Below are 61,916 nucleotides of genomic sequence, written 5' to 3' on the forward strand. Positions count from 1 at the left end.
TGTCTGTGTGATAGAAAGAAGAATATAATAGTCTCATCTGGAATGGAAAGTTTAATTTCTGACTCTGTTGAAGTAATTATGTATGCATAAGTCATTGTAAGAAGTCCCAAAGTTCCTCCCAGCACCAAGTAAGGAGATCTTCACCCTGTATTGTATCTTGTTGTCAACCTTTGGCTTTAACATCACTGCATGTGGGAAGAGAACAAGACCCGTTAAGCATTCTTTGTCCTTCATCTTCTGACTGTGATGAAAGGAGAAGGCAGCAGCCTAAATCGTGCATGAGAGCCAGAGAGTAGATCAAAAGTAACAAGTTTTTTAGAGCCAGAGGGTAAAGCAGCTGACAGCATTTGCAGCCACATCAGACCCTTTCTTCCATCCAACACTGGCATAAAGGCTGTTCCAGTTTTGGGAGTCTCTGCAAAACACGATAATTCAGGGACTTCAAAGTCTGAAGATAGTTAATCTCAGACAATTTTAAAAGACTTCTTTAGGGCAAAGTAGCAGCCTGTGTTAGATTTTTCTTGACGGAAGTGTTCTGAATCAAATGGCATCTTCCAACTTTCAACTTAAAGTTCACCTTGCATAATCTTGTAGGCTACACCTCAGTGTTTGTATGTGTATTGCACAAGATCCATGTTGAGATATTTAACAGTCTCAAATACCATTAGATCTTTTTTTCTTGGCTGTGTTTTCCACTAATATTTGGAGTAACGTCCTTCAGCTTATGTTACCCTAAAATCGAGTGCATATTGAGCTGCTGCTATCAGGATTTTCCGGAGATCAATTATATGGGAAATACATCTGCCTGTGCAGATTTTTAGGAGCACAGCCTAATCAATGACCTAAGGTAAGGGTGACAGAGCAGTGGCACAGCTGCACAGAGAGGTGGTGGAGTCTCCTTCTCTGGAGACGTTCCAGACCCGCCTGGATGCCTACCTGTGCAACCTGGGCTAGGGAGCTGCTTTGGCAGGGGGTTGGACTCCATGATCTCTGGGGGTCCCTTCCAACCCCTACAGTTCTGTGATTCTATGACCTTTATGGCTGTGTTGCAGCCCATTAAGGTTTTGTGATTTTAGATAAGAACTTTTTTCCTTTATTTTCTCCTCAACGTGCTGCTAAGGTGGCAGCATCATATATAAATTCAGGTTAGTTTTGTTTAGTGTTGAGTGCCTTAGATTTTTCCACTGACTTCGTCCCTTTAAAAGTGAAGCATTTCAGGTTGGAGTGCCTCCTTTGCTCTTTAATAATCCAAATCACAAGAAAGGTAGGATGTGACACATCAGCTTTATAAATTAAAACCAACCATCTCCCAGTTTTTCTTATTTCCTGGTCTGTTCAAGAATTTTTCTTAGTATCTATGTTTGGCTTTACCTGAAATAATAATTTGTCATATCTAAGGCTAATGGTACTCAACAAATAGAACAGCCATTAGAAAATGAAGGCTCCTTATCTCCGAGGAAATAGTAATTGCAATAGTTAATAAATGTCTGAGATTTGCATGTGCTCTGTTTGCAGAGTACTTGACAAGGAAATGCTGCACAGTAAAAAGGCAGGGCTTTCTTCTTTGAGGCTACTTCTAGAAAAAACAATAAAATAAGAAAAAAAACAACAACAACAACAAACACCACTACAGTAGTTCTCAGCTTTCTGAAGAGATTTACACGTGTGTGGAAAAGCTGCTGCTGCATCTTTTCTTCCCATTAATAAACAATGGCTGTGTCTAGGAAGGCACTGAAAATGGGTTTGAATAAGTCAAAAACCAAGAGCCTTTTTTGCCCTACTTGCTTTTTTTATGCTTTCTGGGAAACCTGGCTTCGTGCTGCATTATCTAGATTGTGTAGAGGAAGCCCGTGCTCTCCTGCTGGCCTGATGTCTTCTCTGCTCGCTTCCCCTTCCCGCCTGCCACCTGCACTTTGGCACAGCACCCAGTGCTCCTGTTCCACCTGGGGTCTGGCATCTGGTGTCACGCTGGCACAAGTGGCAGGTATCTGGCTGTCTCCGCAGATGTCCCTGGCACGATACAGCTCTCTGAGCATGGTGCACAATTGCACCCAGAAGCTCAGAGACAGGGAGTGGGCAAGTCTCCCTACTGTGAGTACTCTCCAAAGGGTACTGTGGGCTTCCCTTGTTCATCCATCCCTCACCTATTGGTGATGTGAAAACCAGGAAGGATGCCACCTCTTCCATCTGCAGGCAAGAGCTGAGGTGATCTCACTTGTCTAAGACCGATGAATGTGTGCAGAGCTTGTTGGCATCAGCCTATTAAACAAATTAATGTATTAAGGAAATAAATAACCCATTTTTTAAAAAATAGTTTAAGTTTCAAGAGATGAAAAAGAAGTTGGGAAATGGTGGTCCCTTGTAAACAGTGAACTCCTGAGGTGGTCTAGCCAGCTTGCAGCAATCTGCATCTTCACTGCTGTCATATACCCTACATCAGGCTCCTTTCTGCCTTGGCTCTGGCTGAATGAGGTCCTTTGTGAGGGAGCACGTGCAGGTGCTGACTCCTTACTGTAATGAGCCTTCACTCGCCCGGAGGTGGTGAAGTTTGTCACTGTGACCCTGCAGTGACTTTTCTGCCCTTGTCCCCAGGAAGTGGTAGGCACTGCTTTCCAGTTCACATGCTTGTGGTTGTTTTCTTAACGCTTTGACTTACAGAAAAAGCCCTTTCTGGGAAGGGGTGAAGCTGCTTTTTGCCCTAGGGTGGTTTGTTTCATCCTACTTGTAGCTTAATGGACTCTTTGCACTTAAATGAGTTCAGCACAGTGTTCCCAGCTTACAGTAAATCTATATAATCTAGGAGGAAAGCATATCTAAATTGACCTTACTTAAAGTCAACAGATAAGATGAACGTGTAGGATTAACACTAGGCAAGATCTAGAGGAGGGAGGGAAAGTCTGGATCCAAGCATTCAGCCAAGCACCTTGTAGAAGCTGCCACACAGCTGTGTGGACTGCAGCAGGAGAAGCTCTGATGGCCTCACTGCCATAAGCCAAGCAAGAAACTTCAGCTGAGATACACAAATAGGTTTGCACCGGAAACTTTATTCTTGGAAAATGTAATTTCATAGAATCATAATTCATTAAGGTTGGAAAAGATCTCTAAGATCACCTAATCCAAACACCAGCTCATCCCCACCATTCCCACAGTGATTGAGAGCTATCACAGTATGAAGTCTTCTTCCAGAAGAAAGCAATGAACAGAGTTAGAGGTGAAAAGAGAACTACTGGCATCTGATCCAACTTCCTTTGGGGAAGGGAGACACGCATTTCCATTTTATCCTTACAGACATCCCTTTCCTGGTTGTGTGGCTGTTCCTCAAGAAGGTGGGATGAAATTCAAGCTGAGAGGCTTCCAGATGAAACGCCATATACCCACATGGATAACCACTGTAGAAATGTCCTTATCAGAGCTAGGCAGAAGTAGTGGTGTTTAGATTTAATAGATGAAAACTAGGAGTTGAGGTCAGGGTTACAACTGAGCTGAAACTCTTGGGTGATGTGCACCCAAGACCCTCACTGCAAATCACAGATCACTACAAAATGGCTGATGGCTTAATTTCAGCCCAATCTGAAGGAAGCAAGTGTGGGAAAAAAAATCATAGGATTCTCAGTGTTGAGAGGGTGAGCTCTATCTCAGGATCTTGTGGTTTCAGTAGCTGTGTATCTCACTCATCCTTCTGGGGAGCTGTGCCTGGGGACATGGAGCCTCTGGGTGGCTGATGCGCACTACCTATGGAAAAGTACTCAAGGCAGAAAGGTTTGAAATGTCGAGGGCTTTTACAGGCGGATGTGTGTAGACTTGTAAAGTGGTATGGGTTGGAAGGGAACTTAAAGCCCACCCAATTCCAACCCCCACTAGAGCAGGTTGCCCAGGGCAATGTGTTCTGCAAGAAGAGTAATGAAATGGTGTGCTTTGTGTGGCACACCTCCGGAGATGCAGAGTCCTTTCAAATTGTTAACCCCCTTCACCTGTGGAAAGGCAGACACCACTTCTATTCTTCTAGGACACTTTAAACAGTAAGTTCCAGCATGAAAAGAGATGTCAGGCTGCGGTATGCTTTCTTGCTATATGGTGCTTTTACATAGATGTGAATACATTTGGATGGGCTGCGAAAGGGGTTCTTAGTTCTGAAGAAAGTGGGAAACTGCAGACGTTACAGGTCTCAAATTTGGGCAGTCTGGGAAATGAATGGAGATGATGCAAGCTAGTGAATCTGCGTTTGGGCAGAGGAGGGTATAATGATGTATGATATAAACATTATTGTCATATAGCATAAAACTGTAAGCCTGGTGGGCCTGCACATCTGCCAATCTTGCGCTCCCTACTTGTGTAATTGTAATCTTGGTGAATGAGGGCTCTATGCAATAACACATGCAAATCTAGCTGTTAAATGTACTTTGTTAAATGCTGTGTTGTGGCTGCAAAACCATGCCAAAAGGCTGAAGATACTGACATCCAGGTTAAATGGGGCTTTGGACAGCCTGATCTAGCAGGAGGTGACCCTGCCCATGGCAGGGGGTTGGAACCAGGTGGACTCTAAGGTTTCTTTGAATCTAAACCATTCTATCATTCTGTGATTGTATGACTTAACTGTTGTGTCCAAGTGGTTTATTATTTTCTGGATTTCTTATTTGCTGGCTTGGTTACTTGGCAGCAGAGCCCAATGCTCTGTTTCTTGATGGCAAGCATGGTCCTCAGTTTTATCCTCAAATGCAAAGCCCGTGTTAGGGAGGGCAGCATCTTCTTTCCCTCTAGCTTTGCAGCTCTTGCCTCCACCACACGGGGAGGTACTATGCTGTCCTTGTGTTCAGAGGGTTGATACAGAGAAGTTCTAAACACAACAGAGCTTATATGTATATATGTATAAATGTATATATACATTTATATATACACTTAGAAAAAAGTTAAGGTAATTCAGGCAAAAGGTCTTTGATTTTGACCTTGGTGGACAGGGATCAAGTCATCCCGTGCAGTGCAGCCCAGGATTCACCTCTGGTGAAAGAACATTCCTGGGGCTGTCACTCTCTTTTACGGTCTGCAAACACCACTGTTGCTCTGCAAACGTTGAGTTCCTCCTGTAAGTCACGCTACCATATCCTTTCTGTGTACAGTATGTCTTTAAAGACAATTGTTGTCTCCCTAGTTAAAATTTAACGGCTGGGATGAGAAAAGACCTTTGTCCTAGAGATAGATTGAGAGGTGTTATAAGATTATCACACTGGAAATAATGGATTTAATCTCAGTTTTGAAAGAAAAAAATAAGGCTCCTGAGTTAACCTGCAAAGATGATGTTTGAAAAACAGAACTCTGCCATACCAATTGGTACAAACTTTGTATTAATCAGCTCATAAACTTTCTAAATTTTATGTATTTTCATGCAAAAGATACACATGGAGTCTTGGTTCTGTCCAACACCTCTATCACAGAACCATTAAGGTTGGACAGACCACAAAGATTACTGAGGCCAGCCCATCCCTCCCCACTGTGCCCACTGACCCGTCAGTGGCACATACACACGGTTCTTGAACACCTCCAGGGATGGTGACAGCACCACCTCCCTGGGCAGCCTGTGCCACTGCCTCATTTTTCCTAATATCCAACCTGAATGAAGTTATGCCAACAATTCAGTGCAGTCCATATCTGTTGGTGTCATTATCTGAGCATTCAACGTTGTCCCCTTAGTAAAAAAAATCAAAAAAATGAAATAAATGCATAGCTAAACCAATATGTCAGCACAGGAATACATTTTTTCTGCTTTTTAAATATACTCTATATGGTGAAGCTGAGTGCCCTGCCTTGTGCTTGTCTCTTGTGCTCTCTGCATGGGTGGGAATGGTGATGTGAACCATGGGTCAATGCAAAAATGACCCTGAAGGAAGAGTAGATGAAATGGCTGTCAGAATAAAATGAAGCAGGTGAGACACATGGACTTTTGGGTGGTGGAGGTCCCTGGGTGCAGCCAGGGAGGTGAAATCCATGCTGGCCTCTGCTGGCTCTGGACAGCCCTGACCTTCCTCAAGGTGAGCGGTGTGTCCTCTGCCAGCGAGGGTGCAGAATGAGGCCCCTTCCACCAGGGCCTGCCCTTGGCAAAGTACACAGTAGCCAGCATGACTGGGAGGATCAAAGTCTCAGGGGGTAACAAAAGTTCAGTGTAGAAGGAATAAAATTGTCATTTACAACGCACACATCACCCTGGTGAACTTTCTGAGGTACATGGTATTTTAGAGTTGTTATCCTATAACCTTTAGAGACATATTTCCTCGGCTCTTCCCTGAAGAGAGAAGTGGCTGCCTCCCTGCAACCTGGCTGTGTGGTAGGGTGAGATCTGATCCCATCATCAGATGGGAACATCTCTTATTTCTGTCATTCTTTTCCCAAAGTTGTGAGGAGATGAGCAGAGGATTCTCTCCCAGCTCCCAACCTTCCCAAACTCCCATGTGCCCTCTTCTGGACTGCCCAAACCTCTTTAGCTGGGTTGGCCCTTACACAACCATGTCTGCAATTATACTGCTAGGGGCAATTTCAGCCTCCAGTGCCATCCTCTATGACCCCAAACACAAAGGTGTTTGATGGGACAGCTTTGGCACGGAGGGACATGGTCACTGGGCATGGTGGTGTTGGGCTGACGGTTGGTCTAGATGATCTTAGAGGTCTTTCCCAACTGCAATGATTCTTTGATTCTACGTGGAGCAAGGCACCAGCTGCAGCAGTACCCGTGTGCTGACACCTCACTATGTGGATATGGAAAGCGGACTGAACACTGCAGAGCTAAATGGAAAAGTGCTTGAAAAGGCCCATCCAGCATGCACACAAAAAAATGAAGCTCCCTTTCAAAATGCAACAACCACCAAACAGCAGCTCCCTGAGATGAGGTTGGAAGGAGAAAATCAGTCTCAAAACCAATGCCCCGTTGGTGTCACCTTCACCTTGCCAGGTGTTTGCAGCTGCATCAAAACAGCTGCAGTGTCACCAAGAGTAGTGGTATCACAAGGGCCACTGCAGTGGTCAGAGACAGTGCATCCATCACTAGTACACTGCCTGCGTAGTGCTGTTCTTCATGAAGAGATACTGTGCCAGAAGAGAACCACAGGCACCCAGCCATTAAACTGGGATGAGAAGGGGACCAGTTTTAAACTAAAAGGGAAGAGGTTTACATTAGGTGTGAGAAAGAAATTCTTTGCCCAGAGGGCGGTGATGTGCTGGCACAGCTGCCCAGAGAAGCTGTGGTGCCCTATCCCTGGAGGTGCTCAAGGCCAGGTTGGATGGGGCCCTGGGCAGCCTGAGCTGCTGGGGGGCAGCCCTGCACATGGCACGGGTTGGTGAGGGTGGACTTTGAGGTCCCCTCCAACCAAAACCATTCTGCGATTCTATGAAAATGAAAAGAGGCTGAGAAATCAAAAGGGGATGCTATGTTCCCGTAGTAAGTTTCCTTTAATTGGAAATGCTAGAAGGCATGGCTTGGAGACACAAGTTTGATGAGGATTTATACATTTTCATGCTGTTTTCCTTGTTGTGTTTTCTAGCCTGGAGTGTGTCCCAGCTGTCCAGAGCCCAGCACTGCATCAGGGCTGTTCTTGTGGAAAGAAACTAGGCTGTTCCAGGCTCCTGTCACCACCAAACCCTCAGAGACAGGGCTCCACCATGTCCATCAGCCAGGCAGTAAGTGTGCTTCCACACAAGCTGGAAAACAGAGATTTTTCCTCTGAGGTATCATAGCCAGCACTGGCTGTGACAAGGCTACTTACTCTTTCCAAGCCCTCCTGCTTCTACGTTTGTCTTGCAACAGAGCCAAGAGCGGAATTATAAAAATGTCTACAGATAGCAGTTCTGTGTGTGAGCATGTGCCTGAGCACACCTGCAGCCCTTGATTATGTGCCAAAGAAGTCAGAAGGCTTTTTTATTTTTTTATTTTTTTGGTGTGTGAGATGTAGTGAGGTGTGATTTCTCTTTAGCGATGGGCCAGCTCTTACACAACTTGGTGACGAAGAAAGAGGTTCTTGGCTTCTTGGTTACAGCTTGTCTGTTTATGAGAACGTCCAGTAAACTGGCCAGGAGCTTCTATGAAGTCATGTTTTCTGGAAATAGCAGCTCTGTGCTCTGACACTGAGGAGCAATTTGCAATGAGCACCATGAGGCGTTGCAGAGACAGCAAGAGGAAAGCCCTGGCTTGGCGACCTGCTCCAGGTGGATTTGAAGCCAGTGGAAGAGCAAGGCTTACTCTGAAGACTGATGAAATCATAGAATCCTAGAATCATGAAGATTGGAAAAGACCTCTAAGATCATCTAGTCCAGCCATCAAACCAACACCACCATGCCTGCGCTTAGAATTGTAGAATCCTTAAGGTTGGAAAAGACCTCCAAGATCATCTGCTCCAACTCATCACCACTTTGTCTGCTAAACTATGTCCCTCAAATGTCCCCACCACATCCCCAACTGTTCCTCAGGTGTGGTGAAGCCAGACATGGTCTCTTGCACTACTGTGGCATCCAGGCACACTATAGGAGGCCCACAGGGGAATAAAGGAAAAGACAGCGTGGGAATGTGGTAAACACAGGAAGATTTGGCCTTAGCAGGCGGGTGTGTTGCCAACTGTATCTGCTGCCTTACAGAAACCTTGACAACAGGACAGAGTAATATGAGAGGAGGATAAGGAGCATGCATGTTTTTAATACCACAAACCAAGCAGGAAGATAAGACTTGTTCTGTCTTTGGAGCTTCCCAAGTGAGGGGGGAGCTTGCAGCAAGGCCCGCTGTTGAGGCAGGAGGACTTAACGCTGCCTGACAGGGCTTCCCCAGTGAGTTCACGCTCCACACCAACACTCTGTTTCACTCCCATATGGAACAGATGCTGTTGTTATTGCTGCTCAGAGGCAGCACTGAGATTAGCAGTTTCCATGTACAGATATTTCTCTGGCATTACATAACCCGCATATTTACAACACACTAAATTTTCATTGCAAATTAGCTGCTGTGGGGGCACTCACTCTTATAAAAAGCCATTTCCTTCCCTAGATGTGTAGTTACTCTGTAGCTGTGGTTTGATCTGATTATGAAAGTCATACTTGAGAATAAAGCACATGTGGGACTGTGGGATCTCATCGTTTAAAAAAAATTAGAAGTCCCAGGGCTCATCATTAGTTTTTCAAGTTAAGCAGCATGGAACAGCTACAAACTGCTTCATGTTCACCTTTGAGCAGCAATGTAAAGCTGTATGCAGTATGATGCTGAAAAGTTGTGTGCAGTGGATCACAAAATCACAGAATTGTGGGGGTTGGAAGGGACCTCTAGAGATCATCGAGTCCAAAAAGTTGTTCACAATGCATCTACCATAGAGATCACTGAGATACAATATTCATTCGGAGTCAGTGAGTTAGGGAGAGAAAAGATTAAAATACACTTCAGACATCTGTCTGGCTGCCTCAGAAAACTTCATTTTCATTCTAAGTGTAGTTTTAGAATGTTACGCTGAAAATGTGTGACATTTTAATAGGCTGATTGCCAACATTCACGAATCTGTTCATTCACATATGAATCACAGCATCAAATATTTTGGAAAAGGTAAAAGAAACTAGAATTATGAGAGGATGCCTTACACTCTCCTTGGTTAAACCTACGTTGGGAAGACTTATCTCTTCAGAAATTGACTATTACAGAGGCAAAGGATTAAAGAATATCGCGTCACTCCCATTGGTACCATAGCTGGTCATGATTGTGTACGTTCTTTTTCACTACTGTCTCTAAACAGCAGCCTGGATGTTCCCTGCTTCCAGTAAGCCACACCACATATTGCAGCATCATGACAGTCATTAGCGCAGCCCCAAGCAGGGCTCTCATACCCTTTACCACATTTCTGTAGCACTTCCAATAAGATCAGTGGGATTTCACCATCATCTCCCTGTCTTCTCTCCACAATAAATGCTTTTCAGGTTACTCTGGCAAATAACGGAGCCAAAACAAGCAGCAAGAAACATCCATTACGCAAATTCTGTGCATTTCAATTAGGGAAAGCTCTGGAGCTTGCACTGTGCAATTAACTACTGTATGCTGGGGTCCCTGATGAGGCACATGGGAGTTAAGCACATGCATAAATCCCTGTTGGATTAGGATTTATGGTTTAGAGCAAATCCTTCCAACTGAAACAAAACTTCCTATCACCATCTAGCCCTTAAATAATTTTAATGGGAGGAGGGAGCAGTTGTGTTCCTACAGCAGGTTTTCTCATCTAATGCAACTCGCTCAGTGCAGGACTTGGCATGTCCTGAGCAATTGTTTATAGCTCCTGAACAGCACATCTGCTTTGGGAGCTGATTTGTGACGGAAATCCGCTCAAGTAGAGATGGTAAATTTGATTTATTTGCAAAAAAGAAGTGAAGAATTCCACAGCAAAACAATCTGGGTCACAATGTACTTTGGATTATAGGATTTAGTGCAGAAGAAAAGGCCCAGACCACACAACTCAGATCCAGGTCCCGAGCACCACAAGTTTTGAAGTTAATCAAAACTAGGGCTTAGTTCATTCGTTTGTGAGGATGTCTGTGGAGCTTGGAGCTGACCCCAACACTCAGATCTTCCCATCTCCCTGGGGCACCTTCAGGACTGTGCAAATCCAGGGGTCTGGCCCTGCTTCTGTTTGGAGCAGAAAGCCCAAAGGCACATGCACAAATAGCTGGCAAAGGAGCCAGGCAGGCAGAAGCAGCGGTAGAGAGAGCTGGCCGTGGGTCCCCATGGGCCTTAGGAGGTGTGCAAGGAGGAATAGGCCGTGCCAGTAGCTGGGCGTGTGGCTCAGCACCATGGCAGCCATGCTGTGTGAAGAGCAGGGCTCATGGGCAGGGCTGCCCTTCCCTGCTGTGAGAAGGCAGGATTGGATGAGCGGCCTGGTGTGGGCTCACCTGTGGTCTGGTGGGAAGGGGACTTGTGCTGCTGTGAGGCAGTGCAATGGAGCCCATCATGGCCTTCGGGCTCCTGCCTCTGAAGACATTGCGGGCAGTGTTGCCCTTGTGATGTGACTGTAAGACCAGAAATGTTGCAAAATCCTCTTCTCTTCTGGAGCACAGACCCTCCCTTCTTCTGTACAGCCCTTCATCATGTATCAATTATGAAAGCACTCTTCTGGAAGCAGGGGTGGTTCCTACCTCAGTGTGTAACACAAAAGAAAACAAGTACAACTACAACACCTCTTTCTGTAGAAGAATATATTATTTAGCAGATCAGTTTAAAAGTAAAAAAAAAAATAATAAAAATCTGTACATCTTTGAAGGTTCTTCTTGATGCTGTTACTATCTGCATTCCATTTGTGAGGATAAAAATGTGCACAGTGGTGCCACGTGGTGCTCCCCTTTGCTTGTGCCAGAGGACCCCTGACACTGCTGGGCACACAGTGAACCTGTAAGTCCATAAAGGCTTCTTTTGATGACTTCTACTGTAGAAAAGAAAACTGTATCCACTATGCTGGGTTTCTGAATGTACTGTGAACACTACAGAATTCAGAGGATAATACAGAGAGTGTCATTAGGGCCTACCTGGCAAACAAAAAATCTGCCAGGCCCCTGTCACTATATAAGCATCTGTTAAGCTGTGCTGTAATAGCAGTACAGGTACGTGCAGGATCCTGACTAAAATAAGTTTTCATTTGTTTTGGCCTCCAGTGGTTCAATTTACAGGAACGGCTCCTTAGCTCTGCTTTGTCCCCGGAGGCAGCAGTTCCCAGTGCTAGCCAAAGATGCAAACCCAGTGGGGAGGGAGCTGTGCCATGGCCCGCGCGGCACCACATGGGAAGGGCATCCATCTTGGTGTCCATCTTGGCCACACCACCCCAAGCGTTGTTCCTGCTGGATTCCACCACAGCCGTTTGGCAAATGCAGTGTTTCTCAAAAGGAAAGTAACCTTAGGAGCTACGTTTTGCTCAAAGTCTCTCTCTTCTCACTTTTCGGTAGTGCCAGTGGTCAGGCTGTCACTTTTCTTCTTCTGCAGCTGCAATGAAGAGCAAAGAAATATTAGCACCACAGACTCATAGAGCGCAGCTTTCCATTGCCACTGAGACTCCAGCACCCATCTTCCCACAATTTGCTGTATCACAGGCCCGGTTTCATCTCAACAGCCCTGAAGTTAGGTCTGAAGGAAACAGAACTCAGTGTTTCTCATCATCTCTCTTGTTAGACACTAGGGCTATTCGCTGACTCCTGTTGTTTCAGGTGATTCCTGAATTCAGGCAGCTCTTATTTTTCTAAGCCTCTTGCACCAACACACTGTTAATTAAAGCTCCATCAGGTTGTATATACTTTCTGCTTTGACAGCTTCAGTAAACAAGAAGTAAAATTTCAGCTTGGCTTGAAAGATGAAGAGGTCATGGAAAATCTTGCTCTTATCTTGTGTTCTTCATTCCTTTGAGCTCATAAAAGATTTTCTACTCTTTTATCACTGAGTGACCTCAAAGCATATGTTCTCTGATTAACCAGCCATAGCGTTTGTGCTGCTGAGGTTTTCCTCCAAACAACTTGGAAGAAGGTGGGAGCTACAGCTGAAAGCCACCATTTCCCTTATCCATCCAGGGGCAACCACGTGAATGAATCTTCATTTCCCATATACCAAGGAATATCAGCACAGCTAGTGCCCTGGGGCACTTCCCAATCTATTTTAATGATAGAGAGTGTCCTGTCTACATGATGAATTTGTTCATGTCAGAGAAAAACCCAGAGTGTGGTGCCATTTGGACAGGGTTTATTTGCTAGTCTCAGCAGGGGAAGGAAGCACTAGAAGAGGCATGCAAGGAAGGTGTATCTTCCCATAAAAGAAGACTGCCTCAATGGTGTAGTTCCTTGAACTGCCCAGACCTTGGATGCCTTGCTGTTACCTATCCCAGGCCAGCTCCTTCCAGGGGAAGGCAGCTCCTGTCTGGAAAAGAAGTTTGCCACTGCGTTTCCCAGGCCTTTATCCCTGGGGCTGGCCTTCAGATGCCCCTCCTTCAGGCATCTTCCTCCCCACAGCTGTGCTGGGGTTGCTGGAGGATGCACACCAACAGTTTGTGACACCCACCTGCCTCCAGCTTGATGTGATGAATGCGGTTCTCATGGTTATGAGGATGCCATAAGCATTCCTCTCCTGCTTCAGAATTAAATGGATATTAAATTGCAGCCATTTAACTTACTAAATCATACAGTTTGCTTTGTCAAAGAGATATTTAGAGCTCACCTCTTTCATAGCATCATCTATCTGTTTTAACTCCTCATAGCGGTCTCTGGACTCCCAAAGGGGCTGAAGCATCATCTCCTCCACTTCAGGGAATAGCTAGGTGAAAACAAGAGAGAGAGGAGACCAACATTTCCTTTTGTATTCATAAACCTGCACATGCTAGAAATGGACTAAAGGTAAGCTGTGAAGTGAATGTCCCCATGGCTAACTGCGTGCATGTCAGAGCCAGTGACAAAGTCCTGCACGCACCCAGGTCTGGTTTTGGCCTTGGCTGACCCACCTTTGTTACTGTCTCAAACATGGGGATGAGGACAAACTTCAGGAAGCCGATCTGCGCGGTTGGCTTGGTCACTTTATCGCGGTCCATGAAAGGCGCCACTGGAAGACCCTCTGATTTTTCCCGGTCACTCTGGAACAAAGTCAGAGTTAAGAAACATTAATATTGGCTAGAAGCCAAGAGAGAGATGTACCAAGTAGTCCACTAGCATAAAGGCAGTAGTTTTCAGATGCAGATCTCAGCAGTGTCTAAAAACAACATGGAATAGCAATATTCTTCCCTCAGGCCAATACATCCTGTCTTGTTGAGAGCAAGCCTCTGAATAAAGAGAATTCTGATTAGCTACATCTGCACAGCACAGGCATGAAATCCTTCATCTCCAGGCTTACAGGGCAATGAGGCCACCTGGTCCCTTTGGAAACCCATAGGACTTGGAGGTAAAATTGTTCTGAGTGTTCAGAAAGGTGGTAGTGGCTCTCAGCACAATCAAAGAGAGGAAATGTCTTTGACTTCCTCTTTCTACAGACGGTGATTCTTTTCAGGTATTCAACCAGAAATTACATGACCTTTAATAATGATTAAAACAAGTTCTGGCTAGCTTGAAGAATAGATCTACTGACTGAAATTACTAAGCTACCAACTTGAATGCATAATTCATTGTTTCTATGTGAATTAATGGGCAAGGTCACAGGCTGTGCATGCAAAATGATCCTGCTGTAAACTTCCTCTCACCTACTGGGTCTGCGGGCACACAGTGCTTTCGTTGGGTGACTAAAACAGTAAGTTACACAGATACTGTGATTTTGAGGAAAATGGCACAGCTGCAGTGAGCTAGAAGTGTTCCTGACACATCATTCAAGGCATTTGTCTCTTGTGAGATGATATGTTCAGCTGCAAATCTGGTGAGGTGCAAGGGTCTGGGGAGCTTAAACCTGTCTTTGCACACCTCAGCACCTTCTGCTTTCTCATAAGAAAACGCTCACACATATGGAAAATAATCTGAACTAATTCTCTTGTAAGACTTAGTATCATTCACTTGACAGTTTTCTCTTACCACTGCTCTTGCCCTTTTGGCTCAAAAAACATTTGTATGTCAAACAACCTTGGAAGGCTGGTAGAACAAGCTGTCTGCTGGCATTAGGATTTCAAGGTTGCTATTGCCTTTCCTCTATGAATTACAGTCAATTGCATTCACTTGCATTCTGAACAGCTTCTATTGCTGACATGCTTCCCTGTCTTTCTATAAGCAAATTCTTTCTGTCCTAGGGATAGCCTTGCCTATCAGGCAGCAGAGCACTCGTGGCTCAGGTGGGATCCAGCCACAGCAGCTGATTGTGCAAGTGTGTTGCTCCATCATTCTTACCTGCATAAAATATTCCTCTAGCAAGCAGTCTACCCAGGGCTCTGCAACCTCCATTGGGCGGACTTCATTGGAGATATCACAGCATTTTATCAGTATCATCTTCAGCTGAAAGAGGATAATACTTTAATACTGCAGTTTTCATGCCTGCTCTATTTATTCTAGACAGAACACCTGTCTTCATAACATGGCGAGAGGAAATGCACTCAAACAGAAAGGACAACTTTAGGATTAAATGAGGGGTCTTAAAGGGATTACATTCCACTCTACCAGTTACCCTGTGTAAATTGCTTATCTGTCCTCTCTCTGCCTCAGTTTTTCTACTTACAATGATGGGATGTACCCCAGCGGGATGTGTGCTTCCCGCTGTGTGAAGAGGATCAATCCCCAAAAGACCATGTACTCTTTGTGGAACAGCATTCAGAGGCCATGGAGAATGTCTGCCCTGGATGTTACAGGCTCCAGGATTTTTAAAGATAATCTATCTTTTATAGAGTAATTTCAAGTTTTTAATCTTTTTGGTGAAGTAGAAAATTTGTTTTTAACAGTGTATTCTGAATCTCGATTCTTAAATGAATGAACACCCATCTACAAGGTTTCACACTATGAACAGAAAAATGAAAATCCACAAAATCTACTTACACAGGTCATGTGTTCTTCATTTGAGTAATCAAAATTTTCCATTTTTTCCTTGAAAGAGTCCAGTATTTCCGCATGCCTTGCCATGTCTGTAGCCAGAATTAATGTAATTATCCCCTAGCAGAGAAAACATACTTATATATCAACTTGACATTCTTTGTAAAGTCTGCTATTGCAGGGAAGAATAGAAGCTTATACACAGAAACTCTCAGATGTATCACAAAGTTAACACTGATCAGACTTGAAACCACCAAGGAAACTGGAAAAGGATTATGAAGAGTATATGAAAGTATCTGTAGCACTGGAGTGACATTCCAAAGACATTGAGATTTTTCATTTCTGATTAACTAATTGTGGAAACAAACTCTAAACAGGATGTTAAAAGCTACTTTCTATTCTCCAAGTTCCACTTTTGGCCCCTTGCAAAGCAAAAAAAACATTGGGGCTGATTCTAACAGAGTCTACACAGCAGAGACCAGTAGATGTGGATGTCCTCTGAGCTCATCCTCTTTGGTTCAAGGGCTTTGAATTATCCAGCTGCAGACAATGAGTTAGGAGTTCCATATGCTCCTGATAGATGTGACTTAGAATGGGAAAATATGTGGTTCATTTAAAATTTAAGATTTTTATGCAGATTAGACCATTTTGGCCTCATGCCTGCTCCTCATGCATTGGCTGAATCAGCAGCTCCCAGTGGACTGGCATGAATCCTTACACTGATCTACTCTTTCAGCTGGTGTGCAAAGAAGTTGTCATGTAGAAACTAAAATTAATTTTGGTCCTTACTGCTCTAATGGGAATTCTAGCATTGTCCCTGGTCTCAGGAGTAAACATGATTACTCTCAGTCCACCAGTGCCTCTTCCAACAGTAGAAGTGCTCTTTTGTTGCACAACTTTTCCTATTTTGAAGCCCCATATTTAAAACTGACGCAGTGTTCTCTTAAAGCATAAACTTCGGGCATGAGAGCATAATCCCCAGTCAGAGCTAATTGGCTCCTTCAAAAAATGTCATAGTCTTTAATAGTCAGAATGTGCTCATTATTTCTCAGCAAGACATTTCAGGGAGTGCTCCTGTGGAAATTTGACTTGGATCCTCCCAGAGAGAGGGGCTTTTTCAGTCCCGCCCTCTGGGGACTGGTGCAGCACGCACAGCCCACCCTGCTGTGCATGTTTTATCTCCAGGAACAGGCTGTACAGCACAGATGGGACCAGCATTCATACCTGTCTTATCTGTTTGAATTGGTCCTGGTTGACATTGGAGAAAATGTTGTATTCTGGCTGGGAAATGATCTGGAAAGCCACAGCACAGTGATGGTTCTCCAGCGGGGAGATGTCGTTGTAGCGTACCGCCAGCTCCGTTCGTGCATTTATCTGATAGCTGATATGAAGAAAAACAATGAGAGCTCCCGTGGATGCACACCAGCTGCTTTCCTTTATTTACATTCTTCTGAATACTTATTCAATTAGCTGCAGTTTGTTTTTTATTGCTAATATTAAATCAGATTTTTAAAGAAGACGGATATTACTTTAATATCATCTCAGGCGCTCTTCCATTCTGTTTACTTATTTATTTTATTTCACCACATTTCTGTAGCTTAAAATGACATAAAGCAAACACAGAAGGGACTCGGCTTCATCCAACCCTGCTGATGTCCATCATCAACCCTGCTGATGGACATCTGAAGGACAGATTCTCATTGATTTCAGTCAGTTGGGTTCTGCCCTTATTTAATGAGCATCTACAAATCTATTAGGTTATCGCATTTTGCTTTTCATACACACATGCACATAAAGGTGACCACGTGTCAACAAATCTATTTTCCAATATGATAACAAATAGAATAATACACATTTCAAAATGCTTGCAAAATAATGCGCAAGTCAAATATCCCTTGGCACTTATTGTGCAAATATTCCATCTCCATGAGCAGAACTATATTCATTTCTGCACTTATTCTCTCACCTCTGAAATATTTACCTTGTTTTCTCAGGCTCTGGGGGAAGAGCTGAGGCAGAAATCTGAAAAAAAGCCTTTTCTTTTCAGAGCCAAGGCCAGCTGGCAGCCCCAGCCCAACCTGAGCTTTCCTGCCTTGGCCCATGTATGAGCAAGCAGCAGAGCCTTGGGGGCAGGCCATTGCCAGCTCAAGCTGTGAGAAGGAAAACCTGATCCACCTAAAATGCCAGCTGGCCTTACTTTCCCAACAGAGCCCAAGGCAGGCACGAGCAGACTTACGTGTTGTTATAGCCTGGATGGTCCAAGTCATGGCACACTGCTGCGGTCATGAGAATCAAGATGTCAATTTGGGAAAATTTCTCCTGCAAAATAAATACATTAATGGAGTATTGCAATTTCTACCAACTCTACCTCCAGAAATGAAAAGAAGTGAGAAAACACCCACATTTACATTTCAGGGAGAGGCAAACTGAGCGAAATGAAGTATTTTTCTGTATGTCAATTTATTTCAGCAAATAAAGAGTATTCTGCCTTCTCTTCCAGCAGAAATGACTCAGATTTGCCTTTGTTATATTAAATAGCAGCAGCATGGAGAAGTCAATTTTCTTGAAATTTATTTCAGAGATCATATAAAAGCACTAAGATAGTATCGCTGTCCCTTACAAGTTATTTGAGCATTGTGATAAGTTAAGGCAGGGCCAGGGGATAGCTGCCATTACATTCTATATTAACTAAATCCATGACAAGAGTGACAAAACCAAACACAGTATCTCTATAGCTTCTAAATAAGATGAACTTCCATTCAGACAATTTTTTTTCTCCATACTCTTTCTGGAAAGAAAAGCCAGAATCTGAGATGTATAGCTAGGAAGAAAAAAAAGAGAGAAAAAAAGGTGATTTTTAACTGAATCGGATCTGGTTCGCACAGAAATGCATGTACCTGAAGACTGCAGAGTGAAATCATGCTGTACATCATCTGGGTCACACAAAAGCAGTGCCGGAAATTGTGGAAGGGGTTGTTTCTGTAGTTGTCATGAATGCAGAGCTGCGGGGAAAGGGAGCAGCGTGGTCTTATAGAGCTCTTTCTTTATGAAAATGCATATATGTGAACTTTCTGCCCTTCCTAGAAACACCCTGTGTTCCCACAGAGCCCTACAGAGCCCAGCACCCCTCTCTGCTAGGATGGAGTGACAGGCTCTTGAACACCTCCAGGGACAGTGACTCCACCACCTCCCTGGGCAGCCTGTGCCACTGCCTCACCACTCCTTCCAAGAAGAAATGTTTCCTAGTATCCAAAGGTGCCATGCTATGACTGGCAGCCTAGCTTGCAAGTGGTGGGTGGCATCTCACAGCTACTGCATGGACATGTGGCTGTGCCAGGCACTGTATGGCACAGAGGGACATGATGTATAGCTACAGCAGAGCTCTGCACATCCCGGGGGAGTCCTGACTCAGAGCACTGTAATGACTGGGTGGTATTAGTCATCCCTTACCTCTGCTTCCTGGAACATTTCCACAGTGGATGCGGGGGTAGGAAAGCAAGCGTATGCAGGAGGTGGCTTTTTTTCACCCACTTAAGTTCAAGCTGGTGCCCACGCTATGCCTGGGGAGGTGACATAGTGGAAGCAGAGTCCTTCGGGGCTTTTTAACCAGCTCTCTGTGAAACTGGTATTTGGGAGAGGAATCCTCACCCCACTGTAGGTTTGTGTGAAATATATAAAAAGCTCCTCTCATTGTTCTTAAATGCTAGCGCTAACAAATGACTTGGAGATGCAGTCTTAACTAACAGGAAGCTGCCTGCTGTAGTGCTGGTGGGCAGCATGTTGATGTGTGTTGACATATCACCTTGTTTCCTGTGTTTTCAGGCTGTGAGACGGGAGGAGGAAATTTTCTGTTTTATGTGCTCTGTGCTAGCCTTGATTACATTGGGTTTCATCCTACCCCTTTTGTTCATCTGCTTTTTAAGCCCTGTGAACTACTAAGCTTTTCATCTACCTTCTTCAGGGAGAGACCTCTCCAATCTTGATTATTTTTTCTCTCCCAGTTAATGGAGTCATATTGTTCTTCCAAAATGGCTTAACCAGTCCTACACATAAGCTCCAATCCTATTCCTTTTCTGCAGACTTGGTCAACATTGGTCCATTTTAGCCCTTATTCCAGTCTCTCATCACTTTAATACCTTGTTAGTATCAGCCTGCAGCAGCACCCCAAGCAGGGACAACCTCTGCCCTGTGCACATTGCTACTCTTGCTGTTCTTGTTGAAATGAGGCTTTGTGTTTCCTAGCCGTCTTCTGTGCAGAATTTGTTAAGCCCTTTCAGGCAGTAATCATGCAAAACAGTCATCCCCATTCTGTGCACACTTTTCAAAGCAGTTAGGAGAGACTGACAAGACATAATTCTTTACCAGAATCACGTGAAACATCCATATAATGAATGTGATATTTTTAATTTTTATTTAGATCAGCTTGCTGATTGGAGGAGCAAGTTTTTCTAACTGTAGTTCAGAGTGTCACCAGATCCTTCTTAAATAATTTGGCAGAACATTTACTGCTCCTTGTCCTCTAGGAACACAATGGGTTTTTCTGAGAAAGCCAATGTAATCTTAAGCTTTTTAATATCTTTTTTTGCACTCCTCCTTGATTCCTGTAACACTGATTTTTTAATGCTCCACTGCCTCTTCAGCACCTTAGTTTTGGTATGCTCTTGCCCTTTTCAAGTCTTGCATCTCTCCCACATACTCAAGATTAAAGACTAAGGAAAGGAAGTTACTTATCTTCTCAGCAATTCCTTTTTCATCCTGTCTTGCTCTTTTACTCCTTGTGAGTTAACACATCAAATCACAGAAACACAATCATAGGGGTTGGAAGAGACCTCTGGAGATCATGAGCCCAACCTCCTGCTAACCCCAGTTCCCTACAGCAGGTCACGCAGGAAGGCATCTGGGTGGGTTTTGAATATCTCCAGAGAAGATGACTCTACAACCTTTCCTGGCAGCCTGTGCCAGTCCACTGTCACCCCCACAATAAAGAAGTTCTTTCTCATTTTGATATGGAATTTCCTGTGTTCCATTCTGTGCCTGTTTCCCCTTGACCTGTCACTGTCACTGAAAAGAGCCTGGCCACATCCACTGGACTCCCACTCTTTAGATATCTATAAACTGGTTTTGTATTTTTGGCCATGAAGACACCCGTCTTCGCTTCCATTTGGTACCAAGAGCATTCACTGAAATGAACTGCTCAGCAAACAAATGCAAGGCAGTTTAAAAAATGTCGTTAAGAATTGTGATCTACGACCACAAGAATGCAAACATTTGCTGAAGGACTTAAACTTTAAGGATTTGTATAGTTTACTGCTTTCAGTGGGATAACTTGTGCGAGCCAAATGAATTCCTTACCTCAATATTTTGTTTATTGATTTTGTACTAGAAAGACTGCAAATATCAGTAATGTGAAACACTTACCAACCACCTCTTTAATGTGATAGGATTGATGTTGAAGTCTTTGACCAGCCCAAGATCATGGTACATATGCTCCAAGCAGCTCAGCATCTGCAGCCAAATAGAGAGGTTATTGGCTTGGTAAATGTGAGTTGAGTTTATAATATGTTGCAAAGTGAATTTCCTCCTTGTACATACTGAGTAATTGCAGGGCCCTCTTGTCAAGATGAAAGAAAGATGTCTGAAGATTGCGTGATTAAAGACAGTGCAAGAGAGGAGGCAGAGAGGCTCTGAGAGCTCTTTGAAGTAGACAGATTGCTGTGGATTCCATAGGTTTTGTGCTGGGCTTCGAGTCGTAACACTTCTCTTCAGTAATTGTGATTCATGTGAATCACAGCAATTCTTTCTCATGAAAAGGTATTGCCATTTTTCTAATTCAGGAGAGATATGGTCTTGATCTAGTGCCCATTTAAATCAATGATGGAAATGGCTGAGGTTCTAGTCATATAGATCATGACAGCAGCAAGCAAGATATCTTTGAAGAAATGTGTGCTCTAGATATGTGTCCATATCTTCTCAACTATTATAACGTGGATTTTCTTTACAAAAGAAGACCCCTGGTTTCAATGCCACAAAACTGGAGGTTTGTGAGCACTCACATCCCTAAGCTCTAGCTGGGACTCCCAGCAGCTGTGATGTGCAGGTGGGCTGCTCTCAGTGGTGGGAAGGGGGATGCAGGCACTGCTGCTCCCAGTTCATCTTCAGGGTTGGAAAATACTGCAAATGGAGAGTGTCAATAATTAGGTATCGGGGCACACAGCAGCTGCTCCCACCAGAAATGAATAGATCAGTGGGAGTTCAGGACTGCATGTTATTTATATTTCCATCTCTGAAGGCAAAATCTACAGAGGGTAAAATGCATGCACTGTGTTGGCCTGTTCTCTGTTCTCAGACTGTGGTTCTCAGACTGTGGACTGATCCAGGAATTTTAATATGTTGAGTGTAATGTCACAAATGTGGCCTTGGAGATATCTTCAGTTAGGTTTCTGTTAATGGGTCTCTTTCAAACTCTCCAGAAAAAAAAAAAAAGTCTCCATCTATTGAATTTTTATGCCTACCCGGGGAATATGTGGAGTTGATGCAGTAACAAGGGGGCTGGCTTTGAGTCATTCAAACAGAAAGAAAAAGTCTTTCTTACAAGACTAGACCACGTGGCCAGGATTCTGCTGCAGATCACCTTGACTTCGTTCCCAGCCCATCTAAATTGTAGAAATTAGGGTTTGCAGCCTGCCTGCTCCACATGGAGCACATGGGTAGATGCTCACTGCTAAATAAGCATTGACAGAATCAAAATATTCCCTGTAAACATAAACCAGAGCTGAAAGGCTGAGACATATCCATATGGTGCCCCGCTCCCATGCTTGCAGCATGCTTGATCTACTCACCCTCCTGTTAGCCTCCTTCACGCCATCAGATAGTGTTTCCTAGTGCTCTGAACAAGTTATTGTGCTAAAACTCTTATGTCTCAGTGCACAGGAATCCGTAGATAATGTTTTTTGTCTGTGTTTTGTCCCTATTCTTTCTTAATACCCAAAGCAATGAGCCAAAATGCTGTGGTCCACCTGGCAGGTCATAATTCTCTCTTGCTTTAAAGAATTGACAGCTATTCAAGATCCAGGGGTGAGCCAGCCTGTATAGCTGCTGGGGGGAAGAAGTAGGCAGCGAGCACCAGCTTTGGCTTGGCATGGGTCAAGAGACGCTCTGCCAGGGGAACTGACCCAGAGGTACCAGAGAGTTCTTCTGCTCTCCCATCAGCCAGAGGCAACATCCTGCCGGAAATAAACTGCTCCTGTGGGAGGAGTGTGGGGTGTTTTTCCTTGTCGTGTTACTATAGAGTCAGAATAACTCTTGTATGGTTCTTATTGAGACAGTAATTAAGGTAATCACAGTGGAAATTCTTTTAGAACCACCCAGCAACAGCAGTAATAAGAAAATAAATCAGTAAGTAAAGACTGATAGTCCATGCAGTCCCTTCACAATGCACTGCAGAAAAAGCCTCTTCTAAAAGGGTGTGGAACAACACATGCACCTCTGCCTGCCCTCATACAGCAGCATGCAGCTCCATTGATTTAAGCAGAGTTAGTGCTGGTGCCCTGAAGCATGCACTTTGCTAGGAATCAATTTGTTCAGATCAAACGGCACAGGAGAGCTCCTGTGACAGCAATGATAGTACAGTGGTCATTGTGGGACATTACTAGGAAGAGATTAAAGGAAAAATAAGGAGGAGTTGGGCACCATAACCAGCATATCAGGCATCTGTTAGGGAAGAGTACTGTATTATGGTTTGAAATGAAAGTGAAAAAAATACATTGAGCAAGGGGCAGGGGGAGGAGAAAAATGCTCTGGCCTATTTGAACATATTCCTATGGCCTTGCTGGCCCTCGGAAAGAGTGCAAAACCAACTTAGCAGGGCATCAGTACCTCATTGGGCTCCCATAGCCAGACATCAAATGTTGGTTTCCGAAGTGCTTCTATGGTCTCCTGGGACAGCATGTACTGTGTACAGAAAGGCAGCCAGAGTTAGTGAGGGTCCCCTCAACAGTTCCCAGTCACACAGGGTTTAGCTTGGTTTCCTAAGGAAGGAGCAGTGCATCTCCTTCTGCCTGCCCAGCAACTAGCTGCTGGTTGGCTGAGATAGAATCATAGAACCTTAAACTGGTAAAGACCTCTGACGTCATTCAGTCCAACCACCAACCCACCACCACTGTGCCCACATCCCTCAGTGCCACATCCACACCGTTATTGAATACTTCCAGGGATGGTGACTCCACCACCTCCCTGGGCAGCCTGTGCCACTGCCTCACCACTCCTTCTCAGAAGGAGTTTTTCCTAGTATCCAACCTGAACCTCCCCTGGTTCTTTAAGGCCATTCCCTCTTGTTGTATCGCTTTTACTTGGGAAACAGGAGGGAGGGGTCTGGAAGAAAGAGAGGAGAGCAGAGATGTTATGGGTGGGCTTGAGGGTAAAGCTGGTAAGGGGATGTAAGGGCACAAGGCACAGATCTGTCCCTGGGTGCACTAGCACTGAGCATTGCCACATAGCTGGTCTTGGAGGGAAGCTGCAGAGCTGTTGCTTGTAGTGCTAAATTAACTGGCAGGTGTGATATATCAGCTTTGGAGTGATTTATGTTCTCATTTCGAGTATTTTTATTTTTTTTTAAAGAATGCCCATGTTTTCAAAGTGGTTGTCAGCCTGCATGGTTAGAGCAATTTTTTATTGTTACGCTCAAAGGCTTTGAACAAAATGGAGCTCATCAGTCAGTTACAGTTTGCTTACGAAATAAGAAGAGGGAAAGTGGAGGGTTAAAATTCCAGTCCATAGCTGCTCTCTCCTGAACCAGTTTTGAAGCTCTGTTGATCAGAGTCTTTCTGGGACACAAAAGCCTTGTAGCTTTAATTGGCCCATTTTATGTGTCTGTTCTAATTAGTTCAGGCTTACTGCACTGAGCAGGTGAATGAAATTTTCTGAGTCTCACATTGCTGATACTTAAGGAAGAATAACACTGAAGGTGAATGTTCCTTCTCAAGAAGTCAGCTATTTTTGCTTCTGAATGTATAATGTTCATGTAATCTGACGTTCTGCAAGAAATCTGTGAACTGGCTGTACTGATTTGTTATTTGGTAACATCTCCTTTCACTGGATCTGTCACTTCTTAGCCTCACAAATCCAGTCCCTGACAACTGATAATGAATCTACCAAATTCATCTAACAGAAGTCAAGCTCCCTCTAAAACTAAAATCCCTGCAAGTTTTGGTGTCTGGGCAAAACAGACTAATGGCTTACCTGCAACCACTCTGTACAACTCCTGTTGCTAATTCAAGGTCCTAATACAATAGCAGTAAATCAAAAGAAGTTGACCTGACCTATATATTTATCAAGGGAAATAAATCAGTTTTACAACTGATACGTTTTTATGGAAAGATGTGTTAGTGTCAGGAACGCAGGCCTATCAGGCAAAAGTTATTGAGAATAGCTGAGCCAGCTTTTTGTGATTTGTATACAAGCAAGCTGCTGTTTTGTCAAGGTGTGTGCTGGGCATGGAGGAAAACATGCCTGGTAGCTCTGAAAAAACCCCTTTGGACAAAGGCTGATGGTGCAAGGATTAAAGGCCTGGTGTGTTTCATCCACATTCATCACTGCAGGTTTGTATTTCTACATGCCCGGTGGGTATTTTTCTTCAAGTATTGCAGTTTTCTCTAGCAAATACACCAACTACTTTTTGCAGGAACAATGAAACATCCTGGAGACAATCCAATGTTGCATTTTCTCTTTGTTTCCTTAGGTGAAGCAAGCAGTGCACCATACCTTTGGGTAGGATGGCACATCCCGCCGGGGAGTTGGCCTCTTGTTTTCATCCAAAAAGCTGTACTTGCAGGGACAGGTAGTCCTGAAATGAAACATTCACAGAATGAAAAAACCCAGTGCCTCTTAGGCCATTAAGTATTGTGTATTAAGTAATTGAGGTCTCTTAGTTAGCATTGCCTGGAGAGATGTACCTTTTCCTAACTTCTCCCTTCTACTCCGTTGCTGCTCAAAAGCTTAAGAGGTGTGACCCTGTGTAGGATTTTCCCTCCTTGTCCATTGACCTTACTCTCTCTGTGAATGTGAATTCAAGCGAGGAGCATATGTAGATACTCTGCCACTTCTACCTAAACCAAGTGACTTTTCTTTCAGTGAGCATCTTATGCCTCTACATGCCATGACAGAGACCTTTTGCAGACACTGAGACTGTGACAGGACTGGTAGCCATCTGTTCTGATGGTCAGACCAACTCAACCTCCTTCTTTCAGGTGGGATTTGGCACTGAGGTGCCAAACTCAGCAGGCATGGCCTGCTTGGCTCCCCAGTCCTGGAGGATGGGAGTCACTGCTAGCAATTACAGGTAATAAACATTTTCCTGGTTACTGGTTGATTATTTAGCACTGGAACGGGTTTCAGTGCTAAACTGAGAGGTGGTAGATGCTAACCCAGAGAGGTGGTAGATGCCCCCTTCCTGAAGACATTCATGGTCAGGCTGGAGGGGATGCTGAGTAACCTGATACAGCTGAAGGTGCCCCCGTTCATTGCAGGGAAACTGGGCCAGGAGGCCTTTAAAGACTCTTTCCAACTCAAATGATTCTATGATTCCACTAACACAGGTGCCAGCTGCCTAATCAGAGTGCAGAAGCACCAAGGTTGTTCTATCCCGTCTTAGCAGAGGGCTGATGGTGGGAGATGCCAACAGCCTTTGCAGGACATCTACAGTGCTGCACTTGTATCCAGCTGCAGAATCAGCTTCATTGCCACAGGGGCACAATAAAACTGATGTCTCCATAGTGTCACCCCCCACAATCACATAACGCTTTTCAGTTCAGCACGTTTTATCACATGGGCTTTGATAACTCTCATGTGATGTTGATCTTGCTTTTTGCGTTTCTCCTGCCAGTGGTAGCATTTGGATCACCCCTTCTCGTTTTTCAACCTCCCTGACAAACAAAGGCAGCCAAAGTCAACCATTAACAAAACTTGACTCACTTTTTCAGAATTTCACAGATTTCACATCTCCTTATTTTCTTTTCCTCTGCTGGTAATTTGATCAGGCCTATTTTTCTGCTCTTAACGTTGACCTCTGATACAATTTCTCTCTCTCTCTTTTTTTTTTTTTTTTTTCTGAATCTCCCAGCAGAATTATTTAACAGAATCACAGAATGGTTTGAGTTGGAGGGAACCTCAAAGCCCCAACCCCTGCTGTGGGCAGGGCTGCTCCCCAGCAGCTCAGGCTGCTCAGGGCCCCATCCAAACTGGCCTTGAGCGCCTCCAGGGATGGGGCACCACAGCCTCTCTGGACAGCTGTGCCAGCGCATCACTGCCCTCTGCCTCCCCCTGCCCTGTGCAAGAGAATTATCAGTTGGATAAAAGCTGTCTTCATCATTTTTAAAGTATTTTTCTCAGAATTCTGCTGTGAGAGGTGTTAATGAGATAAAAATAGTGAGATTGGGGCACTCCTTGACCTAATGGGAGCTGTTAGGTCTAGCTGGGGACCAGACAACTGCCTCTATTTGCCACTTGCAGTAAGCTATTAAAGACTTCATTCGGCCACACTGGGGAACATAGCAGAGTTGGGATATGTCGGGCTTTACAAATACGAATCTGTATCTGCAAATGGTGATGAAGTTAAGTGCACTGTAATGCTAATAGCATCTGCCAGCATGAACACAAAAACAGACTGGAAAAAAAAAGATAAAGCAATTTGACTGGACGCAAGTGGGGTTGCTGCTCTGCAGGGCAGAGATGCACATTTCACATGCGTGATGATTTTTCTCAACATAGCTAGGGATGTGGTCAATGGGCATGGTGGTGATGGGCTGGTAGCTGGACTAGATGATCTTAGAGGTCTTTTCCAACCTAAATGATTCTGTGATTCTATGATCCTTACCCTCTTGGGAGTCAGAGCCAGTGCTTGTCCTCAGCAGTTCCCAATGGGGACCTCATAGCAGCCAAGCCACTTCTAGCCCCTGCTCACAGCAGGAGACAAGGGGCACCAGAAGCCAGCCTGGCTGGGGTCAGCTGTGCAGGGCAGCTGCAGCACTCCCTGCTCCGGCTGTTCTGTTACCAGGTTGCTGTTTGCGTTACAGAATATAGGCTGTAAAAAGGCAACCTGGCAAAGGAATGAGTCATGGCCGTTGGGGCAGCCTTGTATTTCCTGAAGCTTGTGGCAGCTGCTCTGCAAATGTGAATCTGCAAGCATTGCTTTTTGGCTTTACCCAACTTTTCTAAGGAGATTTCCTCACACACCTAGAGGGGATATGAGGCAGCCTGCAATCTGTCATACTGGTGTGCATCTGGAACAGGTCTCCTGAGATTAATAGCATTACTCTCCAGTGATGCTAGTACAATGTCTGAATTCAGCCTTACTCTTAACAGGACTGCATTAACACCTTGCCTCCTGGTACATCTGGATAGTAACATTTATAAGCATTCCCAGAAATGGGAAATAATTTTGATTAAAGGCTGCCAAATCTGACCCTAAATGAAGAAGTAACACAAGCAGCTGTCAGCACATAGAGCTACCCTTGCTGCAAAGCCCCCTCTGACTGCACTCTGAGCAAGGTGCATCCTTCTAGTGACTCTCCCAGCAGTGTTCATGGCCTCTCAGTGATGATGTGCTCATCCTGAGTAGACTCCCCAGTGACACTAGGGCAGAACCATTGGCTGAGACCACATCCCCTGCAAAGCATGTTTTTTCTGCCGTTCTTTTAATTACAGCAAAACCGTTCTTGATAACTGCAGCAAACCCTCCTATTAGAAAGTTAATTCCTGATTTCTTCTCAGAATTGAAATGGATACTGTATAATAGCACGAGATCATAATCAGAAAAACCTTTACACGTATATTACCATATTCCCAGAATATAGTTTGAATCTTACTGGAGCTAACTTGAGCTCTATGGAACACCCACTGAAGCACTGTACTCTGCAGAAGCCCTCATCTCATTCCCCCTCTCCCCATCCATCTGAATGAAGAATTCCCATTCTGCGTGGTGAAGCAGAATGTCGCTTTCCATTGCAAGACTTGTTTCTCTATTCACATGGCCCAAACTATTTGAACAGATGAATGGCACTGTGTCCTCAAATATTAAATTCATGCTAATGTTTGTTTCCTTGCTCCCGTACTTCTAAGCCTGGCAGGCAGCTGGATCCTGCAGAAATGTTGCAGGAGGGCCTGTAAGCAGCTGCTTTTTGCTCTGCTAGGGCTGGCGCAGAACTTACCTGCTGCTTCTTGCTGCCATTTCCTCCCTCATCTTTTTAATGTCGCTCTTGCATTTCTCAATCTCCACGACTTTCAGGCCTTCCACTGTCAACAAAGGAAAACACCAGGGTGTTACCATGGCAGAATCCGAAGGCTCTCCTTTCACAGCTGTGAAGAATTTCAAAGGGTTTCAATAAGGGGGCAGCTCAGCCAGCCAGCGAACCCCGCATACACAGATGCTGCCAAAGCAGTGTGTCAAGGAACCCCACAGGCATTCTCAGCTGCCAGCTTTAGATAATAGCACGAGCCTTTTAATTCGCAGACTGGCCTCAGCACCTCAGCTTTCCCGCAACTGTGAGCAGCAGCCAGCTTCTTCATTTCTCTGCTGTAGAGCAGGAATCAAAGGAAATCCTGAGCAAAACCCCTCCTGCGATGGGATGATAAATGCAGCTCAGCAAACGCGTCCCAGTGGGATTAGAATTCCCATTAAGATTAAAAGTTTTAATTTGAAAGGTCATGCAGGGCACTGAGAGGCTCCGAGAGGCACCGCTGGGTGCAGAGAGACCAAAGTGAAACTGCAGGAGAGAGAGAAATGTCGAAAAGTTTTGGCTGTAACCATTGATTTCATTTTTATGGGTATTGAAGATCCGTCGCTTGCTTTTGCTAATCAATGTTGTAATCAAAGGCTATTTCTGCATGTGACACAGAAAATTCTATACCCCTCTCTATGCAATTAGAAAAGCCATGAGGAGAAAAGTTTGATTGCCGGATTGTGCTGCAGCACTTCAGGCCATGCAGCTGGGAGAGCCCCGTGCAAAGAGAGGGTGAGAATATCCTCCCTTCCCTCTTGTGAGCTACCAGCATGCTCAAGGATGGAACATGGCACCATCTGTGAGGGCTGTGGCATTCACCTGCCATCATTTCACAGCTCCTTTGTTTAGAATCATAGAATTGTAGAATCACACTGATCTGGAGGGGAGCATCCAAGTGATCAAAAGCTGCCTTGGAAGGGCACAGCTCTGCACATAAGAAGATAACATCTTTGTGCTGGTAGTAACTGCAAAGGCTGTTTTGGGATGAAGAACTAGGAAAGGGGAAAAAAAGAATTTTGAACCAGGCAAAAAATTTTGTTTATCAGGAGAGGGAAGGGAAAGGGGTTTGGTTTGGCTGCCTCATCCCTGGAGGTGCTCTAGTCCAGGTTGGATGGGACCCTGGCAGCCTGAGCTGGTAGGGAGAAGCCCTGCACATGGCAGGGGTTGGGGTGGGTGGGTTTTGAGGTCCCTTCCAACCCCAACAATTCTGTGATTCTCTGATTCAATGATACTGTGATTTATGCTTGACTATAGAGATACTACCTGCTTCCAAATCCTATTTCCAGATGAACACATTATTTTTGTCTAGAGCTGTTGGAAGCAATTTCTTTGGGCAATCTCAATGAGAGAACAGAAGCCATATGCTTACCATGGGAAGAGTGAGAACAGAGCAGCGTTACAGCCCTACAGGACAGGGGGTGGGTGGCTGCAGGGGGAAGTGGTATATGGTGCAAAATGGCAGCCCTGAGTATTTTTCCTATTGAGCCTCTTTTACTTGCTTCCAAATCCTCTCCGGGGGAATGGGGAATTTACATAATTATTTTCATAAGGTAGATGTGAGGTGCTGAGAAAGGTCTTGCCAGCTCCAGAGCAAGTAGAACCATGGTGTCAAGTATTACCAGTGCCTTCCTTGCATGGAGAACTTTTCTATGGACAACTCACAGGCTTTAGATTGGGTCCAAAAAAATCCCTTAAAAGGTCCCTGAAACACATCCCTGTGATGCAGTCTCTGGACAGGAGGCTGTGAGTGGGCTCTGTGAGGTGATGGTGCTGTTATGAACACTCGTTCCTGCACACACATCCCACTGGGAGTGTGTGTCCTAGAGATCACATATGAGCATGGAGGGAAGGGGATCTCCAAAGGAGGCAAAACAAAAGCACGATTCTTTTCCCAGTTTGGCTGCAGATGATAAATGGCCTTGCCACATGCACTGATGAAGGGCCCATTATATTATCCTGCATTAAGGAATACCTTCTGAAAAGACCCTGTGCTGTCTAAAGAAATCCTTGGGCTGCATACAGCCCCGCAGCAGGGCTCTCAAAGCAGGCTCTGGGATCCCTGCTTGGGTTGGGAGCTCTCTTTCCTCTCAGCTCTGCCTTTTAGGCTCATAGCTGGGAGCTGTAGGTTTGGCTCCGTGGCAGTTTGGAGGCTGCATACTGAGCAGCTGGGTGCCCTTACAGCCTGGGGATGACAGAGGTGACCTCGGGAGGGCTCCCCTGTGGCTGTCCCTGGAAAAGGACATTTTTCTCCCTGCTTTGCTGACGAAGTCTTCTCTTTCACTGAGCAGATGTGGGGGTCAAGGTAGATTCTGGTTGGGAGAAATTTCAAGAAAACAACTCTTTCTGTGAATCACAAATTTTGTTGTTGGTTTGGTGGTTTATTTTTTAGCTTAGTTTTTGGGTTTTTTCTTGCTTTTTCTAGCCAGCCCAGTGAGAAAGTGCATTCTGCAGCTGTGGAAGCAGGGAAGTTTAAATGCTGCATCTCAATGAGGATGTGGTCTTTGGCAGCTGAAACTGTGCCATGTGACAGTGCCTTATCCACCCCCCCTCTCCACCCTGCCTTTCTTGGGCCCATTCTACACTGGCAGACTGAAGAATGGAAGTGGGATGCTACCTGGAAATAAAAGGAGCTCTTCGGCCAGATGAACTTTACTTTGTTGTTGCACAGCAACTAAAAACAATCGTGTCACTGTCAGTACACTCAACAAGCTGGGTGAGCAGGAAGCGATACGGTGTGCCTGCTGCACATGGCCCTAGGGATGGACAGGACCCCAGGGGCATGCTGCAACGAGAAGTAGCCCCGTGGGGATCAGGGTCTGCTCCACTGTGCATGGAAAATAGCCCAGCCCCATTCCCAGCAGAAAAAAAAGCAAAAGGAGGAGGGTGACATAGAATTATCATAAATAATGGAGTGGCGGGGGGGGGCCAGAACTGAGGATGAGGAGGGCAGGGTTGCAGGAGGGGTGCCCCGGGATGGGACGGCATGATGGCAGCAAAGGGACACTCACGTTCCACCTTTTTCTCCAGCATTGCCAAGTGATTAGCTACTTCCGTTTTCAGTTCATTGATTTTAAAAACCCTGGAAAGAAAACCCCCATGCGTTAATGTCATACAGCATCCACCCTAACTGCCAACTTCTGGAACCCTCCATGCTTCTCAGAGGGTCCATCAGACTGCTGGGGACTGCCATAAGTAAAAGGAGATTTTCCATGGCAATGGTTCTGGGATTGCACTGTGGCCCTACACACCTCTCTGGGCAGTGACTCTCTGTTGTGTCCCCCCTGGAGCCAAGGCAAACCCATACTGCTTCCTAACAGCAATGTCCTGGGGCTGAGCTGCCCTCTGAGTGATGCTGGAGGTTTGCTGGGATGTGGTGGGTTTGTTCTGCCCTGTGGAAATCGACTGGTGCAAAATTAGCAGCTCTATGGATGTTCAGAAGTTCGCACTGAGGAGAGTGCTTTGTGTGTTAAAGGGACAAAATGGAACACATCTGATGGTTTCTGTGTTCTGCATAGAAATATTTGTTTCGTTTCCCACGAATGCAGAAGCACAGTAAGAGCATTTATATTTAATATGTGATCTCTTTTTTAGATCAAAGAGAAGCTAGGGCTGCTCCTGGTTGAAGATACTGCACTGCTCTCAGCAGGAGGGGTGTGTGCATGGGGCCTGAATGTGGCGTGGGAGTGGGACTGGAGAGAGACCTTAAACACCCCTCTGCATCCTGGCAGCAATTCACTTCTGGCTGATAGAAGAAACAGAATTTTAAATAAATGACGACAGTCAGCATCCTACCTTGAGAACTGCTCAGCAATCTGTCCCAATAAATTCTGGAACAATTCTTCTTTCTCTAAAGAAAGAAACAACAACAACAAACAGAAGGGAGATGTGAGGAAAAAAAAAAAAAAAGATTGCATGGGAAAGAGAAACAGCATCTCTGCCAAGGGGCACTGACAGTGAATCAAAAAGGCACTCTGGTCCTTTGAGACATGTCCGCACTGGGGCAGGAAGGCTGGGCTGTGCCCCCACCTTTCCCCCACTGCCTGCAGCTTGCAGGAAAACTCTGCCAGGAGTGTGCTGGGAGGCACACGGTGTGAAGGCAGTGAGAGATCCGTTGGGTATCTCTCAGCCAGGACACTGGGCTCCAGAGCTCTGGGAGCAGAGGCGTGCTGCTTTGTATGCATGCTGCAAGTCGGTGAGCACCCTCTGCCTTGAAATACCCCAGTGGCATTTCCTGAGCTACTTCTGCACCAGCACAAAATGAATCAGACAGAAATGCAGCTCAGCACTCATGGCGTTCCCCTAGATAACAGCTCCTGTACTTGTTGAAAAAGGTTTGCAACCCCTCAGACCTGATGCCAGAAATAATCCTCGGGAGTATTTCTGCACAAAGCTCTCTGCCTGCTTCCCTAGGTCCCAAAGTGGAACAAGCACTCAGCGAATGGAGGGCTTCCAGCAAACCTCCTCATTCCTGCTGCAGCCCAACTCCCTGCAGAGCAGCCGGCTGCAAGATGACATCCGTTCCCATCACAAACACCCATTTCCCAGTTTCCTCACCCCTAAAAGAAACCAAGTCCAGCCCTGAAGGTCTGACCGAGCAAGCACTGCGCCCTAACTAAGAGGCAAGGAAAGCTTACCGTGCACCAGGACAATGTGTGAGTCCGGTGGCGAGATTTAGCAGGGCCACCCGCTTCCTCCCCGGCACCGCTCTGAGCTCTGACAGCGTGCGGGAAGCTGGCAAGTCCCCGATAACACCGCTCCAGTAAGAGAGCAGCCAGGCTGCCTCTCGCTCCCTCCCCTTGTCAAAACTCACTGGGAGTACTGGGACGCTCTCATCCCAGGAACAGTCAGCTGCAATCTGATGTTTATGGATGTAATAAAAGACTTTCAAAACGAAGATGTATGTTTTTATAACCCTAGGGTGCAGTACAGATATATGACTAAGAGTGGCAGTTTGTCTCATCTTAAAGGGACAATGAGCCATTTCTCTGCCCCCTTCCTGTCGGAGGGGCGGACCTCCGGTAAATCCCAGTTCAGAAGAAAATGAGACATTTAGTCGTGTGTGTTCCCTCTACCGTGGAACAGAAAGGATAAGCGTCCCTTTGCTCATAGAACTGTAGAAACACTAAGTTTGGAAAAGACCACTAAGATCGCCTCAGTCCAATCACTCCATTAGTGTCTGCCTGCTCTTCCTCACCCTTTAAGGCAGGAGTGACACCCCAGGTGCCCACACTACCTATGTGCCTCAGTTGCTTTACTTTTTACCCCAATATCCCCTTGAGAAAGGGGTAATCCCACCTTTGGGTTGCAGCTCCTGCAGGCAGCAGCAAAAAGCTGACAGCAAGGGTTACAAACTCAGGTGCCCTGCAAATCTGGGCTTTTTTCCCCAGCTCACAGGGCCAGCATGCTGGGGTGCATCCATCCTGCCCAGTGGGGCACAGGCTGATCCATCTCTTTTCTGCCATGGCCAAGTGATGTTGCAAGAATGTGGGTGCTTGCCCTGCTCCTCATACTCATGTGCGCTGTGCCCATGGTGGGGCACCCACCTGTGCTTCCCTCTCTGAGGTTTGTTTGGCTCTGGGCAGTCAGAGGGATTTAGGAAACACATAGGCAGGCATGCAGAAGCCTTGGGAGGAGGTGTGCATAAAGTCAGCATCCATGTTTTGCACCATATTGAGTGCCAGACTCACTTGGCAGCTTGCAATAGTTTGGGCTGCATGTGTAAGCCCTGGCAGGTGAGTCATCCCAAGGGAATTGCCCCACAGCAGGCAGCAATGGGGGCAGCAGAGGGGCAGCGGGGATTTTTCTAATGTGGTCTCTGCCTCTTCTCGCTCACCTGACCTATGGGCATGCACATGCTTCTGAAAGAAAACAAGAATATGGAGATTTAGAAATGAAGGGGAGCTTCTGTTGTTTTATCAGCAGCAAATAGGTACCTGCACAGGACCCTGTGAATTGAGTTGCCCAGGAAACCCATGTGCTGAAGTGGCCTCCAGCCCCATCAAGACAGGAGCGAGAGCATTGCTCTCTCTGGGAATTGTTGGAAACCGGGGCTGCTCATATTGGAGACCCCACAAGAAAAAAAACATAACTTGTGGTGTGTGGAGAATGGGGACCACACTCAGCACACGTCATGTGCTTTTGGATGATATCACTGGTGAGATCTTCATGGGCTCACTCAGCTAACCTGGGCACGGTTGGAAATCCCCAGCCCATGATTCCTCCCATGCAGGACCACCATGGTTCAGGATCTCTGCTGAGCTCAACAGCTTCTTCCTCTATGCTGTCAGAATCCTTGTAGTTTTCAGTTTTCCTTCTCAAGAGCAAGCTGCCAGGACTTGTTCCCTTAACTGTCATCTTCACAATATTGCAGAGTGCCTGAGCACCAATTACAACCTCAGTGCAGCCACCAGTTTGTGAGCTGTGAGCCCATTTCACCTTGAGCACGCAGACCAGAGCCCCTCTGCTGCTGAGAGGGGTGAGATGCTGTAAGGAGGAGCTCTGCAGGCCAGGTGAACACAGTGACTGCCTGGGAACCCAAGCACCTCAAAGAGGGGGACAAGAGCAGAGGATAGCAGGTGGTAGATGCAGCAACTTCACAAACAACTGGTTGTGAGACCACATCTGCATCCAGCAGATGCTGGAGTAATAATCTCTTTAATTCCAACCATCTCCCCTGGCTATGGCCAGGAAATGAAGAACAGTATTTTAGTAGGACTCTGGTGGATATCTCCTCCACTGGATGGAAGCCACTGCTTGTGTTCTTGTCTGGAAGGATCACCTTTTCCAGTTCCACCTTTTACAGCCTTTGATCTGCTGAAGCATGGACCGCTCTCATGCAGCTGCTTGGGAGACTGCTGGAAAGAGGCACAGGAGCTCCCACACTCTGGAAACGGTGACCCCCTTTGCCTTTGGGGGGGAGTCATCTGGGAGGCAGAATCACACAGGCAGAGCCATTTCAGAAGCAATGGCCAAAACAGCGCTGTTGTTTTTTTTTTTTCTCTTTTAATGAAGAAAAATTTCCCACTCTGATCATTCTTCCTACTCTCAGCAAAACGTGAGGAATGCTTAAGATTAATGACAACCCATGTGAAAGAGAAACTGACACCAAGGAACACTCGTTCCATCAGACACAGTTCAGCTTTCTGCCTCTTTCCATCGCAGACTCTGTTTTATGCTTTGGCAAGATACCACCAGAACTTTTCTTGCCCTTTTCAGTTTGAACCTTTGGAAATCCTTATTTTACAAAACAGTAGAAGGGAGAGGAGACCTTGTCAACACAGTGAGCTGTATTCAGAATAAAGCAGAACCATGGGCTGTCAGCTGGGCTGAAGAATGAGGGCCTTGGGAAACTGTGAAAAGTCTTGTATGGTCTTATAAAAATATACAGCTAGCATCACATTGGGGGGAGGGGGGAAGTAGAAAAATAGATATTTTCTAGAAAGTCCTTTGTCCAGCTTTCCTACTGGTACACCACAGGAGAATTCCCTGGTGCTGCCCCAACAGCATTTGCCTTTCTCTATCTCAGGCAGATAAATGTCCTCCAACCGAGATCTCTCCTTCTCTGATCTGATCATGCATGCATGCAGCGTGTTGCTGCTCCTGCTGAGTTCGTTAGGATCAGGAAATAGTTCAGCAGACAGCTTCCTTCCCCTTAGTGGTCACGTGTGTCCCCTGGCTTTCACTGTTGACCTGGGACCTGTTTATGACTTACAACAAATCTCACCGTGATAAAGTTCTTCCTTGTTTTCCAGCTGCTCTCTGCTCTCCTTTGCTCTCTGCATGCACAAGGAGCTCGCTGTGGCCTCTCTGCATCTCCCTGGGCATTCTCCTACGTTGCCTTGCTGTGCCCTCTCCTGCAGACATTTCTGCCACAAGGAACATGGGTGCATCTTACAGTGGGTGTATTTTCCTACCCTTCCCCTTTCAGAAAGACAGGGCTCACAGACATAATGTTTTCTCACAAAAGCCTAAGCGAGAATCATAGAATCATTTGAGAAGGGAGAAGGAAAGGACCCTTAAAGGCCATCTGGTTCAACTGCCCTGCAATGACCAGGGACACCTGCAGCTCCATCGGGCTGCTCAGAACCCCATCCAGCCTCTCTGGGCAAACCGTGCCTCACCACACTTAAAATAAAAAGCTTCTCATATCTATACTCATATTTATATCCACCTTAAATCTCTCCTCTTTCAGTTTGAAAAAATTTCCACTCATCCTACCTGAAGGGTAAATACCCCAGAAGAATAGTACCTACACAAAATAATGAAGGTGGACAGTATATTTTTATATGATTTATCCAGACGGTATAAAGACAACCAGTAAATAAGGAAAGGCTCACCCAGAACTCTACATGGGAGGGATCTCCAACAAGAGATCCTTCCCCAGTGGTGGTCAGCCCTTAAATGGGGTCTGGGAGAGGTGGAGCCAGACTGCACCCCTTCCGGTCACACAGTGCATTGCCTTCACCTGTGCTCCTGCGGCTGACTCAGTGCTCACCTCAGCTGATCCAGCAGTGGTTCAAGCCCTGATTCAGCAGTCCACATACACTGCCACAACAAACCCTGCTAAAAAAGTCTGTCCCCTTCTTTCACACAGCCCCCCTTTGGATACAGAAAGGATACTCTCAGCTCTCCCCAGAGCATTTTCTTCTCCAGGCTGATCAGCCCCAGCTCTCTCAACCTGAACTTGTAGGGGAGCTGTTCCACCTCTTGGATCACTTTGTGGCCCTCCTCTGAACATGCTCCAAGAGGTCCATGTCTCTCTTGTACTGGGGACTCCCCATCTGGACACAGTACTCCAGGTGAGGTCTCACCAGCACCGAGCAATGGGACAGGATCACTTTCCTTGCCCTGCTGTTCACACTTCTTTGGATGTGTCCCAGGATATAGTTGGCCTTCTGCACTGTGAGTGCACATTGCTGGTTCAACTTGCCATAGGCCAGAAAACCTTAGGTCATTTTTGCCAAGGTTGTGCTCTATCCTTTTGTCCTCAGCTTGTACTGATACTGGGTGCTGCCATGACCCAGGTGTAAGACCTAGCATTTGTATTTGTTGAACCTCATGAGTTTCACCTGGGCCCACAGCTGAAGCCTGTCTGGTCTCTTTCTGGATGGTATCCTGTCCCTCAGACATGCTGACTGCACAGCACATCTTGGTGTCATCCACAAATGAGGGTGCACTCAGTTTCCCTATTGGTGTAATTGATGAAGATGTTAAAGAGCATCAGTTTCAGTACTGATCTCTTAGGGACACCACTCATTACTGATCTCCCTCTGGATATTGAGAAGAGGTGGGACCTAAAACTAGCAGGGAAACAGCCAATCTGCTTTGCTCCTGCCTCAAGAGCTCCTGCCTCACTCCTGCTCTTCCTCCATTCCCAAGATTATTTTAATTTCTTGTCTCCACCTCTTCTACCTTTCCATTTGACTCCTCTAGATTGTCTCCCACTGATCTACCCTTCCCTCCCCAGCATACACCCTACAATCCTGCTCCTGGCTGCTGGTGAGCCAGTGATAGGAGATACTGCAGTAACACAGATGGAAGCTGCCATGAGCTCAATGCTGTGCAGGAATTGCCCCAAGCAAACGCTGTGCTCCAGTGCCTGAGAGCTTCTGGTTTGATCCTGACAGTGACGTGCAAAGAAAAGTGACAGAAGAACCACTTCAGTCCTGCCTATGATGGAAAACACCCCTGTACACCAGGGAATGTACTCCAAATGTCATCTTTTATCCTAACCTCTTTTAATCGTGTCAGGTGTTTTTAAATATTTATTATACTCCAGGCTACCATGCCCACAACAGAAATTCTGCTCCCTTCTCAGCCATTTGGAAATAACATGGAGTTCAACCATGATGCTCAGCTTTCAGCGGAGGTTTGCTGAGAGATGAACAAAGCACTACACGACAGGATTGCAGATGTGGTTGGCGATGCCTTAGCTGAACTTCTGCTCCAGGAGGGGATTTCCCTGAGACATCAGTGGTGCTGAGTTGGGTCCAAGCTAAGTGCTTCAGAAGTCCCCTGGACCTCAATCATTCTACTTCATCTTTAAGGACTTTAAAGAGTGGGAACAAGTATTTTACCTTTCCTCCAGAATGCTTTTTTTTCTGCCATAGCTACAACCATGATGGTCATATTCCTTGCGTCACAGCCACGTAATTTCCACATGGAAGTGATTGCAACCACAGTTTTAGCAAATTCAATTCAAAAGAATTGTTTACCTGAAAGCTGCCCAGTGGCAACAGGTATCACTCTGTATGGAGACCTGGAAGAGTTGGAGAGGGTTGGTGTTAGCATTGCTGAGATTGCAGCTTGCATTTCACATATGCATTCTCTGAGAAGTATCACAGAACAACAGAACCATAAATATCCTGAGCTGGAAGGTGCCCACAAGGATCACTGAGTCCAGCTCTGGGCTCCACACAGCATCACCCAGAATCAGACAATGTTTCTGAGAGCACTGTCCAAATGCTTCCTGAACTCCAGCACTGTGGGCTGTGCCCCCTGCCCTGTGCATCCTGTGCCATGCCCACGGCGCTGTGGTGCAGCACTGTCCCTAACCCCCAGCCGCCCCTCCCCTGACACAGCTCCATGCCGTTCCCTCGGGCCCTGTCGCTGTCACACAGAGCAGAGCTCAGCGCTGCCCCTCCGCTCCCTGGGAGAGCTGCAGCCGCCATCAGGCCTCCCCTCAGCTCCTCTGCTCTGCGCTCAGCACACCCAGGGACCTCAGCTGCTCCTCACACCCCTTGCCCTCAGGCATCTTTGCAGCCCTCTTTTGGACACTCTCTAATAGTTTTATGTCCTTATATTGAGATGCCCAGAACATGGCATCATTGTTCTTGATGACAGTGACAAGTAATGATGAAATATACAATGAAATAAGTAAAAGCAAATGTGGTAACTGCAAGCAGTCAGGGTGAAAATAAAAGTGCAAAGTTGAACAAATAACAGGAAGCCAAGGAGAAAAAGAAAAAGGGATCTGAAGAAAGGAAGGGCTGATGCCAGCATGGAAGAGGCCTAACTTCATCAAAGACTGCGCTTTCACTTGGAGCTGAAGTCACTGTTGGTCCTAACAGAGCAACAAAGGTGCTGGGAGCCTTGACAGTATGTGGAGTGGAATGGGAATAGACGTTCAACATCAATACTTAAAAGTGCAATTTTTTCCAACTATATTTTCTATTTCAATCTTCAAAACTAGCTGGCATCAGCATTTCAAGTTAGCATGCAGCTCTCTCTATCAGCTCCCCCTGGAGAGCTGCTTGCCTCACGGTGCATACAAGAGGCATCTGCAGCCCAACACCCACTTTCCCTTGGGCATCACCCCCCTCTGAAAAGCAGGTTACCACAGGACTTACCTCTCTGAGTTCGCAGGCATCGTTGGATCAATGGACACCATGCAATTATCTGCCGTTAAGAGGGAGATGGTTGTGTTCCTGAAAAGTATGTTCCAGAGATCTTTATTTGAGTGAGAAACACTGACTGAGATCCTGTGCTTCTGTGGCCAGTTTTCCCTATGCAACACTCCTGTCGCTGCCCCACACACACTCTAACTTGTCACAGGAAAGGTCAGAGTAGGTTTGATGTTTCACGCATTTAATTTACCAGAGATGGAAACACATGGTCATCTTTGACCTCAGAGAAAACTTTGCTCCCTGCTAACTTGTTCATGCTGTTAACTCATCAACTAATAGTTTCTGCTGAAGAAGCTCTGTTTTGTGATACATCAACTAGGTATCTACATATTGACTCACACTACACAAATTACTGCCAGTATTTAAATTATCTGGTTACTCCTATAACAAAACAAACAAAACAGATGTCTTGCTGAATATGGAGCCTTTATTTTCATCCTGTGCTAGGTGTGATCTCATAGGCTCACATATAAGCCTTGGATGTTTCCTTTGGCTCCAGGAACCTGATTACAACAAACAATTAAAAGTTTTTACAATAAGGGTAGTGAGGCACTGGCACAAGTTGTCCAGAGTAGTTGCCCCGTCCCTGGAGACATTCAATGTCAGGCTGGATGGAGCTCTGAGCAACCTGGTCTAGACATAGGTGTCCCTGTTCATTGCAGGGGGGTTGGGCTGGATGGTCTTTAAGGGTCTCTTGCAACTCAAATGATTTTCTGATTCTTTGAACAATTGTGGAAGACTGTGAAAGCCCTCTGCTGAAAATAGAAGGCCAGAGATGCTGGGAACACTCTACTCATTAATGACTCTGACTGCTAAACAATATTTCCTGATTGATAGAGTGGAAGTACTTGATGTCACAGGCAAAGGAGAGTTATTAAGGTCTCTGATGTCAAATGGGAGGAAATAACAAGGATAAAAAGCAAATAGCAGTGACTATGTCCTGCAGCCTATGCAAATTCCAAGTAAGTACAGACTCAGAATAGACTATGGACAATTTTGTCTTTCAGTCTCAAGCTGGAATCATGCAACATACCCATGATTAAAGGATTGAGTTCCTTCTTTCCTGGTTTTTTTTTTGTTTTTTTTTTTTTGCTATGATCAACCTGTATGTACAGAGGTAAATGGTATGGCTTATTGAGTGCGGCTGCACATCTGTCCAGCACTGCTCGAGAGGAGATTCCCCCTGGTAAGGGTGGGGTTGTGACACGGCTGGCAGACCACCATCCCTTAATTCTGTAAAATGGTTCTGAGGGCATGTTTTTTTACTATCTCATATCTGAGATTAGAATCACAGAATCACAGAGTAATTTGAGTTGGGAGGGACCCTTAAAGGCCATCTGGTCCAACTCCCCTGCAATGAACATGGGCTCCTACAGCTACATCAGGTTGCTCAGAGCTCTGCCCAGCCTATCCATGAAAATCTCCAGGGATGGTGCGCCCCATTCAGCACCACTCTGGACAACAGTGTCAGCATATCAACACCCTCACTGTAGAAGAATTTTCCATTATAACCAACCTAGGTTTCCTTTCTTTTAGTTTGAAACCATTTCCCCTTGTCCTGTCACAACAGATTCTCCTAAAGAGTCTGTCCCCTTCTTTCATACAGCCCCCCTTTAGATACTGAAAGGCTGTACTCAGGTCAGCTCGGAGCCATCTCTTCTCCACGCTGAACAGCCTCAGGTCTCTTAGCCTGTCAGTAGTCTGTAGTGTATCTAAATAACACTTCCCCTGTGAGGACAGGCTGAGAGTGCTGAGGCTCTTCAGCCTGGAGATGAGAAGGGTCCAGAGGGACATTATAGTAGCCTCCCAGTGCCTGAAAGGGGCCTACGGGAAAGCTGGGGAGGGACTTTTTTACAAAGGCAGGTAGTAAGATGACAAAGGGAAATGGCTTTAAACTGGAAGAGATATTAGGAAGAAATTCTTTACTGTGACGGTGGTGAGACACTGGCACAGGTTGCCTAGTGATGCTGTGGATGCCCCCTCCCTGGAAGCACTCAAGGCCAGGCTGGATGCAGCTGTGAGCAACCTGGCCTAGAGGGAGGTGTCCCTGCCTATAGCAGGGGGTTGGAACTAGATGGTCCTTTCCAACACAAACAGTTTTCTATGATTTAGTGGCAGTGTTTCTCATTAGCTTCAAGTTCTTTACTTAAAAATCATGTTTTAAAAGTATGATGATGTTTCAGTCTCTGGGGGGAAAAATGTAGCGAGTACAACTGGTAGGTGCGCAGAGCCTGCATATGCTCTTGGCTAGACTTGTGTGCTGGCTGTAATTTCTGTAGGGTACATGGCTAAACACTTGATAGGGCTTTGTGCAATTCTCCAGCTGGGTTCTCTGCACAGCCCCAACTTCTTCCAGCAGTCTGGAATGAGAAGCTGGGAAAGCAGGTAACCAGATCATTTAGGGCCCTAGGAGTAGCAAAGCAATAGTGAAATGCACGTCGTAAATGAGAGTCTTACCTTGGTAACCCCGTTGCAATGCAGAAGAGGTCCATAATATCCCTGGAGTTGCAGTATTTACTGAAGATCACCTTCCAAACCGAACAGCAGAAGGAGGAAAAAAAAAAAAAAGACAGAGGAGAAAAAGGACAATTAGTTCCCAGTGAGAGATGAAGTCTATTCAGGCTTGAACTGGGACAATTTTAAGGCTTAATACTATAATTCCAATTATCTGATCTGACTCGTGAGCTGGAATATTTCTCCTCTCCTGCTTTAATACCTGTGCTTCATTTTGATAAAGGAAGAAAGCTCAGGAGACCTAATTGTGATGCTCTGAAGTAGAGCAGTAATGTATGACGACTGATGGCAGAAGGTATCTCACAATGCAGCTGAGCTGCAGGATGGCAACAAACACAGATTTAATTAAGCAACACCCTGGATTTTGAAAGTGACCTTGTTTCTTCTGAACATATATCTTCCAGATATAGGGAGCTGCTTGGGTAGTACAAAAGTGCACCATCTTTTTGATTACTTCACCTTAAGTTTGCTGTAAGCAGAAGAGAGCGTTTCCCCCCTGACTGTGCCCAGTTTCCCACAATCTATCATTCTGCACTGTTCCTGCTGCAAGGTCAGAGCTCAGACCTTGAAAGGCCAGCAGTGGGACTGAGACCACAGCATTCACTTGGCACTCAGTGACATGATCCCACACTCCTGGTAGCAAGGATATGTCGCGTGACGTCTGACCCAGACCTCTGCTGCCCACAAAAGTGAAGCCACAGAGGGAGAAGGTGTGATGATGTGGCAGGAAGAAGGGTGGGCATCTATTGATTGCCTTGGAAAATGGCAACTCCAGGAGTTTTGGAGGCAGCAGTGGGCCCTGGAGAGGCTGCACTACAGGAGGTGTGCTCCAGGGAGCATGCTCCCTGACACTTTCCTCTGCCAAGCACACCTCCAGCTGTTGTTCCAGCATGAGCTTTTCTGGCTTCTTGTCACATCCACCACCCAGTTCACTTTACCCTGACTCACACATCCAGCTCCGTGCCCACCAATAACCTCATAAGGGTCTAGGCTGAGATCAATATGAGCATGACTTTTGAAGCTGAAGGTTTAAGTAAACCTGTCTTACCATCTTTCCTCCTGAAATAGTGGAAGAATCAGGACAACAGTGCAATGTCTGGCCACCCTGACTCAGTCCTGTTGTGCATGAGATGTGATTCAACAAACCCTTGTTCTGATGCTGGAGCCATACTTCAGGTCTCACTTTGCACTGGTGGTTAAAAGTCCTCTTATTTTTCAGCCAGGCATCATTAACTGGATGACATCTATCTCCTCAACAGATAGCTATGACTGTTACAGAAACACACACTCACCTTCCCTGTTTCCTGACCCAGATGAAGGTACAGTAGGTAATTTATTTACATAGTAAATCCCAAGGCATTTGATTGCTGGGGTAGTTAGTGTTTTTTAGTGAGGAACTGGGTGGGATTAATGCCTGGGTGTGTTCTAAAAGGTTGTTCTTCCAACTGTTTCTGTGATTGACCCTTGTTTTTTAAAATATAGTAGCAAACAAAGCAATAAAACAGAGCTAATCAGGGTGAGATAGTATGGAATCCTGCTCGGAGCAGAATGCAGCATCCCATTGGAGTGTTAGCTGCTAAAACTGGCTGACAGAGTGCTGGGAAACTGCTCCTTTACCAACAACTGGTATCTGCAGAAGTGAAGCAGATGATGTTAATTATGTCTGAACACAGGGTAAGGCTTGTGATGTGGTGGGAGGGCTATTTCAGGTATTGAGGTTTCTTTTTCTGGAAATCAATTATTGACTGGGGCAGAGGAAAAGGTTAAAAATACATATTAAAGGTAAGAAAGGTGACCTGACTCACAGAAAGCAGCAGGAGCTTTCAGTGCACTGAGGAGGAGCGTTAATGCCTCCCTTTACTCCATGCGGTAGTGAAAGAGTGGGAAGAAAAACAAGGACTGTAGATATTATTTTCTAGATTATGAGCTATCCTCATACGTGCTATATATCTTTCCATACTTGACATTTCATTTTAAGTTTACTAAAAGTGGATTTGTGAATCACCCACTGTACTTAGATACTCATCTTAGGGTGTATGTGGTTGTTTCCAGCTGTTCCTTTTTTCCCCTCCTAATCACAGAGTATACGCTACTAAAGTTCTCTGCTTTTGCAACCTGCTGAGCTTTCCTGACCAACTTCCTCCTCTTAAAACAAAGCAGACAGCCTCAAACATTTCCCAGAACTGTGCAATTGTTCCTGTTATTGCCTGCATGTTTATGTTCCCAATAAAGCTGGTGTCAGTTGTGTGTGTCTGTGGAATACAACTGGAATGTATTTTGGGCAGTGCTGTGTACTATTGATGGCTCCACCACAGTATAGGAATCCTATTTGCCTCAAGTCCATTACCGTAGCAGGGCCATTAGCACCATGAAGCCAGTACAGTGACTTCTGGCTTGTGGCCACATTTCAGCAAGCTGGGACATGTGTTTTTCCCCATGGCTAGAGAAGGTTGTTGTCCTGCAGCTTTGAGAACAGTCAGACCTCTTGGCCCTGGGTGGAGAAGTGGGCATCTTCTTCAGACCTCTGAAGGTAGCATATGCCCTGGTATAGCTGTTGCTATTTGGTCTGTGTCTCCACGGTGATACTTCACTGGCACTGGTTGTGGTTTGGACCCAGGTTCACAGTGTTGAGGGACTTCACCACCCTTTTTGGAGTGGAAATAAGTTGATGAAGCATGCAGTAACTGTAAAGTGGGACAGCGTGGCTCAAGAGTGATGCCTTCTTTGAGGCTGAAACTGGGAGCTGCTGTCTGTCCTGGAGAAAGCTCTGCACTTTTTGGAAACTCTTCCTCTGACAGGTCATTCTCTCTTCATCCATAGTATCCACCTTTGACAGGGGATAAGAATTTTAAAACGAGAGATTAGGACCGCGGGTATCTGTCTGGCTTTCTCACTCAGAAAACTAGTTTAATATTAAGGGTCATGATGAAGATATAACTAAGGGACCCCAGTGTTCACTATGTGACATACCAGTTTACAACTAATCGCATTACATTTTGCTATGAGATAGGATGGGTAAAAACATGGCCTACAAATCCAATTTCTGCTCTATATTTGATCCTGAGAACAGTTAATCCTCTGTGTACACTGCAAACCCTGTCCAGAGTGTTATCCTGTTCTCATCTGTTGTTAGTAATTGAGTTTTCCAAGTATTTAACTAGCTTTTTTTTTTTTTTTAACCCTACTAAAACTCCTCAGTGGATAATGCAGGAACATTTTCAAAGGCAGTCTATTCCCAGTGTGTAATCTCACTTCCTTTTGCTTGCTGTATTCAGGACTTCTAGCACTAGCTGGTGTTTTTTTCATTTCACCCAATGAGTGATATTCAGAGGCAGGATTGAAAGACTGGAGTTAAAGCAATATGAAATTATAATCTTTGACTAATGAGACTGAAGGATATGGGTAAGAGAAGAGTGTGGTAAGACTCAGTTATGTATCCCACACGGACCATGGAAATCATTGCCGCTTCTGTTACAGCAGCTCTCATGGAGGATTTCTACACAAGATAGAGGACTGATGTGAATCTTTTCATTGTGATTTTCCCCTTCTCTCCAGCAGTATTTGTTGTCCGTATAAAAATGAAACAGGATCCAGAGCTCTTGGATAACACTCTGCAGAAATCGTTGATAGAAACTAATTTCTCAGACTTGTAAGCAAATAGGTCTTCCTCAAAAAGTAGTGATAAGGCTTTATCAGGCACAGGTCCTGATATTCAGCAGAAGCCTTGCTTAACACCCTGCATCTAAACATCTCTCAGGCTTCTTTAAATTCAGATACAAGTATTATAACATGAGCCCAGCTATCTCAAGGATATCCGTGTATTCTTATTTTTCTTGCAATAATTAACAGCAGATATTTGTGAAATTTCTCTTTTTTTTTTTTCTGAGCTTCAAATGTTAGACAGTATTAAAAATAGTTTGCCAGCTTTGCCATCTGTTAGATGCTGTAAGGAGCTTCACTAAGAGAGGAACAAAAAATAAGTGTGTGTGTGCATAGGCCTGTATGGGAAAGAAAGAGCAAAGGCCCTTGGCCAAGAATCCAAACAAGAATAAAAACTCCCCCTGAACTCTCCAGACTCTGTCTGTGTTAGACACTGAGGAATGTGGCAAACATTTTACTTTCACTGTCCAGAGCTCATCATAGAACTGTAGAATTTTTTTGTGTGTAGGAAAGGACCTTTAAAGCCATCTGGTCCTACTCCCCTGCAATGAACAGATGAACACCTATAACTAGCCCCAGGTTGCTCAGAGCAAGATGACCTAGAATGTCTCAAGGTAAGGCTGCTCCACAGCCCCTCTGGTTTGCTCTTAACTTTGAGCTGTGCAGTGGCTGGACAGCATTCATTTCACCATGGTACCTAAGTGAAAAGTACAATGAGATTCTTATGATGAAACTAAGTGTCTACAGGCGAGATGTCTCATCTATGTTGCCTGGCTAGATGCTGAATCTAATGAATATTGTCAGTGGAGGAAGAAGACCACATACTTCCAAAGGGAAAATCAGCCCACGTGTCTCCAAAATCCAGAATTAATCATCCTCTGGAGATACCACCCTCCTCCCCAGTGACTGTGGGGGAACTCACATGACTAGCTTGGAGTAGTCACCACTGACTTCTAGATGACTATGGCTTAGATTTATGTAGGGTGATTCCTATTGGTTTTCTGCTTATATACATTGCCCTGAAATGAGAAATAGGACTCAGGCAGAACTGAGGCATGTGGCTATGGGGTAAGTTATGGTTCCCATCCTTTATAACACTCCTGAACAGAACACTATGGGAAAGGAGGTCTTTCTCTTTTTAGGAAAGAGATTTTTTCTTTTTAGGAAATTGTTCATGATGCAATGGTGAGATGCAATCTTGGAAGTTCATTGAGAGGGACAGCATGGCAGAGGTGGGCTCTGTCACTACAAGGAAGGATCTCATGAATTTTTAGAATTGCTGGGGTACGTATAGAAAGGAAGTTGCATCAAAGATAACTTTTTGCAATCTGTTGACTATACTAAGAGACATATTGCTAATATTCAGTCCTTCAGTACTAATGACAGAATGCAACCAGGAACTAGCAAGGCTGATTTTGAAAGGCTGATCTGAAAGTTTCTTAGTTTCTACAACAGACGTAGAAATATTTCAGCCTTTGACAAGTAACTGAAATGTTCATGCTTTAGATTCTATTAACACAAAAAGGGCACACAGTCGCTCCTAATAGAGTACTAAGTGCAATTAACCCTGTAGCACTCTAATGCATTAGGCTCAAAATATTTTGTAAACTGGGTAGTAAGGATGCTTTGGCACCAAACGTCCTCACTAACTGTGAGTGAAGCTAGGCTTCTTGCTTCAAAATTATTCACAAAAATAATGATGTCTGACATTCCGGCATGGTTAATAATATGAGGCTTTTAGACGTGACATTAGTCATTACATCAAGGAAAAGCAGCGAGAGGTGAAAGGCCAGTTGGTAGCTGTAGAGGTAAATGGGAAAGGTGCTAGAAAAAAAATGGTTTCTTCCTGTTTGCACTACCCTGAGCATGTGAGGAACGTATATTTCTATGGTTTGCTTCTCCAAAACCTTAGGTATCACTAGCAGAAGGTTGTTAACCTTATATGTAAGCATGGACTGCAATAAGTACCGCTATCTGGGGAGGACAGAGAAGAGAGGAAAGGAGAGAGAAAACTGACTCCAGCATAACATTTGATGTTATTTTTCAAAAGCCTGTTTTGGAGCCATTTTTACTCTTTCAAATGTTTACATACTCCTCACATGTTGTAAGGTGCTGGAGTCTGAGAGATGATGCTGTTCATTTTTGCTCCTCTACAAGAACTTTCAGAAGCTGCCTTGGGCTCACAGGGGCCAGCTTCAGATGCACAGCCAACATTGGTCAAGACTGCTGGCCAGGCTCTGGCTGCACTACCTCACACCCTCCATTGCCCACTGTATGGGAACTGCTGAATCAGGGCCTGAAGCACTGCTGGATCAGCTGAGGTGAGCACTGAGTCAGCCGCAGGAGCAAAGGTGAAGGCAATGCACTGTGTGACCGGAAGGGGTGCAGTCTGGCTCCACCTCTCCCAGACCCCATTTCAGGGCTGACCACCACTGGGGAAGGATCTCTTGTTGGAGATCCCTCCCTTGTGGAGTCCTGGGCAAGCCTTGACCTTCATTGATAGGTATGCCTTTCCTTATTTACTGGTTGTCTTTATACTGTCTAGATAAGCCATACAAAATATACCATCCACTTTCATTATTTAGTGTGGGCACTATTCATTTGGGCTATGTACCTTATACCTACAGAGACCTTCCAGTCATAGGAAAATGGCCTCAGTCCTACAAATACATATTTATCTCTCACTAAAGAGGCTACAAAGGGTTTTGGCACTGGAGGAACCTGTGAGTGAGTTGATTCTTGTGCCAAGAGAATCACAGGGACTGTCATGCAACAATTAAGGATACAAAGAGATTTAATGGCCTTGAACTGATCATCAAGCTACTATTTTTCTGCTGCATTTTGTTTTTAATCTGAATTCAGTTTGGTGTGTTAAAAATAGCGTAGCAAGCTTTGGAAAAATCTGTTGGGTTTGCTGGAGTCTAGGCATTTATACCACAGTGGCTGTTGCTCTAATTAAAAAAAAAAAAAAGCTCACATGACAGAAACTATTCCCATGTGCTGATATTTCAAGGCAACAACCGCAACACTGAAACACAATCTACACTTTATGCTGCTCTTCATGCTCCTCAGGCCAAGAGGAGCAGGAGCTGCAGATATCTGAGTGTCCTGCTCAACAGGTTTGCTTGGTAGACACAGAGGAAAAGTATATTTTTTCTGAGGAGGAGAGAACTAATTACTCTGCTTGGCATCCAGAATGACTCAGAAAGCCAGTAAAATGGCTCCAAAATTCTTCCCTCCCTTTTTGAAGGGGAAGAAATGCCACTGAGTGATTTTCTCAACTCTTTGACGAAGTTGGCAGTCCTCATTTTTCCAGTTCATTCAGGCTCTGTACCCATTTGACTTTCCATTCTCCTTTCAAATATGATGTTGATTAAGACACTGGAAACAGATATCCTCTCAAGCATTTTCTCAGAGCAACTCCTCACAACCAAACAAGCAAAGCCACCACCCTCTGACATTTGGAAATGAGCCACAAAGCCACCCACCTGGGAATGTGGTCATAGACTGGCTCTGCTCTCTCATCCCTTTAATCTCAAAGCTCAAAAGCAAGTAATCTCCAGTAGTTTCCACATGGAAAAGGAAAATTATATACATACATATATAGATTTGTATAGGTGTGATTTCCATGCTAATGGACTTTTAATTTGAAACAGTCCATGGGATTTTTTTTTAAAAGCGGTCAAAGGGTTAATGATATTATGAAGGAGAATAAAGCTGTAGAGTTACAGTTGGTGGCTTACTCAAGTTTTTCAGGCTTCTCAGCTGATAGGTTGGAGGTTGGCTGCTTGACCTCCTCTGGTGGCACTCCAGGATTGAGGAAAAATTGCTGTCTGCCAAAGAGCTGCGAGGTCTCCTTATCTTCTGTGAAACACGAGCACTATTCCTTACTCTGTTGTCTTCTCCTTCAGCTGGACCAGGCCTGTCTGTGCATGAGTGGGACATGGATGTGTTTCTTTGGTGCATGAAGCCTTGGATGTGCACAGAGGGATGTGTGACCAGGTAAGTGGCTTGGGAGCTTCTGTATATCTCTGGGAGAGAACATCCTTTAGAAGTATATAAATCCTGTGGTGCTGATTCCCCCAGGTGTGCATACACATTGCATAGGCACTGGTAAGGCACTGATAAATTACACTGAAACCCCATTTTTCATTCAGGTCTGAGAACAAATGACCTCTTTGAAGCTGCTCTGTGCAAGGCATTGGCTCTGTGCGCAGCTGTAGCACTGCAAGGCCTTTGATCTCCCTTCTCCAGCAGCTTGACAGCTCTGTTCCCTCCACTGCTCTACCTTTACCACAGGGTCTGTTCCCTATCCCTTGGCCAGGACATAGCTGCCACTAGCCCAAAGCCTTCTCCTGATGGATGCAGAAGCCACCCCTTGTGTTGTGAGCCCTGGCACTGATATTCCTGCCCTGTTTGTCCTATGGATTGCATCTGTTCAATGCCACCAAGCTTTCCTCCAGCTCTGACCATTGCAGCAAAGCACTAGACCACATCTCTTTGCCTTCCCCACTGTACCTCTCTGGGCCTGATGACACACAAACCGATGTAGCAAGTGCTGAGCTGAGCTACAGAGCATTTCCCACTGCTCATCAGCAACGTGCAGGCTCGGAGGGGTGGTGGCCACAATCTGAGCCTGAGGCATCTCTTCCTTTTCTCCTTTGCAGATGGCAAGCAATGACTTATAAAGTCAGCAGTGTGACCTGAGGTCACATGGTGTGTTGGAAACACAAAGTTCACCCTTAGTAATGGCTGCAGCACTGCTGTGGTATGGTCAGTGCTCTGCCAGAGCCAGCAAGCCAGCTGCAAGTTGGAGCTGAGCCCTTTCAAACTCAGCAAGTGCTGCTCTAATGAAGCTCATACCTCATTACCGGGGCTTAGCATTGATTTAATGAGTTCCCTTTAGAAGTCTCCAGTACCGCATTCCTCGGAAGATTAAGGGCTGCTTTTTGTCCTAGATGTTGTTACCGAGAAGGCATGAGGAACAGCGCTATGCCCTGCTTACCGCGGGGTGAACCCCATTTAAGCGGTGTGTTTACAGCAGGAATCCTTCCAAACACTGCACAGATGGAATTTCACATCTCACAAAAGAAACAGATAACGCTTATCAGGCCAAGAAAAAAAAAAAAAAAACAACAAAACTTAAAGCTGTCTGGGTTTGCATTTGCTTGCCCATGAGCTTTGGCCTCTCCTGTGTTTTCAGTGACAAAAGTACTCCCCAGCGAATGGCTCTGAGAAATGCTTTTGTTTATAAACTCACCCCTGTAGAGATGAGAGCCAATGTGATTGACTGACGCCTCTGGAAGTGCTCCATGCGCTCTCAAAGCACCAGAGCCCTCTTTCCGATGGTGGCACCATACAGTGAGGCTGCGGGGGTCTCCCGGGCAGTGACAGAGGACAGCAGGGGCTGTTAGCTCTGCCTTTGCCTGGATGCATTGATACAGGAGAGAGAAGGGACCAGGAAGGGCATCTTTGCTGTTTCTTTTTAAAGGGGCAACAAACGGCAGAGATGTGTGGAAGGAACTCCTAGCAGGAGCACCAGGGATGGGGGCTGGAATTCTGCAAGTCAGAGCTGAGTTGCTCGTGAGCCTCTTGCTGGCTTTTGCTTTGTTGCATGAAAGGCACTCGCTCTGTGGCCAAGGAAGTGTCGACACAAAGAAGGAAAAGAGGACGGACTTACCGGAATGCCAAAGCATTTTTCTGTCTAAAAGCCGTGAGCTCTCTCCTTCATCCAGAACACACTTCCCCCACAGCTTCCCCTGTGCCCTGACCCTCGGCTGAGCCAGGTGGGGAACGGCAGCTCAAGACCGTATTAACATCTATCAGTACTGACGAACGCCTTCGCAAGTGCAGCGGGGGCCCCGTACCTGCCCGCCCTGTAACTTCTCCCTAGGAAAACGCACCCCCCCCGGCTAGGCGATCCCACACAACTCCGTGCCCTCCTAGCATCTCTGTGCAGGCAAAACTTCGCAAACTATCGGGAGGCTGCTCTCGGAGAGGGGTCTTGCTCCTCTGCCAAGACCCTGCCAGCCGCACCGGGTGCTCACGAGCTGCTGGCTGCCCCTTCCCCTTTAATATCCGGACCCTTTCCCCCTCCCTTCCGACAGAGGCTGAATGCATCACACGTCCGACTCGCCGCTGCGTCCGGAGACGCCGCTCTGCAAAAAAACAGCGAAAAGTACCTTTTGAATTCTTCCATCAATATCCAAATAAATACACTTGGGCCGGTAAGTTGAGGAGGCAGACCCCATCTTGCTACAGTTGTGCTTTTACCGGGCTTCCCACTAGAGCAGAAAACGACGCTTATCCCGCCAGGCTGAGCCACCGCTGCCTGGCAGCTCGGTGTCCCCGCTCCGCTGTGTCCCACGGCACTCTCATTCTGGGAAGGTCCCTCCTCTAACGTGCACGCGTTGATGTGTGCCCGTCTCCCCGACACCTCCTTCCCGTGGTGCTCCCCTCCGCATCCAGCTGCTGTGGGCAGGAGGGGACACGGCTGCAGATGCGTCCATTCCCATGGCAACAGCCCTTTTTGGCACACGCCAAGCTGAATGGCACTTATTGATGGGGGAGACCTCCTCCATCATCAGCGTGGCTAGAGGTGTCATTCGCGTGTTAAACAGGACCGTAATTGCTAATTAATGCCGACACTATCGCTGAGCTTGGTGCAGGCTGCAGGCAGGATGGAAGTACCCTTAGCAGCACGCTGGGGCTGCCTCCACCAAAACCCTGCTGTTTGATTTCCACACCCCTCCTGTCACTATTAGATGGAAAGGCAAAGCTGTGGCCATACGGCTGTGAGTTCCAAAAGCACGAAGAAAACACAAGCTTGTTCTCTTTCGTGAAGGATTGTGTTAGCAAAGGGAGTGCAAAGCATCCTGGGAAGCACATCCAAGGGGTAGCCAAAAAACCAGTGGCACATGATGGGCAACCCTCTGAGAGGACACCAGGTGTCAGCCGCTGGGTGTACACACCACTGCTGTGCCTACTCCTGGCAGAAGAAAGATCATAAGTAATTCCATCATCCATCCCATCTCACTATCCCCTATTTTTTTCTGTTTTGCTTCTCTTGGGATATTTTCTTGCCACCATGAGTAAGGGCTGCTAATGACTGAGCTGCTGGTCATAGCAGTACGAGCTCCTCCGTCATGTCCATGGCAGAAGCTGCCTCCTTCAGTTCACATTCTTCTCTTTTCCATATGCCTATGGAAAGTGTAGGACTTTTTGGGTGTGGAAATTTTTACTTGCTTCTTTGCATGTTTCTTTTATATGCTGTTGGGTTTCCACTGGACCAGATCGGAAAATGACTGTACTTGATGCTAATTACAGAGTGACTGATGGTTAATACTGAGACCTTTATATAATCTGTCTATCTGGACCTCGAAATCTTGTATTTGAACCTTCACCGTGCAGCAGTTCAGTTCCTCATCCCGTTCTCAGCTCCAGCTCCATTTCTTGGTCATCTCAGCAGCCACGATCATGCACATGTCCCACGTTCCTCAGCAAAGCCCCATAGACATGGGCTGATAGACAGCTTCAGCATCTTCTGACGTGGCTGATCTGGAGTCCAGGGTGCGAGATACAAAGCCTCATGGGCCAGAGATACAGCTTTGTTCACTGTGGGTGCAGCCTTGCTCTTTAATACAACAGTGGTGGCCACCACAATGATATGCTCTTTATTATGTTTACAATGATCATTAAAATTCTGATACCAGTGGTTCTTGCTTTTACAGTTATGGAATAGAATAACAGAATCATTTGGGTTGGAAGGGACTCCACCTGCTCCGACTCCCCTGCAGTGAACAGGGACATCTACAGTTTCATCAGGTTGTTCAGAGCCCTGTCCAGCCTATCTGTGTGTCCTCAGGTATGGGGCTCTTCCAACCCCAAGTGGGCTTTGGTTGTACAAAGAGCAGTCCCAGGCCATGGGTGATTCTTTCACTTTGTGAAAGCTCTCTGCTTTCCACTTTCCCCTCTTCATTTCCCAGTCCTCTCCCACCCCATAATCCAGCTCTCTGTTCCAAGCCCTTCATTTGAGGTGTTTTCATGGATCCAATAGAACCCAAGTGCCTTGCAATCTCACCTTTGGTCCAGCTGTATACTGTGCGAAGGATAAGATGCATGCACGCTCGCACCTATGTAAACCCTAGCCAACCACTAAATGGCAGATGAAGCCAGCATGCTGGAGCCCTGCTGCAGAGCTTCTGGGAAAGCCCAGCTATAAAATCTGTGTTTTCATAAGGTTGTGGAAGAAATCAGCAAACCCGACTGGAACCTTCAATAGCTGACGGGGAAAATATAAATGAAATTAACTGTGTCTGGAGTCACTTGCTACATCATTTAAAGGGCTGAGAGCCAATAAGTGGAAAAGCAAATTCCCTCTACTGGACAAGGCTGGCTCATGTTCTTGGCAAGAAAGTCTGAGTGGTGGACCACAGCTCGTGCTCCCAAACAGGAGGTAAGCAACCCAGAGCTCTATTGGACAAAAACTGCCTGGCGTTTTACACAGCATGGGAAAGTAAAGTATCCTCAGATGCATATTCTGGATTGCTGCCATCTGAACAGCTCAGTGCTGCTCAGCACTCAGCACATATCCACGCTTTCCATTTCTCTGACAAGCAGACCTCAGACATCCTGAAGTTTTGTGACAATCCCACGATTAACAAAAGACTACTGACGTTGGCACCAGCCTTATGCATTCATGGGATGGGGGCCTGGGGAAAGGAACTCTGCATGCTTCCAGATGAAAGAGGTGATGTGGGCAGAGAGTGGGAAAAGGACAAGCATCCACCAGTACTGGAATGGATATGGCTGGGAAGTGTTGCACTGCACGGGGTGGCTGCTCAGCAGGACACATTGGTAAACTGAGGGCACTGGGTGGGAGATGGTTCCTTGGCTGTGATACCCGAGCATCCCATGAAAAATAGCAGGATGCCTACCTGTGCCACCTATTGTAGGGTACCTGCTTTAGCAGAGAGTTTGGACTCCATGATCCCTTGAGGCCCCTTCCAACCCCTGTGATTCTATGAAAGGCACAGCCGTATGAAACCTTTGGTGGGTTGGTATTAAGGTACTTTGAGCAACTCTTTGCAGAATGTAAGAAATTAAACACTCTATTTTAACTTGATTTTAAAAATATACATCTTCACAGGTAGCAAGATAATATCTCAGATACACACATAACACTTTCCCACGTATTTTCTCTCTTTTTTTTCTGTTTGCATAGAGCTTTTCAGCGCAATTTCCTATAATGGGCAGAAGACCATTGTATTTTCTCCATACAAGAGATTAAATGTCTTCTCTTTTAGTGTGGGAGGCCAGAACAGAGCCACAGATACAGTGAGAAAAGGATGACAAAAGCTTCCTGGGCCCAGGCAGTGCTGAAGATTTTCTGACCTGCTATTGCATAAAGCTGTATGAAACAAGGAGATTTTAAACACTTCTGCAGTTTCTGGGACTAGATTGAGTTCAGTGATGCCAGTCCCTGGGAGCGTTACCTAGACAATCGCCCATTATACATCTCTCCATTAGCATCGTCAACATTTCTGAAAGCCATGGGTCATGACCAAAGCAAGTCAGAAGATCAGATGAGAAATCATTAGTGTCTACTTTCAAATAACACACTTCTGATCTTTCTTTTTACTCGTCTCTGATTTTTTGGATTTGCTTGTTCATCCAGGTCACGTACATAAGGTTTCCTCTACAAGTTTTAAAGCCAGAGATGTTCACAAAGGAACAAAATTGAGCTGGGATTCTCATGCCATAATAAGGCTCCAGTTCCTGAGGAAAACAGTAAATACCATACAATTAATGGTATGGTCAGGAGAAAGGGCAGCACTGATGTATTACAGAAAATGAAATGGAAGCATCTTATGGAGTGGATGGTGGGCCCCACACAAAAACATTTGTATTTTGGTCAGTATATTTCATCATCCTTGGATACACTTCAGATTTTTTTAATCTTTGTTTTTAAATCCTTATGCTTTCATCTTCAGCCACTTCCACACATTCTGGACACTGAATGGAAGAGCTTCCTTCCTCCCTGATTCTTTCCCTCTCTGCCCAAGCACCAAGCATTTGATGAAAATGCATTGTTGGCTGTTGGTCACTGTCTCAAAAGAGAGGCATGAACTTCTCACAGGCAGCAAATAAGTTTTCTGACAAGAAATTTTCTGGGTATACAGAAAAATAGCAAAAAGCCAGCAGCCCTCCATTAAAAAGGGAACAAAGTTGTAGCTGGCTCTGCTCTCCAGCTCTACTCCTTTTACCTGCACTTCTGCTTTTTTTTTGCAGTTTCTGCTCATTCCCTCACCATATCCCCTGATCAATGCTCCCTGCTACCTGCCCTGTATCTTCACCTTGACTGGGAGTGCTCCATGCTCTTTCCTCTGTCCCATTTCATCTCCGGAGCCCGGTTTCCACACTATTTCACATTTGCCTCTCCTTCCAGCAGTGCAATCCCACTCTCCTCCATCCCTCTGTCCAAGGAATGGTGCTAGTGAGCAGAAGAAAAGCTACAGAGACAGACAGACTTATCAGCAAAATACAATTTCTGCAGAGAAGCCAAGTCTTGCTTGCTTTGGAGCTTATGATAACTTATCCCTTGCATTTGCTAGGGAGAAGGCCAAAGACAACACATCACTTAGTAAAGTGGTGCATTTGGTCTGCTTTTATTTGTCTTCTACACATCCCTCCACCTGTCCTCAAACCCAACACCACCACATTCATGGAGTAGCAACCAAAATTGGGCCTGTATTCAGCAAAGTGTGTCTGTGTCTAAGGAGCTGCTTCTCAGAAGCTGGCTTGGTTTGCTAGCACATTGCCATGCACAGGTGTGTCTCTATCTCACACGTCTAGGTGAGATTTGTGCCAGTTACTGTAAATTAACTATTACTACAATCAACCAGCAGAAGCTGTCCCATTTTTCAAGAAGCTAAGAAAGAAAAAACCTTACTATTATAGGCCTGTCAGTCCCCCTTCAGTGCCTGGTAAAATTATGGAGAAGATTATTCCGAGAGTTATTGAAAAACACTTGAAAGACAATGCAGTCATTAGTCATAGCCAACACAGGTTCACAAGGGGAAAGTCCTGTTTAATGAACTTAATTTCCTTTTACGACAGGGTTACTCACCTACCTGAACAATGAAAGCCAGTTGATGTAATCTTTAGGTATTTCAGCAGAGCTCTCAATACTGTTTCTCACAGTATTCTTCTGGACAGAAACATGATGCCATGGGTGAGCTGATGGGTCAGGCTCAAAGGGTTACGTTAAATGGGGCTACACCAAGATGGCAGTCAGAAACTAGTGGGGTTCCACAGGACTCTTGAAGGGCCAGTTCTCTTCAACACATTCATTAATGATCTGGATAAAGAACTCGAAGGTATGCTAAGTAAATTTGCATACAACACTACACTGGGAAGAGCTGTTAACTCCATTGAGGGTGGAGAGGCCTAGCAGAGAGATTTGGACAAACTAAAGGGCTACGAAGATGGAGAAGGGTGTTAGGGCAAGTGGTGTGAGGAGCAGCTGAGGCCCCTGGGTGTGCTGAGCGCAGAGCAGAGGAGCTGAGGGGAGCCCTGATGGCGGCTGCAGCTCTCCCAGGGAGCGGAGGGGCAGCGCTGAGCTCTGCTCTGTGTGACAGCGACAGGGCCTGAGGGAATAGAGGCCAGAGCTCAAGGAGCACGTGGACAATGCTCTCAGACATAGGATTGATTTTGGGTGGTCCTGTGTGGATCCAGGAGTTGGACTCAGCGATCCTTGTGGATCCTTTCCAACTCGGGATATCATGTGATTTGATAGCCTGCTGTACCATGCAAAACTTAGCCATTTATTTCTAGCTGCTCCTGTATTTTTGAGTATTATTCATAGCAGTTTTCATTGAGATGTCCATGAGGACATCTGAATCTCTTACATGATTAGGAAACCCCACTACCACTCTCCTCGCAGCTGCTCTCTGTGTGCATCCGCACTGTGCTTCATTTGGCACAGTTACTTGAGAGTTGGCCGGCTTCAGCAACTGGCTCACTTCACGCAGTAAATGCTCTTGAATGTAAGCTCAGCCAGCCCTCCAGAGACACAAAATCCATCACCACACATCATTGTGTGAAAACTTTCCCTTGGCACCCATTCCCAGCCACCGCTATCACCATAGAGGAAGCAGAGGTACCTGAAGGACAGAGGCAGAAAAGGTTGCATACTCCAAACAGACCCAGAATTGGACTCTCAAGAGAACTGAACATTCATGAGGGAATTTCTTGGGCAAACTTGCCTGAGAACAACTTCACGTCACAGAATAAGAAAAAACTGCTGGAAAATCACACAGAGCAGGAATGCTTAGGATCTTTCTTTTTTTTTTTTGCATAAAAAATAAGAGTAGTGATACAGTTAATCATAGGGTTGTTTGTTGTTGTTGTTCTCAGCAGAGCACAGTTACATGGGCAATTTCAACTGTGCCTGGAAAACAGAAACAGCAGAAACAACACAGAAGGGATGCGTAGGTGAATGTACTGGGGCTGCTAGTCATTCATTTTATCTGCTTTTATGGGTCTGGGAATTCTGAAAAAAACAGTGTATAGGAACCAGCCTGTGCTGAGGAATAACATTTCCTTTCTGGTGACACACAGGAATGAGATTTAGATATTGATTTGACAGATGCATTATTCTATTAGAGGATTTCAAGCAGGGAAATGAAGGAGATTTCTCTTTCCTGCAACTGAACAGCTTACATCAACCTTCCTACTGAGAGCTCTTACTTCAAATGACAGTGATGGGAAAATCATCCTGAGAATGAGATGCGCTAGCTTTGCTCCAAGTGGTCAACGTGTTTAATGGATTCACCGCTGTTAGGTGCTTCGCTGGAGAGAGAATTTCACCTCCCTCAAGTTATTATTTACTGAAATTTGGAGCCTGGGTCTGAGTCCCCACAATTTGCCTGACATTGGAGTTTATGAGAAGTCAGATTGTCAAACAGCTCTAGCACAGATATCAAGTTGGTAAAGCACACATTCCTAGGCATCACATTCATCATGCAGCTCCATCTCACATTTCTGTGCAGGTGATCCCACTTTTCAGACCTGCCAATGGAAAAATCAGAGCAAGGAAAACAGAAGGTTTCTCGCTATATTTCACTGCTTTATGCAACTACATTTTGCAAGCACACTTGCTGACCAGCTGTGCTAATAGGCTCTCCTCAGTGCAAAGCAAACAGGCAAACTTCCTTAACCCCCGAGAGAGAAAAGAGGATGCTGACACCAAGCTGAATGCATCCATACTTTGATGGGGCAATGGCCGCCCAGCACAGAGGACTCTGCACACCTCTTTCTTCTATTAAGGACACAGAACACACACTTGGTAAGTCTTTGAGTGCTCTTCTATTCTTCTGCTAGATGCTTTGTTCCTTTCATGTAACTTGAAAGTTGCAGCCAGAGAAGGGGAAGAAGCTTTACAAAGACTCCCAACAGCGATAGCTAAGCTGCACTTCCATTACATGGTTATTAGCCCCAGGTACCAGTGGAAAACCAAACATGCAGATTCTGTCACGGAACGACACAATGTTCAGATGTTTCCTACCAGATGATAGGAGTGATTTAATAATAGCTTCAGAACCTGCTGTACTTATTAAGCTAAAGTCTCACGTGGCCTGCAGCAAATTGAATGACTCAGACTCAAATATAATATGCTGTCCTCTGCAGCAGAAATAACAGCATTGTGTTTAGCAGAGGAGGCAGAAGAAATCCACTTCTTTAAGTTCAGCCTGGATGTTATTGGCTGCTCTGTGCGGTCTGTGCCAACTATCTTTTCTATCACGGAAATGAAATAGTGAGAATTCAGAAGTTACTCATCATTTCATCACTTCTTTTTTCTTTAGTCAGAATCTCCGTATCTCCTGGGCAGTGAAGTCCAGCTCTCTTTCCCTCTCTTTCAGCTTGATCCCTATGTGTGCTGTAACTCACATATATATATACACACACAAATGTAGCTGCATCCCTCTTGATTTAGCATATGAACTCAGGCTGCTGCTTTGAGTTCTGACCTCAATGAGCTGCTGCTGCTTTCTGAATAACCTGAGAAATTCAGGCGTTAAGGATTTGGGTACCAGATAAACTTAAAAACTACAGTGTCTGTGATGGCAAGGATGTAAATAAAATCCTTGCATTCTTCAAATGTTTGCTCCTGAGTAACACAAGTGAGAGCAGAATAACATTCTAGAAATGATGACTGAAGGTACTAGATCTTCACTGCAGCCTGTGGGTACAATTGCTAAAGCACCAGGTTAGAAAAAGGTCAATAACTTACTGTACCTCCACTGTGCCACACTTCATCTGTCCAATACAATCCCTCCAAGACTTTGCCTTCTGTAAATCTTTCTTAGGAACAAACAAAATTAACATGGTCACAGATCACCAAAAAAAAAAAAAAAAGCAACACAATTTCCTAACAAACATGAAATCCGTGCCCCAGAACCTTGGGAGAAACCCTACAAACTCAGAGCCAGGCTTATGCAAAGAAGGGACCTCTAGGGGAAAGGAAAAATAAGACATTTTTCCTTTTAAAAACACACTAGGTACGTGATCAGAACAGGATAAATCAGCTAGCGTGATGGTAAATAAACACAGACATCAGAGTAAGAAGGATTCTGTGACATTTTATTTTCGAAGCACAAACTCTATCCCCAACCCTAGGCTCACATAACCACGGCAACCTAAAGATGATGGAAGAAATTCAGACTGGGTGCCATGGGGACAGGCCCACACCTTACCCAAAATGGACTTCTGAAATTCTGTCTTTGCATTTTCTCATTCCAATCTGTAGGTAGCATTTCATCCGCAAAGGATGTTGCTCTCTTTCAGATGAAATCCAGACTAGCTCTTGGCTGCAGCCTTCTGTGGAGCCAACGGAAGATGTTCAATCTCAGTCATTCTCACCTTGGCTTCTTCCTATGTGTGCACACAATTTGTGTGATTGCAGTGAGGATGTGGCGATCCCTAGCAACGCACTGAGGCAGACTTTCAACACACACCTGACTGGTACACCCCTGGGTAAGGATGGCAGTCAGATTTCTAAGATTGCACGTGAGAGAAATATAGTTCAAGGTTAACAGTGCCCCAGAGCACTGGGATGCAAAGCTCCCAGGAAAAGAAACAGAGCCCCACGCCTGCAAGTCACCTTGCAGGGCATGGCAGTTTGTGAGTGGAGAAGCAGTTCATACTACGGCACTATTAGTTTAGCAAAGAATAAAACAAAATCAAAATGGATTTGCTGGGAGCAGAAAATTCAGCAATAAGAACGACGTATCAGATAAACTTCAAGCCTGGAAGAAATCATTGCATGATCTAATCTGACCTCCCATATACTATGCAGGCCATAAAATTTCAGACCAACCAGAAAATACCACCCCACCGTCACCACGTCAGGGCCTAATAATTTGATCAGATTTTGAACAATCTTTCCCAACTGAATTCTGCACGAAGAACAGTCAGCCTCCAACTGCTCTAAATGTACTCTGATTTCTTTTATACCCCATTACGCCTACATAACCTAGAGCAGCACTTTTCATGCAAACAGCTCCACGCATCAATCACTGGAGAAACCCATAGCAGC

The 61,916-nt window shown here is 45.5% G+C and overlaps 1 protein-coding gene across 2 annotated transcripts; it reads right to left on the reverse strand.

Annotated features, from left to right (window-relative positions):
* Nucleotides 1–11,187: 11,187 nt before the first annotated feature.
* On the reverse strand, nucleotides 11,188–52,679 carry PDE9A (phosphodiesterase 9A). 2 transcript variants are annotated; one of them, XM_065741645.1, is made up of 18 exons: nucleotides 52,501–52,679; nucleotides 42,602–42,672; nucleotides 40,088–40,165; nucleotides 38,954–38,997; nucleotides 32,532–32,586; nucleotides 31,748–31,818; nucleotides 28,668–28,752; nucleotides 25,225–25,306; nucleotides 23,341–23,415; nucleotides 20,884–20,970; nucleotides 18,363–18,467; nucleotides 17,702–17,784; nucleotides 16,690–16,846; nucleotides 15,472–15,585; nucleotides 14,833–14,937; nucleotides 13,473–13,601; nucleotides 13,193–13,288; nucleotides 11,188–11,974 (listed from the first exon to the last, which is right to left on the reverse strand). In XM_065741645.1, exons 1-18 carry the CDS (start codon nucleotides 52,567–52,569, stop codon nucleotides 11,924–11,926), a joined length of 1,557 nt encoding a protein of 518 aa, XP_065597717.1. In that variant the 5' UTR covers nucleotides 52,570–52,679; the 3' UTR covers nucleotides 11,188–11,923. The 2 variants fall into 2 exon arrangements, with proteins under 2 accessions (XP_065597717.1, XP_065597718.1); XM_065741646.1 differs by lacking the exons at nucleotides 38,954–38,997; nucleotides 40,088–40,165; nucleotides 42,602–42,672; nucleotides 52,501–52,679 and adding an exon at nucleotides 33,374–33,666.
* Between the last annotated feature and the right edge of the window lie 9,237 nt (nucleotides 52,680–61,916).

The sequence above is a fragment of the Cyrtonyx montezumae genome, unplaced genomic scaffold (genome assembly GCF_038088225.1).
Source record: "Cyrtonyx montezumae isolate F1298 unplaced genomic scaffold, pur_monq_1.0 scaffold_3, whole genome shotgun sequence".
In the NCBI taxonomy this organism is placed as follows: Eukaryota; Metazoa; Chordata; class Aves; order Galliformes; family Odontophoridae; genus Cyrtonyx; species Cyrtonyx montezumae.

Bases quoted from the DNA above. Each gene is read 5' to 3' on its own strand.
- PDE9A (XM_065741645.1), bottom strand. From the start codon at position 52,569: ATGGGGTCTGCCTCCTCAACTTACCGGCCCAAGTGTATTTATTTGGAT. The intron at 38,998-40,087 runs GTAAGTCCTGTG...CAACTCTTCCAG, and splicing joins ATGCCTGCGAACTCAGAGAG to GTCTCCATACAGAGTGATAC. The intron at 23,416-25,224 runs GTATGGTGCACT...TTCTGTACACAG, and splicing joins ATGTGCCATCCTACCCAAAG to TACATGCTGTCCCAGGAGAC.